We start from the raw sequence: 72,089 nt of genomic DNA, 5'->3' as shown, positions 1-72,089 counted from the left end.
TCTAACGGAAAATTACTTTCCTCACCTTCAAAGCCTTATTGAAAGCAAATCTTCTCCAAGAGGCCTTCCCTACTAAGCCCTCTTTTCCTCTTCTCCCACTCCTTTCTGATTCGCCTTGACTTGCTCTCTTGTCCAGGACACCGTGTTCCATAAGTCCCAACCACTATAGTACAATATTGATTAATTCTGAGAAGAGGCAACAAGCAATCTCACTGTATCTTGACCAGCTCAGGTATGTGGAATGACACAGGGGCTTACAGGCAACAAAGGACAAAAGTGAAATAATTTATAAAGGAAACAAGGTGCAATTCATTCCTGATGTCAGTAATTATAATTCAAGGGAAGAGGCAAAAATGCATTCTGGTAAATCAAATCCTGTGGTGAACAGTCAGGAAGTCTCACAGTTGTATCTATCAAAATGCAATAATATGCCGGGACTTGCATATTTTGGGGAATGTCACATCAGTAAATCAGTTTATCTGGAAACTGGAGATGCCTAATGGAAATGCAGATGCAAAACACTGAAAGCAAAGTTGATTATAGTGAGTCTGATAGGCTAGGCTGCATTTACCATGTTATTATAAGCATACGATTAGGTGCACTGTTGGTCCTGAAATTGCAGGAAACAATTAACTGTTTACTTTAAAATTTATTTTCTCTTAATTAGTTGGAATTAAACTTGAAATACTTAGATTTCTGCTTTCACCCCTTGCACAAAATATGCACACAAGTCAGTGAGCTTTCTCCTCTGTGGAACATTTCTTAAAACATTGTAACGTAAAATGAAAAAGAGATTTCTGCTATGTTCATTTTTCATTACTAACCCATGACCAATGAGTCCTTGCTTCTTAGATTCAGCTCTTATTGTATGGGTAATAAGAAATTAGATAATAAACTGACTTTTGTTGTTACGCAAAGGTTGAAGAAAAATGACTTTAAAATTAAAACTGCATAATCAAGGGCAGTTATATTTAATGCTCACCATTTTAGATACAGCTTTCTTCAAAATTGTTACTTATTTTATAAACTTACTAAAATATCCCTTTCCCCTTCCATCCCTTCTCCTGCCCTTGTTTACCCCATCCCTTCTAATCTTTCCACCTGTCTCCCTTCTTTCTATTTCTCTCATTTTATATTTTTCTTCCCCTACTTTCTTGTACTTTAACCTTCCTTTTTTTCCCTTCAACTCTGTCTCCTTTTCCTTTCTCTTCTTATACATCATCATGCTCATAATAATAATAATAATAATAATAATAATAATAATAATAATAATGGAATTTGTTAAGCGCTATGTGCCAACCACTGTTCTAAGTGCTGGGGTAGTTACAAGGCAATCAGGTTGTCCCATTGATTGACACATCTCTCCCTCTTTAAAGTCCTCCTTCCACTGCCTTCCCATATCTCTCAAAATCAAATAAAAATGCCTCACACTGGATCTACTATGGATAATGGATATGGATATGGATAATACTATGAGAAGCAGTGTGGGTCAGTGGAAAGAACACGGGCTTTGGAGTCAGAGGTCATGGGTTCAAATCCCAGCTCTGCCAATTGTCAGCTGTGTGACTTTGGGCAAGTCATTTAACTTCTCTGGGCCTCAGTGACCTCATCTGTAAAATGGGGATTTAAACTGTGAGACCCCCATGGGACAACCTGATCACCTTCTAACCTCTCCAGAGCTTAGAACAGTGCTTTGCGCAGAGTAAGTCCTTAATAAATGCCATTATTATTATTATTATTATCACTCATAATATAATGCTCATAATACTAGTACATTTCTAAAATGAATGTTTTGGAAACAAAATATGAAAAATACTGCAAAAGTGGTCCAACTCAGGAACCTCAGCTCACCAAGCAAAATTAAAATAAAAGCATTAAAGAAAGTGGTTAGAAAACTGGATTACAAAGAAAATGAGGACTCGAGTAAGATAGAAGTATTTACGTTCACAACTGTTTTAGAATATGAATGGTTATAACAGTCTAAATTGCTGTTTCTTTTTTCTTGAAAACTCAAAGCATTTCACCTGTATTTTGTCTTATCCTCATAACAGACTCATTTCACCCATTAAGATGCTGGTGTAATTAATAAAATCCAATTGAGAGCAAAAATGGACAATATGGCAATTTTATGTTTTATTGCAGCTGACAAAGCAGTTTAAATGATGAATAATAAATGATAGATTAAATTAAACATATGTGAATGTTATTAATATGAAAAAGGTACCAGAAAATGTAGAATATGGTTATTTCCAGAAATTAGAATTTTTATTGGTGGATATACTGCTTTGTAATGGAAAACAATAGACCAGTGTTGCCTCTGTCTACTGCATTTGAATGTGGTAGACAGAACCCAGCCATCACAACATTCAAGGAACTGGGAAATGTTGCTAAAACAGTGATGTACAAACTGAGAAACATCTTACCATAGCTTTCTGCTTTTCCCTAGTGACATTCCTCATTACTTTAGCTATCACTCTAACTCTTAGACTGTGCTCTTCCTTTGGTAAACTTTACACTGCCCTTTGCTTGCCCCATTTCCTCTTAAACGTATTTTATTTTCCTTCAGTTGTTTTTCAGTTTTCACTGTGCTCTTATAATTTGAAGTTAGCCCTGCTGTTAACCCTGTGAACAAAGAAGCAGCATAGCCTAGTGGATGGAGCAGAGGCTGGGGAATCAGGAGGACCTGGGTTCTAATCCCAGCTCCACCACTTGTCTGCTGTGTGATATTGGGGAAGTCACTTAACATCTCTGTGCCTCATTTACCTCATCTATAAAATGGGGACTAAGACTGTGACCCCCCTGCCCCATGTCGGGCAGGAACTATGCCTAACCTGACTAGATTAGCTCTACCCCAGCACTTCTTAGAGTGCCTGGGATAGAGTAACAAATACTATTTAAAAAAAAGAGACAGCGCTCTGGTAATCATTCAGTCTGAGACTAGTTCCAGTTCTGCCTATAGACTATAACCTTGTTATGGGAAGGGAACGTACCTATCAGCTCTGTTGTAATTATAATGATGCCATTTGTTAAGTGCTTACTATGTGTGAAGTACTGTTCTAAGTGCTGGGGGGGTTACAAGGTGATCAGGTTGTCCCATGTGGGGCTCACAGTCTTAATCCCCATTTTACAGATGAGGTAACTGAGGCTCAGAGAAGTTAAGTGACTTCCCAAAGTCACACAGCTGACAAGTGGTGGAGCTGGGATTAGAACCCACAACGACTTCCAAGCCTGTGCTCTTTCCACTGAACCACGCTGCTTCTCTATTGTATTCTCCCACAAGCTTAGTATAGTGCTCTGTAGACAATAAGAACTCAGTGAATACCACTGATTTATTTATTATATCTTGCTAACATCAAGAAGCAGCATGGCATAATGCAAAGAGCATGGACCTGGGAGTCAGAAAGTCATGGGTTCTAATCCTGATTCAGCCACCTGTCTGCTTTGTGACCTTGGGCAAGTCACTTCACTTCTCTGTGCCTCAGTTATCTCATCTTTAAAATGGGGATTGAGACTCTGAGCACTATGGGGGGCAGGTACTGTGTCCAACCCGATTTGGTTGTAGCCACCCCAGTGCTTAGTGCCTGGCAAATAGTAAGCACTTAACAAATACCATAATTTTTATTACTCATTATTGGTGAAGGCTGCATATATCCTTGCAATGTGCTGCATCACCATTTACTTGCCATTGTGCCCTGACCAGAATAAGAACATGACTGGCAGGGACAGACAGTGCTTGTGGCATTAGCCAAGCAGGCTCCTCTGGCTGCATATTTTATTCCCCCTGGGAGACTCCATCATCTCATCATCATCGACACTTGAAGTTGAAGAATTCACTTATCACTTAAGACTCACTCAAACAGCTGCTGCCCATTGACTTCTGATGATTAACATTTTCTCAGCTGTGTCCCCCCTTCTGTCTTGCTGTACTGGCATTCTGCTGCTGAGGCTCATCTTTCTCTCACACCTTAAAATGAAAGCTGGGCACAACAGAAAAAGGAAATGAATCAGCTGATGGAAAGGGGAGCATCATGACAGCAGTCACTTAGCTGTTCCAGATGGGAGATGTTTTTTAAAGAGGTACCTGGATTAAGAATGTGATTTTTTTTTTTTTTTAACAAAACCATGAAGCAACCTGGATTGTTAAAATGATTTCTGTGGGTTTTAACAGGTCCGGTTTCAGCCAGGCATCCACACTGAGGTGGGAGTTCAAAATGCTGCCCTTCAGGGGTCACTGGACTTAGGTATCATGCAATGACATATGCAGGATGTGCCATATGACATCATCAAAATGTACTGTTTCACCATGTGGTCCAACAGCAATTTTCAGTCTCAGTTGGATGTCATAGACATAACATTATTACTTCTCCCACCCTGGGCCACAGAGCTGGCCATTGGGTGAGTGGTGATTCACATCTCAGCCCACTGAGCTGTAGCTGGCTGCTCTCTGTTGCTTCCCTCTGCTCCTTGGTCCCTCCTGTTGGGACCTGAAGATGGAATCTGGTCCCAAGGATAGTGGGCTCTGAGTCTGGCTCCCTGAGGCTGCAAGTCCTGACTTTCTCCTCCCTCCTCACAACAGGAATCCATGCACAGAACTGAGATCAGTGGATCCACAATTCCCTCCATCCTGCCAGCAGTCTACCCTACCTGACCAGACCTGTGTGAGGCTCTGTTACTCCCAGCTACATGCCTCTTTCTCACACCCCAGTTCGGAATGGCTTCTCAGCCTTCCTTTCTCCTCACCTGCCTGCTTAGCTTCCTCTGTGCTGGCAGGAGGGGGGGAACCTGTGTTTGGGAGGTGGAGGGGACCCTAATATCTTGTCCCCCCACCTTCCCTGGGGTGGGGAGACCCAACCCTAGACACCCTCCCTCTCCACACTCCCAAGCAGGGTAAGTCAATTCTGGGAAGTGTCAACCCCAAATCTTCTCCTTCCCCTGGCTGGGAGAATCAATCCAGGACACCCACTTTACTTGGAGTAGGGAGAGTCTACCCCAGGATACTGTCTGGGCCACCTGATAGGCCAGTCCCAAATGAAGGGTAGCTCTAGGCTCCCTTTTCCTCAAATCAAGAGGCTCTCTGCCTACCCTAGGGCAAGTATGAGAGGAGTGGAAATAAGAGAAGGAAATATTCTCTGGTGCTTAAAGTAATAGAACATCAAACCTTTGTAGGAGAATCCTTTATTTCTGAGGGCAGGGAAGCTGAAATGCAAAAATCATAGATGGCTGCCATGCCTGTGGGAGAGGGGCATGTGTGACTGCACATATATGTTGGCCATCTTGATATGGTCCTTGTGTAGTCACCATTTTGAATCTCCCAAGTAGTGGCCATCTTGGGAGGGTCGGGAGAACCTGTTACCCCTACTTTGTGCTACCCTGAGAAGGCTGCTTAGATTGCCATCTAAGCAGCCCTGTGTATTTCCAAGGTAAACATCAACAGGAAGCATGATGGGTAACTTGCAGGTAGACTTGCATGCTCATAGGAAATAATGCCAATGGCCCAGATTTCTGAAAATTCTAGTATTTGGGTTTGTAATCTCATATTTCATCTTTTTATTTCAAAGCTATTTTTAAATTAAAATTTTAAAAAAATCATTAAAGGTGATTGAGGTGACAGTGAGGGCAAGCAGGCTTTGGCCTTTTCACCAGGGAGAAGGCACATAAATCTAAGGCATTATTATTGTTATTGTTCATTATTAAGTAAAATCTAACCCATCTTTAGCACATTTAAAATTGCCTTTTTAAAAAAGACATCATGATCTTAATTATGCCTAAACAAGCTTTTTAAACACTATCATTTACTCACCTCAAAGAGGGAGGATTTCTGAATGCTTGTCAAGAGTTTTGAAGATGAAAAACACTCTAAATGCTAAAATAAGTGTTCAACATACTCGGCATCTCAATTCAGGTGTGAGTGGACAGAAGGGTCAGGGGACAAATGGTGAGATTTATCTGAGTGAATCAACTTTAGTGGCGTCACACCGAGCATCATGCACATTAATTAAGCCATTGAGAAAAGGTCTCTCGGAGAGGGGACCTGTAAGCAGTCATTCAAAGAAGAATCCTAACGGAGTAAGATGAACTGAGGGCCATGTCAGGTGTAGCCGAGTGGGCTCTGGGGAGAAGGCCTGAAAGGAAGCCAAGAAAAGGAAGGAGAAGAGCTCACTATTTAAAGTGTTAAGATCATCAGGATTCAGAATAGGAACCTAGGAAAATGAACAATGAGTTCAATAAACTAGTGGATTTCTAAAGGACTTGTGTTCATTATCAAATAACTATCACCCAGACAGGACTGATAGTTGTCAACTCCCGAATGACCCCCCCCCACTCATTGCACAGGACTCCGTTCCCAGTTCTCTTTCTCATTTGCTCCATTGCTAGAGCTAGTTATATACCCTCCTGGTACTCTTTTGCCCCTTTCTGTTAAAAGAGGTTGAGTGGAACTCACCACCAAATTCCCAGCAAGATATCTGACAAGTCCCTAAACCAGCTGTGGCAGGACCATGTACTATCAGAGAGTGACATGAGCTAGTCAGGGACCTCTGATTGCAGGGTTAACAGCCCAAGAGCATCAGTGAGCTACAATTTCAGAGCCGTTAGCAGGAAACTGAAGAGAATGACTGGGCAGATACTGTCAGATGTCTCGCTAATATGAAGCATGAACAAACCAAGAAGCAGCTAAAACAGGATGGCAGATCAATGTGAAGCAGGGAACAGGGGACCCATGACCCTTGGAGGAAGTTGGGTGAATGAACAATCTCAAAAGCAGACAGTTTCAATTCCCCTTCCTCCAGGCAACCACCTGGAATAGATGGATACCTAGCTTTTCCTTAAAGATTTCTAAACTATGTGCTGTAGTGGAAATAGCCAAGGTCTGAAGTCAGGAGATCGAATTTTGGCTCCTTCACTTGCCTTCTGTGTGATCTTGAATCTCAGTTTCCACATCTGTAAAATGGGGATTAAATACTCCTTCTCACTTCCCCTTAGACTGTGAGCCCCTTTTAGGGACAGGATAGTGCTGCCCTAGCTCTTAAAACAGTGGTTGGCAAACAGTAAAGGCCTAATGAAGCATGGTGTAGTGGATAGAGCAAGGCCTGGGAGTCAGAAGGTCATAGGTTCTAATCCCAGCTCTGCCACTTGTCTGCTATGTGACCTTGAGCAAGTCACTTCACTTCTCTGTGACTCAGTTACCCCATCTGCAAAATGGGGATTGAGACAGTGAGCCCCACTTGGAATAGGAACTGTGTCCAATGTGATTTGGTTGTATCCACTCCAGAGTACAGTGTACAGTGCCTGGCACACAATAAGCACTTAAATACCACTATTATTATTAATAATAATAATAACAAAAACTACTAAAGAGCAAAAAGAAAGAGAAAGAAGAGAGATCTCCATGAGCTTCCTTATCCTCCCTACTGAAATCCTATCTCCTCTAGGAAGCCTTCCCTGGCTAATCTCTCCCCACCCTCTCTTCTTCGCCTACTGTGTGAATTATGCACTTGAGGCCTCAGCGCCTATCTATGCAGCACCCATGAACAATATCTTAATATTTGTTTCCTTGCTAACTTCTACCTGTAATTTCTTACAGTGTCTGTCCTCTGCACTAGATTACAAGTTCCTTGGGGGTAGGTATCATGTCTACTAACTCTGTTGTACTCTAAAGTGCTTGGTACAATGCTTTGGCACAGAGTAAGTGCTCAATAACTACTATTGATTACTCTTCTACTTAAGCTAAACTATCCTATTTTTTTTAGTTTGCCTTCTTAGAACCTAAACAACTAATATCATTTCCCTAGTCTCCCTAGTTTTTTTTCCTCTTTTTCAGGGATCTAAAATGGACCTACTGCTCTAACAAACAGCTGATCAGTGAGGAATATAGTAAAAAGGTCCCTTTCTGCCTCTTGCATGATATGCCCTTCTTGTTATATTCTAGTACACTTTTTATTTTTAGTAATGCCCCTGCATTGCTAGCTCATGATCAATTTCTGTTTAATTATGATCACTAAATCTTTCCCTGCTGCATTGGTTCTTTGTCAATTTTACCTAATCTAGAATTTGGATATTTGTTTTTCCAATCTAAAGTGTACTTTTTGCTATTGGTTTTGCCTATGGAGGGTAAAAGTAGTAAATGAGAATAGGGTTGCATTAAACCAGCTTTTTTATGGTATTTGTTAAGTGTTTATAACATGCCAAGGAGTGTGCTAAACCCTGAGATAGATGATATTCAGGTTGGACACAGTCCATATCCCACATGGGGCTCATAATCTTAATCCCAGTTTTACAGATGAGGCAATTGAGGCACAGAGAAGTGAAGTGACTTGCCCAAGGTCACAGAGCAGACAAGTGGCAAAGCTGGAATTAGAACTCAGGTCCTTCCAAGTCCCAGGCTTCTGCTCTATCCACTAGGCCATGCTGTTTCCCACTTAGGAGTAATTCCCTTCCCATTACTCCATCCTTTAATCAGCTGCAGCACTTGAACTGCCTTTCCAGTCCTGCATGTGCCCATTGGTTAATTAGACCATGGGTTGCATCCTCTTCAAGTAAGAAAGGCAGTTATAGATTTGTGTGTGTGTATGATTTGTGTGTGTGTGTGATGAGTGTGTAGGTGGGTATCCTTTGTTAATGATATATTATCCCTATTTGTCTTTCACAGTATTTGGGGGATTGATTTAATAATGCTCAGATAGCCCTTTGAGCTTCTGCTGAAAGGTACTAAAATCACAGGGTATTTTATTTAAATTCACAGATTTATCTAATTTTTTAAATTCCTTCCACCACTTCCCAAGGCAGTCTTCAGTGGGCAGGGTCCGGTGGGAGCCTATGAGTCTACTTTGGATTGTGAGAAGTAGCTGAAGTAAAAGGTTGAAGGAGTTTACACCTAGTGGAGTAAAACAAGTTGTGTGGCCTAGTGAAAAGGGCACAGACCTGGAAGTAAGAGGACCTGGGTTCTAATTCCTGCTCTGCCACTTGTCTGCCGTATGACCAGGCAAGTCACTTAATTCTCTGTACCTCAGTTCCCTCATCTGCAAAATGGGGATTCAATACCTGTTCTCCCTCCTACTTAGACTGTGAGTGCTTTGTTAGGCCTGATGGTCATGTCATGATGGTCATCATGGCCTGATGGTACTACTCCAGCACTTAGTACTGTACTTGGGACATAGTAAGCTTGACAAGAATTACCTTGTCCATCATCTAGTTCGCCTATTGCCCAGGCAACTGGACCCATACAACCTGGAACCAAAGCTGGTTTAGAGTTGCCACTTTCACTCAGCTGAAGAAGCTAGTGTTCACACCTGCCTCTTCTGTAAAATGGAGATTAAGACCGGTAGCCCTATGTGGGACAGGAACCATGTCCAACCCGATATTATATATCTACCCTAGCACTTAATACAGTGCCTGACAGAAAGTAAGTGCTTAATAAATGCCACTGAAAAGATTCCCATAGAAAAATGCTAAGCATACAAAATGAGTGCTGAAACATTCACAGGAACTCGAATAGCATTTTAAGACAAGATCTACATCAGTGCTGAGGGCAACAAAAAGTGATTGGAGCATTCATGCCTTCAACAAGAGTGTCTTCTGGATATTTTAGGACTTGCTGAACTTCACATTTGGAATTCAGGGGAAACCATCTTTCTTGTTTTCCCTGGATGGGCACCAGTTTGCAAGCCCAAGTTTCATAACTTGATATTAATGTTTAAACAAAACTTTTGTAATGGCTGGCCACCTGACCAGAACCCATCTCCAGCTTTCATTTCAGACCAAACCACAAAACCTCACCTGCCAACTGAGACTTCAGGCTTTCCCACCACAAACTCTTGGCCTGAGCTGCCAAACCTCAGAACCCCTCCAAGCAAAGCAAAAGCAATAGAGCTGAACAAACACGCTGCCTCAATTCTGGATAGAGACTTTGCCAAGGGCAGCAGTTGTACAGTTCCCTTTTCTGAGCCTCTCTGAGATTTCACTCCATCTGGTCACAGTCAGGATTCTGACATGCTAATCGAAAGGTTGCAAAACTCCAGTGAATTCAGCAAGTGTACAGATTAATGACTTTCTAATATTGAAAATCCAGTTGTTTCTCCAGATTATAATGGCAGACAGATTTATGTGCAGCCACTAATCATTTTTGAAGCAAAAATATCACAATCTACCTAATTTTAAAAATGAGCAATTGCAAGGAAATACTCAGTGTAGCCTAGTGAAAAATGCTGGGAGTCAGTAAAGCTGGTTTCTAGTCCCTGGCTCTTCCACTTGTCTACTCTGAAGCCTCGAGCAATTCATTTAACTTACTGATTCTTTGATTGTTCTTTGCTTCAGTTTCCTCATCTGTAAAATGGGTATAAAATTCCTGTTCTTCCTTCTTTAGGCTGGTAACTCCAAGTAGAACAGGGAATGATTTTGATCTGGTTATTTTTTTATCTACCCCACATTTAGAACACTGCCTGACACATAATAAGTGCTAAATCTTTTAATTGTTGCTGTTCTTGTTAATGATGAAAATCTGCCAGTTTAATCAAGTGGCAAAGATATGAATCAGGAATAAAGATTACTGAAAAATTACTTAATTTCTCTGCCTCAGTTACTTCTGTCTGTAAAAAATGATGCTCTAATTAATGCAGAATCAGATTGAATTGTAAAGTAATCTGAAGTCCTTGGAACCTTTGGAACTGGAGCTGGGTTTGCTTAGATTGAGCCTATTTCAGATGACTGTTTCTGATCATGATTTCAGGATTCACTTTCTGGTTCTAGGAAATTATTCTGGGTCTTTGAGTCAGAGGTCCTGGGTTTTAATCCTGGCTCCACTACTTTTCTGCTGTACTACTTTGGGCAATCATATAACTTCTCTGGGCCTCAGTTTCCTCATCTGTAAAATGGGGATCCAATACCTGATCTCCTTTTTGCTTCTCCACACTGGAGAAGCAACGTGGCTCAGTGGAAACAGCCTGGGCTTTGGAGTCAGAGGTCATGGGTTCAAATCCCAGCTCTGCCAATTGTCAGCTGTGTGATTTTGGGCAAGTCACTTCACTTCCCTGTGCCTCAGTTCCCTCATCTGTAAAATGGGGATTAAGACTGTGAGCCTGACATGGGACAACCTGATTACCTTGTAACCTACCCAGCGCTTAGAACAGTGCTTTGCACATGGTAAGTGCTTAATAGATTTTTTTATTCTTTATTCTATTCCTACTTAGAATGTGAACCCCATACAGGACAGTGATTGGATCCAACCTGATTACCTTGTATCTACCCCAGCATTTTGTTCAGTGCTTGCGACACTTAAGAAATGCAACAATTATTATTATTCCAGACAGGGTTCCCTCCAAATCTAATCCTTGAGCTATTCCACCAAGTGGCTGGAATGAATTTTGGGATTCCTCAGACATTCCTCCCACACTCACGACAGCTTGCACCCCACTTCCTACATTCCCTGACTAGAGGTAAAAGTGGTCTAAAGATGAAAAATTGATCTCCCAAACACTGTGCTGTGGCCTAGTGAGCTGTTCTAACCCATTTTGTGAACTCAACACAGTGTCCTGAGGAACAAGAAACAGACCCCATCAAAATGTTGTTAATATTATGGTCCACCTATTCCTCATCTGTTCATTGAACACCATCATTACCTTTAAGAGGAGAGCAGTTCAATCAATCAATCAATCAATCAATCGTATTTATTGAGCGCTTTATTGAGCAGTTACTGTGTGCAGAGCATTGTGCTCTTGGGAGAGTACAATATGACAGAATTGGTAGACAAGTTCCCTGCCCGTTTTAGGTCTTTGAGGTATAGTGTGCTAATCTGTTCAATTTTCATTGAAAATTAGACAAGGCTGGCATCATTATTCATTTTAAGGAAGATACACAAACAGGGTTAAATTTTTAAAACTAATTCTGGATATACGCATCAAATAAAATGATTTAAATAAACTTCCATTCAGTGCAATTAGCTTTTTTAAATGGGTCCTGTTTTTAGGCTACCCAGTCCTTTTCACCTCATGACCTGAGGAGAGAAATCAACAAGCGTTCAAGTCTGGGTTAAGGCCCTGAGAGATAGGCTGGCTGAAAATTTATATTTTGGCATTAGAAAGAAGGAATATCCTATGTGCTTTCTCCTGTTTTCAAGGTCCTTACTGGTCCATCCTAAAGGTGGGAGAACAAGTATCCTTTTCTACCCACATACCCCTCACCCTTTTCTGCCATCATCGTCATCTCCTACTGCTGCACTGTGTCCACCCTCACCAACTCTGAAATCCCTCTCTCTGATCATAATCTTCTCACCTGCCTCCTCACTCACACTCCTTTCCCCTGTAAATCCATATTACTCCCTCACAGAGATCTCCGCTCTCTTGACCCCATCCATCTTTCTGAGCACCTCACACCCCACCTCGCCTCCCTCTCCGCTCTACCCAGTCTTGATCAGATTACTGCTCTCAACTCTACCCTTTCTACTCAGCTAGACTCACTCGCTCCCTTTTCCCTTCGCCGCTCTCGTACCACTAACCCACAGCCTTGGATCACTGCCATTGTCCGCCTCCTTCGCTGTTATGCTCGAGCTGCCAAACGCTGCTGACGAAAGTCTAAACACCATGCCAACCTCGTTCACTTCAAGTTTATCCTTTCCTGCCTTAACTCAGCCCTCTCCTCTTCCAGACAAAACTATTTCTCCTCCTTTATTGACACCGATGCCCAACATCCCCGTCACCTCTTCCATACATTCAACTCCCTTCTCAGGCCCCTGGTTCCTCCCCCTCCTCCTTCCCTCACCCCCAACGATCTGGCCTCCTGCTTCATTAACAAAATTAAATCCATCAGGTCTGACCTCCCCAAAGTCACTTCCCCCACCTTGTCCAACCCCCCGGCTCTCAACACTCTCTGCTACTCTCCCATCCTTCCCAGCAGTATCCTCAGAGGAGCTCTCCTCCCTCCTCTCAAGTGCTACTCCGGCCACCTGTGCTTCTGACCCCATTCCCTCTCATCTCATGAAATCTCTCGCTCCATCCCTTCTCCCTTCCTTAACTTTCATCTTCAACCACTCACTGTCCACTGGTTCCTTCCCCTCTGCCTTCAAACATGCCCATGTCTCTCCCATCCTAAAAAAACCCTCTCTTGACCCCACCTCACCTTCTAGTTATCACCCCATCTCCTTCCTACCATTCCTTCCAAACTCCTTGAACGAGTTGTCTACACGCGCTGCCTCAAATTCCTCAACACCAACTCTCTCCTCGACCCCCTCCAGTCTGGCTTCCGTCCCCTACATTCCACGGAAACTGCCCTCTCAAAGGTCACCAATGACCTCCTGCTTGCCAAATCCAACGGCTCATACTCTATCCTAATCCTCCTCGACCCCTCAGCTGCCTTTGACACTGTGGACCACCCCCTTCTCCTCAACACGCTATCCGACCTTGGCTTCACAGACTCAGTCCTCTCCTGGTTCTCCTCTTATCTCTCTAGTCGTTCATTCTCAGTCTCTTTTGCAGGCTCCTCCTCCCCCTCCCATCCCCTTACTGTGGGGGTTCCCCAAGGTTCAGTTCTTGGTCCCCCTCTGTTCTCGATCTACACTCACTCCCTTGGTGACCTCATTCGCTCCCACAGCTTCAACTATCATCTCTACACTGATGACACCCAGATCTACATCTCTGCCCCTGCTCTCTCCCCCTCCCTCCAGGCTCACATCTCCTCCTGCCTTCAGGACATCTCCATCTGGATGTCTGCCCACCACCTAAAACTCAACATGTCCAAGACGGAACTCCTTGTCTTCCCTCCCAAACCCTGTCCTCTCCCATCACTGTTGATGGCACTACCATCCTTCCCGTCTCACAAGCCCACAACCTTGGTGTCATCCTCGACTCCGCTCTCTCATTCACCACTCACATCCAAGCCGTCACCAAAATCTGCCAGTCTCAGCTCCGCAACATTGCCAAGATCCGCCCCTTCCTCTCCATCCAAACCACTACCCTGCTCGTTCAAGCTCTCATCCTATCCCACCTGGACTACTGCATCAGCCTTCTCTCTGATCTCCCATCCTCGTGTCTCTCCCCACTTCAATCAATACTTCATGCTGCTGCCCGGATTGTCTTTGTCCAGAAACGCTCTGGGCATGTTACTCCCCTCCTCAAAAATCTCCAGTGGCTACCAATCAATCTGCGCCTCAGGCAGAAACTCCTCACCCTCGGCTTCAAGGCTCTCCATCACCTCGCCCCCTCCTACATCACCTCCCTTCTCTCCTTCTACAGCCCAGCCCGCACCCTCCGCCCCTCTGCCGCTAATCTCCTCACTGTGCCTCGTTCTCGCCTGTCCCGCCATCGACCCCCGGCCCACGTCATCCCCCAGGCCTGGAATGCCCTCCCTCTTCCCATCCACCAAGCTAGCTCTCTTCCTCCCTTCAAGGCCCTACTGAAAGCTCACCTCCCCCAGGAGGCCTTCCCAGACTGAGCCCTTTCCTTCCTCTCCCCCTCGTCCCCCTCTCCATCCCCCTGTCTTACCTCCTTCCCTTCCCCACAGCACCTGTATATATGTATACATGTTTGTACATATTTATTACTCTATTTATTTCACTTGTACATATCTATTCTATTTATTTTATTTTGTTAATATGTTTGATTTTGTTCTCTGTCTCCCCCTTCTAGACTGTGAGCCCACTGTTGGGTAGGGACTGCCTCTATATGTTGCCAACTTGTACTTCCCAAGCGCTTAGTACAGTGCTCTGCACACAGTAAGCGCTCAATAAATACGATTGATTGATTGCCAGTTAGAATGAACTGCTGCAGGAAGTGGTGGTCACAATACCTCATCCCGTGTTCACATAGCTTGTTCTGAAACAAACTATTGGACTTTTTTGTGGTATTTGTTATGTGTATTTGTTTTACTGTGTGCCAGGCACTGTATGGAGTGATGGGGTAGATACAAGTAAAATGGGTTGGACACAGTCCCTGTCTCACATGGGGCTCACAGTCTTAATCCCCATTTTCCAGATGAGGTAACTGAGGTCCAAAGAATTAAAGTGATTTGCCCGAGCTCACTCGGCAGAAAAATGGTGGAGCTGGGATTAAGAGTCAGGTCCTCTGACTCTCAGGTCCATGTTCTTCCCACTAGGCCACACTGCTTTCCATGCCACATTCAGAGCACAGGCAATGAAGATGGGGACATTGAGCAGTTTTTATTCATTTTTTTATGATATTTATGTGTGTCAAGCCCTGTTCTAAGCTCTGGGGTAGATACAAGTTAATCAGGTTGGGCACAGTTCCAATACCACATAGGGCTTGTAGTCTAGGTAGTGGGGGAACAAATATTGAGTCTCTGTTTTGCAGTTGAGGAAACAGAGGCACAGAGAAGTGACTTGTCTAAGGTCACACAGCAGGTCAATGGTGGAGCCAGAATTAGAACGCAGGTCCTCTGGCTTCCAAGCCTGTGCTCTTTCCACTAGGCCATATTGGTTCCAAGCACACAGTTGGTGAGACAGGTGTGACCACTAACTTTAGTAGTTGAATGGAAGAATCAATTCTGTAAACTAGTTTCAGTTCCAGGTTGCATGGGTCAAGTCAACTGGGCAATGAGAGATCTAGATGAAGGAAAAGGTAATATTGGAATTTGTTAAGAGCTTACTAAGTGTCAAGCACAGTCATCAGGCAAAAACTCCTCACCCTCGGCTTCAAGGCTCTCCATCACCTCTCCCCCCTTACCTCACCTCCCTTCTCTCCTTCTACAGCCCAGCCTGCACCTTCCGCTCCTCTGCTGCTAATCTCCTCACTGTGCCTCCTTCTCGCCTGTCCTGCCGTCGACCCCCAGCCCACGTCATCCCCCTGGGCTGGAATGCCCTCCCTCCGTACATCCGCCAAGCTAGCTCTCTTCCTCCAGTCAAAGCCCTACTGAGAGCTCACCTCCTCCAGAAGGCCTCCCCAGACTGAGCCCGCTCCTTCCTCTCCCCCTCCTCCCCCTCCCCATCCCCCCGCCTTACCTCCTTCCCCTCCCCACAGCACCTGTATATATGTATATATGTTTGTACGCATTTATTACTCTATTTTATTTGTACATATTTATTCTATTTATTTTATTTTGTTAATATGTTTTGTTGTCTGTCTACCCCTTCTAGACTGTGAGCCTGCTGTAGGGTAGGGACCGTCTCTATATGTTGCCAACTTGTACTTCCCAAGTGCTTAGTACAGTGCTCTGCACACAGTAAGCGCTCAATAAATATGACTGAATGAATGAATGAAAAGCACTGTCCTAAGCACTGGAGTCGATACAATATCATTAAGGGCTCTCAGTCTAAGTAGGAGGAAAAACAGATATTGAATCCCCATTTTGCAGATGAGGGAACTGATGTACAGAGAAATTATGTGACTTGCCCAAGTTCACGTAGGAGACAAGTGGCAAAGCCAAGATTAGAGCCAGGTCCTCTGACTAATGCCTGTGCTTTTTCCACTAGACCACACTGCTCTGAGACCTCTGAGACTTTGATTATCATATCTGGTACAGCTCTGGTATATCTGTCATATTATGCACAGAGGCAAAACAATCCTGATTCTTCAACTTGACTTGTTTGGTGTTTTTTGTCAGATGAGTCTTGTAATCAGTAAATGAACATTGATGCTGATATTATGGGAGAAATTTACTATTTAGTCCTATTGCTCACTACTCTAGAATTCTTACATATCTTTTTATCATATCCATAGAAGTTTTGTATTTTCGTATTCTCTGCCTGTAGTCTGGTTCTGTTGTATGTATAATAAAAGGTCTCATATGAAAGGAGGAATTTTTTCTCGCATGAATAAAATAGTATCTCAGAATAGAAATGAAACATATGTCGGTCCCACGATGAAGTGATTAAGCAAAGCATGAAAGAATGCACAACTCCTTTGTGATTGTGTGTTAGTGGTGTGCATGCAAAAAAGGAGGTGATGTTCTGAAAGCTTTATAAGCAGCTGTTCTTATAGAAATCCTTTACAATGTCATTCTTTAGCAAACCAATAAGGTACTAGTCAACCTTTTACAACTTCAGAGAAAGCCTCAAGCAAGCATTTACGCCCCATTCAATATGTAAACACTGCACTTGGCAGAAACTTGGCTCTGGGGAAATTATTCTGAATGGAGGAAAGGAACGTATAAGCACACAAGCATTCAACGTATCAAAAACATTTGCTATCCCTGTGCCCTGAAAGAGCAGCTGCAGAGTACTTCTGCCCCATATGTGGTAGGTGCAAACCAACAGTGCAGAAAAATTCTGCTTTCTGAATTCGTTTTTTAATAACTGAAAAAAAAACTTTTAATTAGCTAAATCAAGACTAAGGTGGGTAACTCTAATTGATGCACACAGATCACATGGGGATTATTCCAGAGCTAAATTACTCTTCCAAACATCATTTACTTGAAAAGAACATACTTGCAAATGTAAAATTCCTGTCCCTCATCAGAAATTTATCAACCAGCTAAACCCCCTTCTTCTCCCGGCACAATTATGTTTTGATGGAACAGTTGCTATTCCACTTTCCTCTCTTACTACAACCCAGCTTGGATTTTTTTGGTCCTTCTCAACATAACATACTCACTGTGCCTTGCTTTTTGCTTTTTGGGTGTTTTTTTTTTTTGCCCAAGTGGAATTTAATTGCTTACTATGTGCCAGGCACTGTACTAACCACTGGGGTAGAGATAAATTAATCAAGTTGGACACAGTCCATAGCCTACAAGTGGCTCACAGTTTTAACCCCCATTCTACAGATAACAGAAGCACAGAAAAATAAAATGATTTGCCCAAGGTCACGCAGAGGGCAAGTGGCAGAGCTGAATTAGAACCCAGGTCTTTCTGGGTTGAGAGTTGAGAAGCAGAGTTGAGAAGCAGCATGGCTCAGTGGAAAGAGCACAGGCTTTGGAGTCAGAGGTCATGAGTTCAAATCCCAGCTCCGCCAATTGTCAGCTGTGTGACCTTGGGCAAATCACTTAACTTCTCTGAGTCTCAGTTCCTTCATCTGTAAAATGGGGATTAAGACTGTGAGCCCCACGTGGGACAGCCTGATCACCTTGTATCCCCCCTGTGCTTAAAACAGTGCTTTGCACATAGTAAGCACTTAACAAATGCCATTATTAATATTATTATACTATTATTATTAACATTTGATGGGCCACTGTTCTCCATATTTCCAAAGCTTTTTAGGAATCACATCATGAGTAGGCAGCATAGTCTGATGTAAAGAATCAGGACTGGGAGTAAGGACACCAGGGTTCTAATCCTAGTTCTGTCATTTACCTGCTGTGTCTTGTCTCATGCTGTCGAGTTGTCTCTGACTCATAGTGACACCATAGACATGTCTCTCCAAGAACACCCCACCTCCATCTGCAATCATTCTTGTAGTGTATCCATAGAGTTTTCTTGGTTAAAATACGTGAGTGGTTTACCATTGCCTCCTTCCACACAGTAAACTTGAGTCTCCACCCTCAACTCTCTCCCATGCCACTGCTGCCCAGCAAAGGGGAGTTTTGACTTGTAGCAGATTGCCTTCCACTCAGCCATTGGCCAAACTAGGAATGGAATAGGTATGCCTCTGCTTGACTCTCCTAAAGCTGAGACTGGTAGAGTACTGGAAACTCTCCAGGCGCAACCCTGAGAGGGGACCTGCTGTGTAAACTGGGGTAAATCTCTTAATTTCAGTATTTCTTAGTTTTCTCATTTATAAAATGGGGATAAGATACCTGTTCTCCCTTCCTCTTAGAGTGAGAGCCCCATGTGGGTCAGAGACTGTTGAATGTGATTATCTTCTCCAGAATATAGCATAATATTTGACACAGAGTGAGCACTTAATACCATGATTAAAATCTCCTCCTGGAGGACTATTCAAATTGATTTCTAATTGCCACATCCTAAATCCCCCAACTGCCATTTCAGTGCTTCACTCTAAAATATTTAAGTAGTCACAATCATCTCCCTACCACAGAAGTACATATCTTCATACACTATTACTTATCTGTAATTTATTTTAATGTCTGCCTTCCCAGTTAGAATCTGAGCTCTCTGAGGCCGAGTCATGCCTACTAATTTCACTGAACCCCAAGTTCTTAGTACAATGCCCAGACCCAGTAAGCTCTCAATAAATACTACTGATTGAATGCCTAGTAATGATTCTTCTTCTGCATAAGATCAAATGGTGTATTTTGCCCCTTTCCATTGCACTAGGATTGGTACCACTGTGGGGGGGCTGGGATGTAATCTGTTGTTCTGCCTCCTCTGTAGCTAACAATTTCAGAAAAACGATGCAGAATCATTCTGTAAGTGTGCTGCTAGGGCTCAAATATTAAAGTAGAAGAGAGCTTGCTTTTGATGATATTCCTTATGTAGGTAGAATAGGGTTCAGGGACCCCAACAGAAAAGAGTAGTGTAAGAATTTCAGATTGGAAGTTGGGATGCAAAGAACACCCTCCCACACACGCACAGTTTAATTTCTCAATTAAAGGCATTTCTATATCTAACTTGAACAAATCCACCTTAATCATAATGATGGTATTTGTTAAGTGCTTACTATGTGTCAAACACTGTTCTATGCACTAGGGTAGTCAGTCAATCAATTTTTATTTATGTAGCACTTACTGTTTGCAGAGCACTGTACTGTTTGGGAAAGTACAATAAAACAGACACATTCCCTGCTCACAACAAACCTGTAGAAAAAAGTTAATTAGGTTGGACACAGTCCCTGTCCCATATGAGGCTCATAGTCTTAATCCCCATTTTGTAGATGAGGTAACTGAGGCCCAGAAAAATTAAGGGACTTGCCTAAGGTCACACAGCAGACAAATTGCTGAGCTGGGATTAGAAACCAGGTCCTTCTGATTTCCAGACCCTTGATCTATCCACTAGGCCAGGCTTCTGGAGCAGTCTGGGTTCTTATTATTAACATTTAAATAATAATAATAGTAATAATAAATTGTGGTATTGTTAAGTGTTTTCTATGTGCCCAGCATAGTACTAAATGCTGGGGTAGATAAAAGATAAGCAGATTTGGCATAATCCCTCTCCAACATGGGATTCTGCCAGAGCAGGGGGAACAGGAATTTTATCATCATTTCACAGATGAAGAAACTGAGTCACAGAGAAGGTAAGTGAGTTGCCCAAGGTCACACAGCAGGTAAGAGGCAGAATCAGGATTAGACCCAAGATCTACTTCCTCCCCTATCCCTGGAGTCACTGCCTCTCTCCCTGGATAAATTAGACTGGTTTTCACCTTTGGAGGTGTTCCTATATGGATTTCAAATCTCTAGTTTGTTTTTTATTTAGCCAACCTGTTTTCTTCATGGCCTTCCTTATCCCTTTACTAAAGCTTTGGAAGAGTTCTTCTTGGTGTCTCAGTGTAACACCTTTGAGGGACATCAAGGTCTAATGAACTACTTTGCGACTTCAATTTTCTTCTCAGGAGACCTTTTCTGCTATTTCCCTAAACCTGTTGAATTTGGTTTCTTGAAATTAATTTTCTTTTTTAACTAGTTTCCATTCTTTTACTAATTCTATCCATTGTTGTTCCTGTTTTTAAAATTTCATTCCACTTTTACTCCTACTTTACTCTTCCTCAAACATCATTATTTCTATTACCAAGTGTTTATTGAGTGCTCTCAAAATGCACAGCACAGTATTAGATGTAATATTGGATGATTCGTACCTTCTGCATAATAAAATTATTCTTAAATCCCAATAATTAAATTATTTAGACCTGTAAATCCTTCAGTATAATCATCCTTTATCAATCACTTATGAAGTTCCTTTTGTATGTGGAGCACTGTGCTAAATCCTTAGAGAACACACAGAAGAAATAAAAAACACAATCTCTGTCCTCAAAGAGTATGCAATTAGCCATGTACTTTGAGGCCTTCTTAAATTGCATAAAAAAGGCTCATCCATGTTCTCCTGAGTTTCACCTACATTCTTCCCCCACTTTAATACCCAAGCCCAATTTTTGGAGGGCAAAAGAGAAAAGAAACCATTTTTCATTAGTTTCATGGAAAAGAAGCATGAAATCATAATACTGCTTTGCCAGTAACTAGGACTATTCTCCACATCAACATCTTGGACCTTTGCTCCTGACCTGCCTTGCATCAGACTGATGGTAGAGACAGGGGCATGAAACATCCACACAATTTAGTATAGTGGGAAGGCTGAGGCTGTAGCTTTCACTGTGACTGGGACCATCAGACTCTGAGCCACAAGGAACCCGAAACTCTTCCACTCACCCTATTACTCTTTCTGGTTTTTATATTTTTTGTTTGTTTCCATTTCTTTTATGTGATTTTTTTCCATTTTTATTGTTTCACCTCTCCTTATGTGCCTGCCATCAGTTCCTCTCACCTCTTTATTCTTGAATTGAATGCCTTTGTGGGGGACACAGACCATGCCTTTCTCTCCCAGCGCTTAGTATGGGGCTTTGCTCAAACTTGGTGCTTAACAAATGATAAAATTTCTTGGGAGAGAAATAAAAAGTAAGCAAGAGAGCTGAGCCCAGAATTGAGCCCAGAGCCCAGTAGGACAATGGTACACTTTGGGAGAAAAATTAGTGATCCCAATAAAGATAAAGCATAAAAAGATATTTTCTGGTGTGAGTAATGCAGTCAACAGGACCTCCATGCAGTGTTGTAAAAATGACTGGAAAATAGAGTAACGAACAGTTAAGACATGCAGCTTTCTGGAAAGGGTTCCAAGGATACAGAGCCTGTGAGTCTTTATTGAAAGGCCAGCATTTGCATTTGCCATAAGGGCATCTAATCAATAACCTAGCTGACAAAAAATCATGGCTCAACGCCAGGTGAAATGTACTGTGATGCCCTACGAGGCTGCCAAAAAGTGAGTCATGTTACTTTGGAGTAAAAACAGAGCCTTCACAGGAAGAGATTGGCTGAAAAGACTCAAGGCCTGAACGTTTCTGGAAAAGACAATTTCCAGAAGTAGATGGGTTGGGGCATTTACCTGAATACTAACTGACTCTGAGTGATTTTGTACTTAATGACTCATCCGTGATGTTACCCAGTGCTTCTCTTCCGAAGGCTTTACAAGTGCCTGGAAGAATGAGGCAGAAAAGATGGAGTCTTTCCCAACTCAATGAGGTAGCTGGCAGCTAAACCCCAGGTCCTCTAGTTGGCATGTAAAGTGGCTTGGTTCAATCTCTCATCCTATCCCAACTAGATTACTGCATCAGCCTCCTCTCTGATCTCCCATCCTCCTGTCTCTCCACACTTCAATCTATGCTTCACTCTGCTGCCCGGATTATCTTTGCACAGAAACGATCTGGGCATGTTACTCCCCTCCTCAAAAATGTCCAGTGGCTGCTTGTCAACCTACGAATCAAGCAAAAACTCCTCACTCTCGGCTTCAAAGCTCTCCATCACCTCGCCCCCTCCTACTTCACCTCCCTTCTCTCCTTCTACAACCCAGCCTGCACCCTCCGATCCTCTGCCGCTAACCTCCTCACTGTGCCTCGTTCTTGCCTGTCCCACTGTCGACCCCTGGCCCACGTCCTTCCCCTGGCCTGAAATGCCCTCCGTCCACATATCTGCCAAGCTAGTTCCCTTCCTCCCTTCAAAGCCCTACTGAGAGCTCACCTCCTCCAGGAGGCCTTTCCAGACTGAGCCCCCTTTTTCCTCTCCTCCTCCCCATCCCTCCTGTCCTACCTCCTTCCCCTCCCCAAAGCACTTGTATATATTTGTACAGATTTATTACTCTATTTATTTTACTTGTACATATTTACTATTCTATTTTGTTAATGATGTGCATATAGCTTTAATTGTATTTGTTCTGACAATTTTGACACCTGTCTACATGTTTTGTTTTGTTGTATGTCTCCCCCTTATAGACTGTGAGCCCATTGTTGGGTAGGGACCATCTCTATATGTTGCTGACTTGTACTTCCCAAGCGCTTTACAGTGCTCTGCATATAGTAAGTGCTCAATAAATACGATTGAATGAATGAATGAATACCAGATACCCAGACACATGTGACATCACATATGTTACTCCAGGCACTCTGTGTAACCAAGTGATGTCACATGGAACATTTTGCAAGAATCTACCAGACAAAACAATTCTTCAGGGGCTACCTGACTCTCCCCTATAAAACTTCGTTCAATCATATTTGAGCGCTTGTTATGTGCAAAGCACTGTACTAAGCTCTTGGGAGAGTACAGTATAACAATAATCAGACACATTGCCTGCCCACAATGAACTTACCGGGCCTGGGAGTCAGAAGGTCCTGGGTTCTAATCCCTGCTCTGTCACTTGTCTGCTGTATAACCTTGGACAATTCACTTAACTTCTCTGTGCCTCAGTTACCTCATCTGTAAAATCAGGATTGAGACTATGAGCCCCATGTGGGACAAGGGACTGTGTCCAACCCAATTTGCCTGCAACCACCCCAGCACTTAGTACAGTGCCTGGTACATAGAAAGCACTTAAATATCATTATTATTATTAGAGGAGAAATAAATTAACATAAATAAATTACAGATATGGACATAATCTGAGTGCTAGCTCAAGCTTCTGAAGTGTGGACCTCTGGGGCATGAGCTGAAATGGAGAGAGGCCAGGACCTTAAAATTAAAAATACTGAACAAAAAGTACCCGGTGCCACATCACAGGAAGGAGGAGATAGACCAGCTGAAAACTGGACTGTTGGGTATAAAAACATAAGAATGGCAACTTTTTGCAGAACTCTGGGAAAGCATCAACTGTTCACATGCTTTTCCTGGTTTGAAATGACCATCTCTCACTTGGAACAGATTGTTGACTAGCATTTTATCCAGATAGAGAAAAATACCATGGTACTTCTTAAGCGTCTACTTTGTGCCAAGTACAGTCCCTTTCCTTCATGAGGATCTAAGGGAAGAAAGAACAGGTATCTCATCTCCATTTTCAGTGGAGGAAACTGAGGCACAGAGAAATTAAGAAATTAAGGGCACCCAGCAGATAGGATTGGATCCCAGGTCTCCTGCCTCCCAGGACAGTATGTTTCCCATTTAGGCCACACTGCTTTTCTGATAAATCGGAACAGAACTGCAGGGGACCTTTTTCTAGGCAAAAACAAATCTTGTTTCAGTACTTCACACCATTTTTGCATGTGTATATCTACCCAAAAATCATGAAAATATCTCAAAGTAAAAATGATGTATAAACCAGGTAGAATGATAAAACTACCCCATTCCAGTTAACTCCCTACCAGAAAATTCCTAGCTCTGCCCCATCCTCTCCACCCAGAGTGCAACCACACTGGTCCCAGGTCTTCTTTCATTGCAGTTAGCATGCTGTATCAATGGTCAAGGTCAGCTTCAGAGCCTAAGTAAGTGAAGCAGTTGCCTCAGAGCTAACCACAAAGGGGGCAGCTGTGGAGTGGTGGCAGAGCCCTGTTGGTTAAAAATTTAGAAGCCTCCAACCATCATAAGTGGTTCCAGCCAGAACAGGGGAAACAGGAGGTGAAGTGTAATGGCTCTGAACAAGCTGGACAGGTTAGGGATTTTTTTGTGGTATTTGTTAAATGCTTATTATGTGCCAGGAACTGTACTAAGCTCTGAGACACATATGAGGTAATCAGGTTGAACGTGGGGCTCAAAATTTCAATCCTCATTTTACAGATGAGGCACCTGAGGCCCAGAGAAGTGAAATGACTTGCTTGAGGTCACACAGCAGACAGGTGGTGAAGCTGGGATTAGACCCAGGTCCTTCTGACTCAGGCCCATGCTCTATCCACTACTAGGCCACACTGCTTCTTGAGGGTTCCACTTGGTAGAAACGTTCCAGAGAAACACAGACTCAAACAGACTTCCATCACTCAATCAATATTACTTATCAAGTTTCCATGATGGATTGGCACATTTTGTTCTGAGGCATGTTGATTAGGTGAAATCCTACAAGATGATGTGATCAACGAGCAGTTAATAAGCAGCTTCTGGTTAGTTGTCTTCAGAGTTTAAGTTACGAGGTCGACCATGGGTGGCACTGGGGACAAGGGAGTCAGGGACGCAGGAATTTCTGTGAAACTCGGGAGGAAGGGACCCAGGCTGATTGAGGGCACAAGGATCAAGTGGCTACCAAACTCCTCACTCTCGGCTTCAAGGCTCTCCATCACCTCGCCCCCTCCTACCACACCTCCCTTCTTTCGTTCTACAGCCCAGCCCACACCCTCCACTCCTCTTCCACTAACCTCCTCACTGTGCCTCGTTCTCGCCTGTCCCGCCATCGAGCCCTGGCCCACTTCCTCCCCCTGGCCCGGAATGCCCTTCCTCCGCACATCCGCCAAGCTAGCTCTCTTCCTCCCTTCAAAGCCCTACTGAGAGCTCTCCTCCTCCAGGAGGCCTTCCCAGACTGAGCCCCCTCCTTTCTCTCCTCCTCCTCCCCCTCCCCATCCCCCCACCTTACCTCCTTCCCCTCCCCACAGCACCTGTATATATGTTTGTACAAATTTATTACTCTATTTTATTTGTACATATTTACTATTCTATTTATTTTATTTTGTTAATATGTTTTGTTTTGTTGTCCGTCTCCCCCTTCAAGACTGTGAGCCTGCTGTTGGGTAGGGACTGTCTCTATATATTGCCAACTTGTACTTCCCAAGCGCTTAGTACAGTGCTCTGCACACAGTAAGCGCTCAATAAATACGATTGAATGAATGAATGAATGAATTTGGACATGCATGGTTTCTTCCACTGGACCAAGAGGTGGGAGCAAACCAAAGACTGGCCTGGTTCCTCAGGAAGGATCGTACCCACCCTTGTCCTGTGGGTCTGCTGCCCCTCCAGGACACAGAGAAGAGGTGGAGAGGCTGTTTCGATGAAGAGGGATGTGTGTATGCGTGTTTTCCTTTGCTGAACTGAAGAGCAGGCACAAACCAAGGCAGTTCTGTCCTGGATCCTCAGGAGGGATTGTATCCTCCTCAACCCCCAACAACCACCACCACTGGTGGAGGTGGAAGTCCATCTCCCCACTCTCCACTCAGTCAGTCAACTGTATTTAGTAAGTCATATTTATAGACTGCTTACTGTGGGCCGAACATTGTACTAAGAGTTTGGGAGAGTACAATATGACAATAAACAGACATATTCTGGAGCAAGGAAGCTCTTCTTTTCCCTCTCCTAGCACAGGAAACTTCCTGCCACATCTCGCCAGACCTCAGACCCTTTGGCTAAAGGAAGGGTAGAGGACATAAAATGAAAAACCTCATGTTTTCTTTCTTTTCATTTAAAAAACAACAAAAATAATAAATCCTGGGGGTCAGGGTTTCTGGGGCAGTGCTTACTCTCTAAGCACTTGAGAGAGTTCAATACAAGAGTTAGCCAACATGTTCCCTGACCACATGAGAGACATTCCATATGACTTCACCCTGTTTTGCTGTATGTGAAGAAAGCATAATGTAATGGCATCATTTGGAACAGAATGATGTGGCAAAGTTCTCAGCATCAAGGTGGTCAAATTTCTACAACTGGCCCTGTCAGCATCTTGCCCACTTGTCCATCTTGCCACTTGCCCATCTTGCCCACTAACTACATCTTGCTGCCCACATCAAAATTCTGCAATAGACTTCTCACACATCTCTACTCCTCACAAATCCCCATTGGCTAAACATTGTTCTACACATCAATCTGTCAATCATACTTATGGAACGCTAACCATGTGCAGTGCATTGTACTCAGCGCTTGGAAGACTACAATATAACAGAGTTGGTAGACATGTTCCCTGTCCACAAGGAGCTATTAACCATTCCTGGACCATTAGCTTCAGGGCTCTCCACCACCTCTGCCCTTGTTACATATCACCTCTCCTCATCCACTAATCCCCATTTCATACTCTTCATCCCTACCCACTGTTGACTTTCCCATTTCCACCTCCTTGGTGACCGTATTCCCAGCATAGAATCCCTTCTCCACTCAAAACTTTCAGACCAATCAATCAATCCCATTTACAGTTCAGAGTACTGTAATAAGTTCTCAGGAGAGTACACTATAACAAAGTTGGAAGACCACAGTCCCCTATATCTTTAAATTCCTCTCAAAATCCCACTTCCTCCAGTATACCCCCTCCCCCCCCAGTTAATTCACAGCACTCCAGGTCATCAACCTAACAGTCAGATACCCTGAGGACATAGGCTGCCCATCCTCGGTATTTGTATAGGCATTTTTAATGGTATTTTTTAAATGCTTACTATGTGTAAAACACTGTTCTAAGTGCTGGAATAGATACAAGTTAAGTCAACATAGTCCCTGCCCCATACAGGGCTCACAGTCTAAATAGAAGGGAGAATAGGTATTTCTTCCCCATTTTGCAGATGAGGAAACTGAGGAATAGAAAAATTAAATGACTTTCCCAGGGTCACATAGAAGCCAAGTGGCAGAGTCAGAATTAGAACCCAGGTTCTCCAACTCCCAGGCCTGTTCTCTTTCCACTCTGTTTCTGCTTGTGTACATAGTCTTTCCTATTACATATTCAATTTATACCTGTTTTACTTATCTATCATATATATCAATCATATTTCAATCAAGCACTTGTTGTGCTCTCTAATACCTATAAAATATATCCTATTACCACAATTATTGTTGTATATCATAGATATATTCTTACCATTGTATTTATTTAGCTACTTCATCCTGGCATATTCATATTTCTATCCATTACACCTTTATTTTATCTTTGTTCCCATTCTTTGAACAAAATTTTTGTTTGTCCCCTTTGGATTGTAATCTCTTTGTGGGCAAGGAACATGTGTTTTGTTTCTAAGGCTTAGTACAGTGCTTTGTACTCAGTAGATGTCCTATAAATACCATTCATTTATGACATTGTTTTAATATGAAAGCATCTCTGCCAAAAAAGTGAATTTTTTCCTCATCTGTATCCTACCAACACACTGGTCTGGCTAGTCCTTATAAAATTCATACAATCTTTAAAAATTGGATCAAGATTTTTACTTGAGCTAAAGTTAGTTTGAGAAGGGATGAATCATCATCATAATCAATCATATTTATTGAGCGCTTACTATGTGCAGAGCACTGCACTAAGTGCTTGGGAAGTACAAATTGGCAACATATAGAGACAGTCCCTACCCAACAGTGGGCTCACCCTGGGAATATTTATTAGCTGACAACTATATCTGGATAAAACCTTAAAATTGTTTCTTTCTTGCATTTTCCCCCCTTTCCTAAATATGAACTTTTTAACCTGGGCTACAAGTACCCAGGGTGGTACTTTAAAGTGCCAATGGGGGCATGGGTATTATGCCCCTGTGGAGATGCTGACAAGAGCTTTTTGGAAACAGCATGACCTACTAGAAAGAGTGAAGGCTTGGGAGACAGAGGACCTGAGTTTTAATCCTGGCTTTTCCACTTGCCTGCTATGTGACCTGGAGCAAGTTACTTCACTGGGCCTCAGTTTCTTCAACTGTAAAATGGGGATTCAATACCTGTACTCCCTCCTATTTAGACTATGAACCCCATATGGAAAAGGGACTGATTAACAACCTGATTAACTTCCATTTACCCCAGCACTAAGAACAGTGCTTGACCCATAAAATGCTTAACAAATATAAAAAAAAAAACCCAGCAAAGAGTGAGTAAAGTGAGAGGGGGGGAGGAATAGGAAAGGGGGCAGAGGGGTGGAAATAGAGAGACACACAGAGAGCAAGAACTGCTCCTTCTGTACCTACCCCAATGTTCAAGTGAGTGTGTGTCCCTGCCAAGATGGAGCCAGAAGCTGTCTTAAATCCCCAGACATCCAAACTCCTGGAAGATAGAGGTAGTGCTTGGAAAAATTCCTCCTCTCTCCTTTTTGATCCTGTTGAGAGAGCAAGAGGCAGAGAGTGAGAAAGAGGGCATGAACATGCAAGAGTTAGAAAGAGGGCAAGAGGGTAAGACTATAAATGTGTGTGCATATGCAAATACGTAAGTGGCAGAAGAGTGTGGGTAGTGTAGGTGAAACAAAGTTCAAAACATCTGCTGTAAACAATCCTGTGGGTGATTAAGGAAACTTTTCAGCTTTACCTAACTTGGTTTTGTATACTATTTTTGCAATATGAGTTCATCTACCTCAAGGCTAAATACATACTCCCGGAACCTTCTAATAGACAATTAATGCAACTTCCTGGCCAGGAGCATGCCTTAAAAATTTATTTTCCCCACTTTGTTTTGCTTTCTACCTTTGAAATTGTCTTTCATAACTCACTAAAGACAATTAAATGCACTGCATTCAATGGTTGGTTTTGAAATGACTTTCTTTCCAAAAAAGTTTTCCAGTTCTAAAGAAGGGCCTGATGACACCGTAGGAAAGCAACTCCTTAGTTGAATGAACAATATTTTCCACAGTGGGTAAAAGCTAGTGGGAAAGACTGAAACTAGTCCTTTTATATAGATGTGAATTCCTCCCTTGTAAGCCCCCTGTAGCTCTGAGACATTCAGGGAGGGTTCCTCTGTGCTTAGAAATCATGATCCCAGCAAACAAATGATGGCTATGTCTCCTAGCTAGGAGACAGGCCATTCTGGTTGCACACATTATACCAAGAATCTCTTGCAACCAGACTTTGGTTACCTTATCTGTAAAATGGGGATTAGGATGGTGAGCTCCACATGGGACAGCCTTATTACCTCATACCTACCACAGTGTATAGAATAGTGCTTGGCACATAGTAAGTGCTTAATAAATACCATTATTATTATTATTACAATACAACAGAGTTGGTAGACATGATCCCTGGCCACAATGAGCTTACAATCTAGAGTGGGAGACAGACATTAATATAAGTTACAGACATGTACACAAGTGTCATGGGGCTGAGGGCAGAGTGAATAAAGGGTGCAATTTCAAGTGCAAGGGTGACAGAAGGGAGTGGAAGAAGAAGAAGAAGAAATGAGGGCCTATTCAGGGAAGGCCTCTTGAAGGAGATGTGCCTCCAATAAGGCTTTGAAGGGGGGGAGAGTGAGTGTCTGTCAGATATGAAGAGGCAGGGCACTCTAGGCAAGAGGCAGGATGTGGGAGTAGAGTAGAGGGCTGGAAGAGGGAAGGATGGAGGGTGCTTGGGCATTCTGGAGCTAGCTAGAGCCTGAGAAATGACTACCACATCCAAGGAAGGGAGCAGGAGTGCCAATTACCTACCCCTTACCTGGGAAAGTAGTAACGAAAAATAACAATACATGACTCTTTAGAGGCCCTGAAATTGGAATGAGCAAACTTTAAATCCTTTTCACAAGGATTCATTGGAGAGCAAGTCTGATGCCAGCAGCCATGCTAATCGCAGCTCCAATAGCATATCTTAAAGTTGCTGCAATTAAAAAGCTCATAGTTACATCTTGGGATCAGGCTGGTGGTCCATCATGAGGTGAGCTACAGCCTGTCCCCACCCCTGCCCCCTCAGCTTCCCCTCGATGTTCTTAGCTGAGTTCCCTGTGGGGCCCAAAGTGTTTACTTTGAATTAATGAGAGTTTTCAAAGCAGGCCTGGTCACCTGAAAACTCCAGCAAGGAATGATGGAATAGAATCCCGGTTCCTATTTTGTTGGTTTTCACAACTGGGACCATGGTTAAGAGGGAAGGCTGGGAGCATTCATATTGTGCTGCTAGATGTGAAATTCTTGGATCAGCTCAAGATGGACCAAATTCTTAGCATTTGCTAAGAATGTTTTCATTAATTATGAATGAAAGTCAAACGTCCAAAGACGACCTGATAATGTTGTAGTTCTCACCACAAATGATGACGACTCACAATCTGGCCACGTTATTCCCATGACCCCCCCAGGCAGCCTTCCAGTAAACAAAAGTCTTTGGGTTCTGAGGACAGTATGGTTATAACAAAGTTGGTTCACCGGTGCTGGGCAGCAGTTACATGGTAAAGGGTAAAAGGTGGATGATCAAGTGATCAAAAGTTGATCAAAGAGTTTTTACTACACTGAAGAAAGCAATGGTAAATCACTTCCATATTTTATACCAAGAAAACTCTATGGAATCACATATCAGAACAACTACATATGGCAAAGATAGGACATTATAGAGAAAGCATGTCCATGGAGTCTCTGAATCAGCACTTGATGATGATAATGTTAACCACTTATTATGTGCCAATCACTGTTCTAAGCTCTGGGGTAGATACAGATTGGACATAGTCCCTGTCCCACATGGGCTCAGAGTCTTAATCACCATTTTACCAGTGAGGTAAATAAGGCCCAGAGAAGTTAAGTGACTTGCCCAAAGTCACACAACAGATATGTGGTGGAGCCACGATTAAAACCCAAGTCCTCTGACTTCCAGTCCTGTACTCTTTCCACTAGGCCACTCTCTGGAGCCACACATCTCTGCACATATGACTGGAGACCTAGTAGTTCCCTGAGCTTGACTTTGGAAGAGAAGACTTGAGATAAGGGGGAATTCAATGTCATCCCCCATATTAGAGTAAGAAGGGGGATGAGAGCAAGGAGTAGGGAATGGCTCAAGGGAGCGCTCAATGACATTCATAAATACAGCAGAACATTCATTCATTCTTTCATTCAATTGTATTTATTGAGCACTTACTGTGTGCAGAGCACTGTACTAAGTGCTTGGGAAGTACAAGTCATCAACATATAGAGACAGTCACTACCCAACAATGGGCTAACAGTCTAGAAGGGGGAGACAGACAACAAAACAAAACATGTAGACAGGTGTCAAAATTGTCAGAACAAATAGAATTAAAGCTATATGTGCATCATTAACAAAATCAATAGAATAGTAAATATGTACAAGTAAAATAGAGTAATAAATTTGTACAAATATATGCAAGTGCTGTGGGGTGGGGAAGGAGGTAGGACAGGGGGAATGGGGAGGAGGAGAGGAAAAAGGGGGCTCAATCTGGAAAGGCCTCCTGGAGGAGGTGAGCTCTCAGTAGAGCTTTGAAGGGAGGAAGAGAGATAGCTTGGTGGATGTGTAGAGGGAGATATTCCAGGCCAGGGGAAGGATGTGGGCCAGGGGTTGATGGTGAGACAGGCGAGAACGAGGTACAGTGAGGAGGTTGCGGCAGAGGAGTGGAGGGTGTGGGCTGGGCCATAGAAGGAGAGAAGGGAGATGAGGTACGAGGGGGCAAGGTATGGAGAGCCTTGAAACCAAGAGTGAGGAGTTTTTGCTTGATTCATAGGTTGACAAAAAGCCACTGGAGATTTTTGAGGAGGGGAGTAACATGCCCAGAGTGTTTCTGTACAAAGATAATCCGGGCAGCAGAGTGAAGTATAGACTGAAGTGGGGAGAGACAGAAGGGTGGGAGATCAGAGAGGAGGCTGATGCAGTAATCCAGTCGGGATAGGATGAGAGATTGAACCAGCAAGGTAGCTGTTTGGATGGAGAAGAAAGGGTGGATCTTGGCCATGTTGTGGAGGTGAGACCAGCAGGTTTTGGTGACAGATTGGATGTGTGGGGTGAACGAGAGAGTGGAGTCGAGGATGACAGCAAGGTTGCGGGTTTGTGAGACGGAAAGGATTGTAGTGCTGTCTACAGTGATGGGAAAGTCAGGGAGAGGGCAGGGTTTGGGGGGAAAGATAAGGAGTTCAGTCTTGGACATATTGAGTTTTAGATGGCGGGCAGGCATCCAGATGGAGATGTCCTGAACGCAGGAGGAGATACGAGCCTGGATGGAGGAGGAGAGAGCAGGGGCAGAGATGTAGATTTGGGTGTCTTCAGCATAGAGATGATAGTTGAAGCCGTGGGAGTGAATGAGTTCACCCAGGGAGTGAGTGTTGGTAGAGAACAGAAGGGGACCAAGAACTTGCCCTTGAGGAACCCCTATAGCAAGGGAATGGGAGGGGGAGGAGGAGCCCGCACAGGAGACTGAGAATGAACGGCCAGAGAGATAAGAGGAGAACCAGGAGAGGACGGAGTCTGTGAAGCCAAGGTTGGATAGCATGTTGAGGAGAAGGGGGTGATCCATGGTGTCGAAGGCAGCTGAGAGGTCGAGGAGGATTAAGACAGAGTAGGAGCCATTGGATTTGGCAAGAAGGAGATCATTGGTGACCTTTGAGAGGGCAGTTTTGGTGGAGTGTAGGGGACAGAAGCCAGATGGAGGGGGTCAAGGAGAGAGTTGGCGTTGAGGAATTCAAGGCTGCTAGTGTATACAGCTCATTCTAGGAGTTTGGAAAGGAATGGTAGGAAGGAGATAGGGTGATAACTAGAAGGGGAGGTGGGATCAATAGAGCATTTTCTTAGGATGGGGGAGACATGGGCGTGTTTGAAGGCAGAGGGGAAGGAACCAGTGGAGAGTGAGCGGTTGAAGATGAAAGTTAAGGGGGAGAAGGGTAGGGGTGAGAGATTTCGTAAGATGAGAGGGAATGGGGTCTGAAGCACAGATGGATGGAGTAGCACTAGAGAGGAGGGAGGAGATCTCATCTGAAGATACTGCTGGGAAGGAAGGGAGAGTAGCGGAGAGGGTTGAGAGCAGGGGGGATGGAGAAGGGGGAGGGGTGACTGGAGAGCTCAGACCTGATGGAGTTAATTTTACTAATGAAGTAGGAGGCCAGATCGTTGGGGGTTAGGGATGGAGGAGGGGGAGGAACAGGGGGCCTGAAAAGGGAGTTAAATGTACTGAACAGCTGGAGATAGGGTTATAGGGCCTCCCTGCCACTTTGGATGGCTGAGGCGGTCAAAGATTCCCCCTAGGTCAGGAGGGAGCTCTCTGCGATGGAATAGTAGTGATAGTCTGACTGCATGAACCTTATGCTTCACATCATTATTATCATTATTATAATAATCAATAATGATGATAATAACTGTCATTTTTGTTAAGAACTTACTATGTGTCAAGTACTGTATAAGCACTGAGGTGGTTACATGCAAAGCAGGTTAGACAGAGTCCCTGTCCCACATGGGGCTCACAGTCTTAATCTCCATTTTAAAGCTAACTGACAGAAAAGTGAAGTAACTTACCCAAGGTCACACAGCTGAGAACTGGCAGCGCTGGGATTAGAACCCAGGTCAATCTGACCCACTAGGCCATGCTGCTTCTCTGCACCCATGATATCTTGATTGCTGGTCTCCTTTATCCAACTTATAGCATGGTTTTGAGTTTCAGGTATCCTAGACTCTCTCCCTTCCTACTCCAAATCCCCCTAACTCCCTGCCTCCCTCCCCCACCTACACTGGGCCCCCTCTGGGCTCCTCTCTCTTTCTTACATGTCCTAGACTAGACAGAGTATTTATCACAACTGCAATATTTCTCCAAACTGTCCTTTTCTATTGGTCTGCAAATGAGGATATTATCTATGCTCTCATTATTCTTTTTCTTTTTCTTTATTTATAAGGAGCAAAATAATAAAACCAGCTTCTCACAGAATGAATAATGTGAGGAGGAAAATAATACATTTACTTTCCTTGTCATGATGACATTTGTAATCTCACATTACATAAATGAATATTCTATAAAAGAAAGTGGCCTCAAACTCCAGGGCTGGCACTTATGCATAGGGATCAAATCTGCATTGGACAAGCCAAAGCTTGGTTGGAAAAAAACAAAAACCTAAACAAGCATCTCTGCAAAATCGCCTTTTCCTTAAGATGCAAACAGAAGCAGCCATTATTTCAAGTCAACCAGGAGGACATTTGAAACTACCCCTGCTTGGTTGCAATGGTATCTTAGAACAATAAAATTGCATTTGCTTGGGAATCATCAATGGAGTGATTTTTTTCTTTTCTTCTTGAGATTGCATTTTAGGCTACTGATTTGTCTGGGAGCTTGCTGGTCTGAAGAGCAGATTTTTGTTGTTGCTCTTCTGTATCATCTATTGGGAAGGATTCACAATTGTGATTTATGGTCTCTATAAGACCTCCCATATGAGAGCAGGAGAAATACTGGGGGACATCTCATGGTTTATAACAAAATAGCAGGCTTTCATCTCACTTTTGTATGAGCATGATGCCTCTTTTGATTGTGCTGATGCTTCCCTAGCTTGGGCAGCCAGAAGGAAATCTTGCCTGAATCAGTATGTTTCTTCCAAACTGCTTCATCTCCAGAAACCACACTGAGGGTCCCGAGGTGACAGTGGTCAGAGAGACAGAGCCAAAGGTGGAGGGGGTGGAAGAGCCTCAGATGTCATTTGTCAATTATGCAGAAACGCTGATTGTGGAGTTCCTGGAAAGGTTCTGAGAAAAAATAGTTGGACAAAGTTGGAAAAACAGCAATGTCGGCAGAAGCTATCCTTTTCTTGTCATTGTGGGGTCCAAAGTTAGACCCTTGGTAATTTGAGGTCAAAAAAGGGTTTTTTTCCTGAATAATCATTACCACCCACTGTTGTTACAGCCTAGGTCAATAAGTTCCTTTGAGGGTGCTTTTGTTCATGTGGAAAGCAAGGTTGCGTGGAGAGAGAAAGGTGATGCTGCAGCCGGGGAAATAGGTGACAATAAGATAGCTCCACTAAGGATACCTTATTTGGAAGACCAATAACTAACAATTTCACTTAGTGAAATCCAGATGGCCTAGCATGGGAAGAGTTCTGACCATTTCCATTTCAAACATAAGACAACTGGTTCTCTTTTTTTAATGGTTGTAAAGTGCTTACTATGCGCCAGGGACTGTACTAAGCACAGGGGTACATACAAGCCAATAATCAGGCTGGACACAGTCCATGTCCTACATGGGGCTCAGTCTTAAGCTCTGTTTTACAGATGAGATCACTGAGGCACAGAGAAGTTAAGGGACTCATCCAAGGTCATGCAGCAGACAAGTAGCAGAGCCGGGCTTAGAACCCAAGGTCCTTCTGACTCACAGGCCATGCTCTATCCACTAGGTCATGTTGCTTCCTGTAGAACCCAACTCCTATAAGTTCCATTAAATACCATTTTGAGGGTATTTGACCCCAGGGTCAAATGTTTAGATGCTGGAAAGTGTACTCCATTCAATCCAGAAAATACCCTAAAACTGTAGTTTTCCCCCATTCATAAGGGGCCCTTCAGTGGGGAGAGAAAACAAAAAGTGTCCTATACAACCAGCTGATTATTATATGTCAGAATTGGATGAGATCCAGATAGAGCAATCCAAATTAAATCCAACAAAAATCCCTTATTATTATGAAAAGCAGTGTGGCAGAGTGGACAGAGCATGGGCCTAGGATTCATAAGGTCATGGGTTTGAATCCTATCTCTGCCACTTGTCTACTGTATGACTTTGGATGAGTCACTTTACTTCTCTGGGCCTCAGTTACCTCATCTGAAAAATGGGGATTTAGACTGTGAGCCCCACATGGGACAGGGACTGTATCCAACTTGATTTAAGTGCTTAGTACAGTGCTCTGCACACAGTAAGCGCTCAATACAATTGAATGAATGAATGATTTGCTTGTATCCACCCCTGTGCTTAGTACAGAGCCTGGTACATAGTATGAGCTTAACAAATACTATCATTATTGTTGTTAGTGTGAACAGGTGCTGCCCTTTTCTGCCAATATGCTGTCTGATTTTTCTCTCAACAGAGCCCTGTCTCTGGTTCTCAGTGTAGAAATGCAGTTACTCATCTAACTCTTGCAACAAGTCTTAGACTGAGTCAGAACTCAAAAATGTGGTTTTTTTGTTCATCTCTAAAATTAGTTTGGTTAAGTTGCCAGATTTAGCCCCCCTTTTCCTCTGCTCCTCCCCTCCCCATCACCCCAACACTCTCCCTCTGCTCTACCTCCCTCCCCGCCCCACAGCACTTATGTATATATGTACATATTTATCATTCTATTCATTTTATTAGTAATGTCTATATATTTATAATTCTGCTTATATTGATGCCTGTTTACTTGGTGTGATGTCTGTCTCCCCCCTTCTAGACTGTGAGTCCATTGTTGGGCAGGAATTGTCTCTATTGCTGAATTGTGCTTTCCAATTGCTTATTACAGTGCTCTGTACTCAGTAATCACTCAATAAATATGATTGAATGAATGAATACCTTCCTCCCAAGGAATTAAGATTGTCTTCATTTTCTTTGTAGTTTTCCCCAATGAGTACATAGCAAGAAAGCCAACCTCTCTACTTTGCTCCCTGTGGGGGAGAACTCATTCAAATCCCAAGATAATTTGTAAGTGCTTTGCATACAGTAAACCTGAATAAATTCTGCTCATTGACTGATTGATATTTGTGGGTTTCTTAGGATTGGGAGCCCTCTGGAAATAATTCAGCTCTCACTAATGTTCACTCCAACAAGATGTGTAGGGCTCACATTCCCAATCCACATTTTACAGATGCAGTAACTGAGGCACACAGAAAAGTGGAATGACTTGCCCAAGGCCAAATAGCAGACAAGTGGCAGAGCTGGGATTAGAACCCATGACCATCTGACTCCCAGGCCCATGCTCTATCCACTATGGCATGATAAACTAAGTGTTACTGATAATGATTATGTGCTGAGTCAAACAGAGAGGTAACTAAGCTGCTCTAAGAAACTAGGGGAAAAAAATATTCCACCGTCCTTCTCCTGGGTCATCCATCCCAGTATTTAGCAATATTCCCAGGACAGGAAATCCTCCCCTAAATGCACTGGGCTAGATTCTAAGATGACTTCTTTTTGGCCCAATTATTTTATCTTGATCAATGTACAACCCAGATTATCAATCAATTGCATTTATTGAGCACTTGCTGTATACAGAGCACTGTATTAAGCACTTGGGAGAGTACAATGTAGACACATTACCTGCCCACAACAAGCTTAGAGTGAAGATTAGAAAGGAAATGATGGTCACAACCCTTTCTTTTAGCAGAATGGTTCTCCCTGTCTTCATTCTTTCTGATTGTGCATTTTCTAACTCTCACTTGTTTTCAGTCAGACAGCACTAACTATGTCTAGAAGGGTATTTTGTTGCCAAAACAACTCTTTGCCAAGTGCCATTTTCTGTGCAGGGTATGATTTCTCCAGTCCCATTCTTTCCTACAAAATAAGAAGCTCTTAGGACTTCCAAAGATGACTTTTAACTCAAAGGGAGTAGGAGGCTGCCCAGAGGGGAAATTTCTTTCAGGGGAGTTAGAACCAGTCAGGTCTCCTTACTGTGTGCAGTCTCACAGTCCTCAAGCTCAAAAAGAACTTTACAGCATGACTGAGACGACTAAAGAGAAGGCAGATTCTTTTTATTTCTCTTGGTACTTGTTAAACTCTGGGGTAGATACAAGTTAATTAGGTCAGGCATAGTCCCTGTCCCACATGGTCTCACAGTCTAAGTAGGAGAGAAAACACGTATTTAATGCCCATTTTGCAGTTGAGGACAATGAGACACAGAGAAGTTAACCGATTTGCCCAAGTTCACACAGCAAGGAACTGGTGGAGCTGGGATTAGAACCCAGGCTCTCTGACTCCTAGGCCCATGCTCCTTCCACTAGGCCATGCTGCTTCTCAGACTCTTCTCCTCCCACCACCTAATCCTCCCTTATCAAAGATGAAATAACACTTATTTTTGCCTACCAGGTTCCATATTAATTTCTAAAAAAAATCATAAAATATCAGTAAATACCATAAATATAATAAAGTTACCTGTTAATAATAAATGAGGAATTTAATGCCTACTTTGTGCCAAGCACTGTTCTAAGTACAAGTGTAGGTACAAGATAATCAGGTTGGGCACAGTCGCTGTCCCATATGAGTCTCACAGTTTAAGGAACTGTGATACCTCACTCTCCCAGGTTTTGCATTTAAAACTTTTGATTTATTCTACTTAGAATACTCCAGTACTTCCTATTTATAGCCTTTTTCATCTTAAAGGACTGGCCAGCTCAGGACTCTGAGCTGGATAAGTTCATTCTTGAGGTAAGTGGTAATCGTTTCTCACCAAGAAGTCATCCAGTGTACTGTATTCAACCAATTTTAGCACTTGGTAGAATTTGCTTTGCTGAGCATGCCACATCAGTGGATCTGACTATACAAATGTATCTGACTGCCTAAGCTAGAAATGTGGATTTGAAATAGCCAGCCAACACCACTGAATGGGTTGGATACAAGGCCTGTTCATCTAGATAGGCAAATTAGGTAGTGTCTGAAAAGAATCAATCTGGCAGTAGAAATTTGAATGAAAATACCAACAAAAGCAATGGCATCAGCTCTGTACTACCTGCAACCACATCATTTCTCACTTTGCCCACTTCTCTCCTCAAAGGCCAACCTATTCACTGTACCTTGATCTCATATATCTTGCAGCTGACCACTTGCCCACATCTTGCCTCTGGCCTAGAACTCTCTCCCTCATCATATCCTACAGATCATTACTCTCTTCACCTTCAAAGCCTCATAAAAATCACATCTCCTCCAAGAGGCCTATCCCAATTAAGATGTCATTTCCCCTACTCCCTGTCCCTTCTGCCTTGGCCTTGCACTTGGATCTCTACTGTTTAAGCACTCAATCTTAACCCCACCTTCAGCCCCACAGCCTGTATGTACCTGTCTGTAATTTATTTTAATGTATGACTCCCCTTCTAGACTGTAAGCTCCTTGTGGGAAAGGAACATGTCTACCAACTCTGTTATATTTTTCTCTCCCAGGGCTTAATACAGTGCTCTGCACACAGTAAATGCTCAATAAATAATATTAATTGATTGATTTCTCTCTAGTACACTGTTAATGATGGGAAGAGTTGGCAAAACATGTTTGAGGACTGGAGTTTTTTTTAGCTTATTAGGCATTATTGGCCTTTTAAAGTGTTTTGCACAATGAGGGGAGAGGCCAATCAGTGTTACAGACTATTTGGTGTCAACTGAGAAGCTGTATGGCCCAGTGGAAAGAGTACAGACCTGGAAGTCAAAGGACCTGTGTTCTAATTCCAGCTCCTCTACTTGTTTGCAGTGTGACCTTGGGGAAGTCACTTAATGTCTCTGGGGCTCAGTTTCCTCACCTGTAAAATGATGAAATGCCTGTTTGCCCTCCCACTTGAACTGTGAGCCCCATGTGGGACAGGCACTGTATCTGATCTGATTGTATCTACCCCATTGCTTGATACATAGTAAAGCACTTAAAGAATATCACTATTATTGTCATCATTTTTTTATCGTTATTATTATGTTTTCATTTGTCACTAACCGAATTTGCAGTTTCCCCATTCCCTCACCCTGAGCAGCTCCTTGTTTGGTGAAAGCAATTCCAACTTGGAGCCTCTTGAAATGTTTTCTTCTGTATGGTGTCTCCAGTCAATGAAAAGCCTTAGCATAAAAATGGGGGAAAGGGTTTCATAAATAAGGCCAGTCTTGAAAGGAAATTCAAAATTTGATTAGTTTCAGGCCCTTTCTTCTGCTTTCAATAAGGAAATATCAGCAGGTCTCATGAAGCAGGGAATATTATAGATTTGTTTACCAAGATGTAAAAGTAGTAATATCATCAAAGTGGCAAAACAGAATCCAGAAAATTTGGAGGGAATTGTACTGAAGCATAAGGAATGCAAACAAGTGTAATGTTCCTCATTCTCATATTTATTTAATTCAACCTTTCATTTTGTTTTCCAAAATGGGTATGATCGGAGCTCACATACCCTTTTCCATAGTATGTTCTGATTTTTCTGCATCCCTGGTCCCTCTGACTCTGCAGTCAGCTAGTCCTTCCCAAAATCTTCTGCTAGTTCTGGCTATGGGAGGTACCCGTGATGTGAATGCAGTTAACATCAATCTTCTAACAGCATGGCCAGATGTACCTGAATTGGGCACCTGGGTAAAGCTTTAGAATTTATAAATGAGAAGCAGCATCACCTAGTGGAAAGAACATGTGACTGGAAGGACTGGAGGACTTGGGCTTTAATTCTAGTTCTGCCAATTGCAAGATGCGTGCCCTTGGGCAAGTCACTTAACTACTCTGGCCTCAGTTTCCTCATCCATTAAAAAGGGATTAATTGCCTATTCTCTCTTCTATTTAGACTGTGAGCTCCGTGTTGGACAGGGATTGTGTCCAATCTGATTAATTTGTATCTACCCCAGCTCTTAGAATAGCACTTGATATATAATAAGTGCTTAACACCATAGTAATTATTGTTGTTATAAATGGCTGTCCCAACTGTCACTAATAAAATCCTGGATGTATTTTATCAGATGTTCAAACACAAATTACAGCAGGAGAAAAATTAAGAACAATTGGATTTTAATCAATGAAAGAAATGGTACTTTTGAACAAGAACCATTATCATTAGGCTTAATGACAACTGACAAAGAAACCTTAGACTATAAAGAATGTTTCCTTGCATGTCATATTATAGATGTTGTGTGGCAACTATGCACATTAGATTTATTGAAACATAGCTGGAGAGATCACTTTTGAGGGTGCCAGCAAACTGTCTAAATGTCTATTTAAGCTTATAATCAAAAATTAAAGTTAATTAAAGTGAATTAAAGTTAACTGTGTCTAAAAGAGTGTTTGTTCACTGCAGGGTTATTTGTTACAACTTTTCACTCAGATCAGCATCAACAATATTGGTCAATAAAGAGCAATCCACTTCATCAAAGACTTAGTAATTTTTATTAGTCGCCTAAGGTATTGAATGGTTTATGACTTGTCAGGAACTTGAAAGTCTTCATCTTTTATGCTATACAAGGTGGACACTGTCTTCCCTCCCAAACCTTGCCCTCTCCCTGACTTTCCCATCTCTGTTGACGGCACTACCACCCTTCCCGTCTCACAAGCCCGCAACCTTGGTGTCATCCTCGACTCCGCTCTCTCATTCACCCCTCACATCCAAGCCGTGACCAAAACCTGCCGGTCTCAGCTCCACAACATTGCCAAGATCCGCCCTTTCCTCTCCATCCCAACAGCTACCCTGCTCATTCAAGCTCTCATCCTATCCCGTCTGGACTACTGCATCAGCCTTCTCTCTGATCTCCCATCCTCGTGTCTCTCTCCACTTCAATCCATACTTCATGCTGCTGCCCGGATTATCTTTGTCCAGAAACACTCTGGGCATATCACTCCCCTCCTCAAAAATCTCCAGTGGCTACCAATCAATCTGCGCATCAGGCAGAAACTCCTCACCCTCGGCTTCAAGGCTCTCCATCACCTCGCCCCCTCCTACCTCACCTCCCTTCTCTCCTTCTATAGCCCAGTCCGCACCCTCCGCTCCTCCACCGCTGATCTCCCATACCTCGCTCTCGCCTGTCCCGCCATCGACCCCCGGCCCACGTCATCCCCCGGGCCTGGAATGCCTTCCCTCTGCCCATCCACCAAGCTAGCTCTCTTCCTCCCTTCAAGGCCCTGCTGAGAGCTCACCTCCTCCAGGAGGCCTTCCCAGACTGAGCCCCTTCCTTCCTCTCCCCCTCGTCCCCCTCTCCATCCCCCCATCTTACCTCCCTCCCTTCCCCACAGCACCTGTATATATGTATATATGTTTGTACATATTTTTTTACTCTATTTATTTATTTATTTAATTTATTTGTACATATCTATTCTATTTATTTTATTTTGTTAGTATGTTTGGTTTTGTTCTCTGTCTCCCCCTTTTAGACTGTGAGCCCACTGTTGGGTAGGGACTGTCTCTATATGTTGCCAATTTGTACTTCCCAAGCGCTTAGTACAGTGCTCTGCACATAGTAAGCGCTCAATAAATACGATTGATGATGATGATGATGACACTGAGACGTTGTTCATAGGCAGTACCTTGGATAATGACAATGAAATTAAATTTTTGATTGAGCTTCTGACTGAATATAATAACTCTGCCTTTCTAATTTAGTTACAGAAGGGGGGGTACTTTCAAATAGCTTAGGGTGGCAAATGGTATTTTTAAACTGAAAGAAAAAATCAGCACTTTGGAGATTTGCTCAATGTCACTAACATTTGATACTGTGGTGGACAAGAGAGAAGAATACAATGATTTGGGGATTCTATAGATAAGGAAAAAAGAGGGCCTGTATGAAAATCCCAAAGAGCCTAAAATCAGTGAGATATGACTTCTATTTTAACAGCATTTCACATAGTTGTCTCTCAGGGTGGTTGTTATAGATCAGGTTCTCACTAATCATCCATCAAAGTTCATTACAAAAACCATCATTTATTGAATGACTACTATATTGAGAGCATTGTACTAAGCTCTTGGGAGAGTAAAATAGACAAAATCCCTGCACATAGAGCTCAACATCTAATAGAAACAATGACAAATACTTTATATATATATACAGTGCTCTGCACACAGTAAGCGCTCAATAAATATGATTGAATGAATATATATGTATACATACATAAAAATATATAACATCAACCAACTAAAACAGTCCCAAAAACATTTTTTCAAAGATTGCTTGAACACCAGGAAATTAAAAAAAAAAATCCAAGATATAACACAAGGCCAAGGATTGAATGAGGCTTTCATGGAGATTTACTGGAGATTTTTTTTAAAATGCACATATCTTCAAGTCCATCCTATACAATTTTACAAACCAAAGAGACCTAATCTTCCAGTACTAATCATCTCCTGCACCACAGAATGTACATTATTTGGTAGTACAGAGGCTAAAGACCAAACTCAGATCTTATATGAATCAACAATTACTAAACAGGGTAGTTTTTATGAACTACCATTCAACTCTCCAAAAGTGAGTTGAGTTCAGTGGAAAGTGTGGTGTTGAGGGCATCAAGTTGGTCATTAAGGGAAGGTAGTTTGGGTATGGAGACTAAACAGGGCATATTGACTTGAGAAAATTGGATGGAGTCAAAAAAACGGAGGTCTGTCAGGGAATAGGACAGATGTTTAGGGATCAGGTGTGTGGAGAGAAGGCAGGTGAGGAGATTGTGGTCAGATAGAGGGATTTCTGAGTTGGAGAGGGTAGAGATTATATAGTGAATAAAGATGATGAGATCAAGTGTATGTCTAAGTTGGTGAATTGGTGGGTTGGAGAAGGAAGTCGGGCGTTGAGGACTGATAATAATAATAATAATGGAATGTGCTAAGCAATTACTATGTGTCAAGCACAGTCTAAGCACTGGAGTGGATACAAGATAATCAGGTTGGACAAAGTCCCTGTCCCATACGAGGTTCACTGCTTATATCCTCATTTTATAGATGAGGCAACTGAGACCCAGAGAAGTGAAGTGACTTGTCCAAGGTCACACAACAGACAAGTGGCAGAACTGGGATTACAACCCAGGTCCTTCTGACTTGGAGAAGGAACTGAGAGTCAGAGTCCGAGCAGGTGATTCTGAGCATGCATCAAGTGTGAGATGGAGGCTCTTCTGGTTGTTCTCTTTGGCCGTCATCATTTCTTAACTCTGGATAAATTGCCATCAGAAGCATACATCACCTCTCTGAGCTTTGCAGTTTCCTTTATCTAGCTGCCTTTCACAAAGATGAGTCTATGACAGTGGTGAGCTGAAGAGTGCATGTGAGTGTAGCTGAGGTAAATGATCTGTGACCGTCACTCTTGTGTACACTATTTGCAAGTGAAGATAATTTCTAATTTATTTGTTGCGTAGGTGGGTTTAGCCCATATAAAGCCTGTCTCTGTTTCAGTCAACCTTTATCCCTCTTGGTCTCTTCCAGGCACATCTATCAGTTGCAGAAGGTTCCCCAGTGAGCTGCTACGTTAGATTGCATAGGACTATATTTCACTTTGTCTTTGAATTGTTTGTTCAGCGCTACGAGCTCATTGGGCTTGTGTTCCATTTGTCATAATAATAACTGTGGTATTTGTTTAGCACTTACTAGGTGCCAAGTACAGTACTAAGCTCTGGGATAGATACAAGATAATCACTTGGGACACAGTTCCTTGCCCACCCAGGGTTCACAGTCTTAATCCCTATTTTACAGGTGAGGTAACTGGGGCAGTTAGGGAGAAGTGCAGTGACTTCCCCAAGGTCACACAGTAGGCGAGTGGCAGAGCTGGGATTAGAACCCAGGTCCTTCTGTCTCCCAGGCCCATGTTCTTTCCAATGGGCCACACTTCCCATGCCGTGCCTCCTTAGATATCATGCTGTTATCGTTTAGTCTTGTATACCCTGCTCAATGAAATTGTATTGCTGTATGCATTTGCTTTGATGTTAGTGAGCTGCTCACTTTTCAGGACTCTGTTGTTCGTTATAATAGTAATTGTGGCATTTGTTAAGCACTTACACATCTATTCTATTTATTTAATTTTGTTAGTATGTTTGGTGTTGTTCTCTGTCTCCCCCTTTTAGACTGTGAGCCCACTGTTGGGTAGGGACTGTCTCTATATGTTACCAATATGTACTTCCCAAGCGCTTAGTACAGTGCTCTGCACATAGTAAGCGCTCAATAAATACGATTGATGATGATGATGATGATAGAAAGTGGGCAGCAGAAGGGTCATCAGGAACATCCATATGGATATTAAAGTCCACAAGAATCAATTTAGGGATGGAAAAATAATAATAATAATCATATTTGTTAAGTGCTTACTATGTGCCAGGTACTGTTTTAAGTGCTGGGGTAGATACAAGGCAATTGGGTTGGGCACAGTTCATGTCCCACATAGGGTTCACAGTCTTGAGCCCCATTTTGCAGATAATAATAATAATAATAATAATAATAATAATAATGGTATTTGTTAAGCACTTACTATGTGCAAAGCACTGTTCTAAACACTGGGGAGGTTACAAGGTGATCAGGTTGTCCCCCGTGGGGCTGACAGTCTTAATCCCCATTTTACAGATGAGGTAACTGAGGCACAGAGAAGTTAAGTGACTTGCCCAAAGTCACACAGCTGACAATTGAGGGAACTAAGGCACAGAGAAGTGAAGTGACTTGCCCAAGGTCACAGAGCAGACAAGTGGTGGGGCCAAGATTAGAACCTGTGACCTTCTGACTCCCAGGCCCATGCACTATCCATTAGGCCATGCTGATTCTCCATGAGAGAAAGAGAGGAGGAATGTGAGAAAAGGATCAAAATGGTTCCAAAAGTTGGAGATGGCACACAGGGGGTGGTAGATAACTAGTAATTGGAGTGGATGGTAGAAGTGGATGATATGGGTTTCAAAGGAAAGGAAAGAAAAGGATGAGAGATGTGGAATAGTGTGAAAGTGGTAATGGATAGTGAGAAGGAAAACCCACTCCTCCCCCTTTCCCAGTGAATCTTTTGGAGGGGGAGAAGATGAGCACCCCTCTAGAGAAAGCAGCAGAGGAGACAGTGTCATCTGGGGAGAACCAAGTTTCAGTGATGGAGACGATGACCCGTGAGTGGGTCAAGAACAGATCTAAGGTGAAGGGAACTCTCCAAAGTCAATAGATAGAGGTAAAGGAACAAAATTGTTTTTAAAGTGATGCTATTTGGGAAAGCAATATTATTTTTTTAACAAAAGTATATATTCATGCTTTCTGTCACCTTTTGCTTTAAGATCTTCAGTGTAGTGCTGACAAAGAGTTTGATTTCCTGGCAAGGGCACCTTGTCCAGGAAAGTCAACAGAAAGGATCCAGACAAAGATCAGTCTTTTGGGAATTGAGCTTAGCAGTTTAGACACTTTACCTATTGCCGATGATCTTTCATGCCTATGAGAATTTCAAAAGTAAAATGAACTTTTTTCATGGTTTCACTATTTTTATTTCTCTTTTAAAATGAACCTTTTTCATAGTTTCACTATTTTTATTTCTCCTTCTGTTTACAATCTACCAAATGTAATGCTATTGTGACTAAAGATAGTGGGACTTATGGAATTTGACTAGAACCTAGCTTCTTCTTTTGTTATATCCCTGGTTTGATAAATCTAAACTTTATCCTCAAATCACTCTGTAATGTACTAGAAGAAATCTTTTGCCTACCTTCCCCACAACACAGTTTGCTTCTGTGTTCAAGATAAGAAGTTGGGATAAGTGTATGGCCCCAACCACATATTCTGAACTAAGATATTGGCTCTGTGGCAAACACAATTTCATTTCATTGCTAGGTTATTCAATACCAGAAAGGAGAGTTACCATATCAACTTATAGATACCATATCAACTTCTACCATATCTTCTAGACTGTGAACCTGTTGTGGGCAAGGATTGTCTCTGTTTCTGAATTGTACTTCCCAAGCACTTAGTACAGTACTCTGCACACAGTAAGTGTTCAATAAATATGATTGAATGAATGAACTTTGATATATTAAGTGTGCCATTCAATAAATTTCCTAGCTGGTTTCAGCTCTAATTTAGGGGAAGAAATAAACTTAAAATTATTATACATTACAACATTTCCTGTTTTCTTTGTACCACCTACTAAGCTTGACAACCCTGGCCAATGTTACAGAAAAATCAAGAAATTTCTCCCTGTAATCCTTTTCATTTTAAGCTGGGGCCCATCATTTGCTAAGTTCCAGCTACAGGCAATATGCAGTGTAGCCAGGCAGTGTTAGTTCTACAGACCCAGGATAGAAAATGACAAATGCCTCCCTCACCCAACCACCCAAAAAATAAAAACAACCCACATGACACTGCCCTACCTGTAATACTGAAAAAAAAGTCACCAGAGAAAAACATTTTCTTCTCCCCTCTTCCTTTACAATTTATAATGGATTGTGTTCAATTTTTCTTATCTGTAATTATTACAAAATAACTAATAAAAAAATCCTAATATCACCACCATCAGTCTTGTAAAATTTATCTTACTGTCAGTCCTGAGTCAAACCACTCTGATTCACCACTTTATTAGCATTAACAAACTGATGATAATAATTTAGGAGAAGCAGCATCGTGTAGTGGATAGAGCCTGGGCTTAGGAGTCAGAAGGTCATGGCGTCTAAGCCCGGCTTCACCACTTCCTTACCGTATGAACTTGGGCACTTTACTTCTCTGGACCTCAGTACCCTCATCTGTAAAATGGGGATTGAAACTGTGAGCCCCAAAGGGGATAGGGACTGTGTCCAGCCCAATTTGCTTACATCTACCCAGTGCTCTTATTATAAACTATGACATTTAAGTGCTTAATGTGCTGGGCACTTGTACTAAACACTGATGAACCCTAGACCAGTTCAGTAGAAATTTGATTTTAATTTGAATGGTCACAATATATTTTTCCCTTACTTATTCCTAGTACATGTTACTAAACTTCACTGTGGCCTCTTAAATTGTTGAGGCTCCAGGGAATTGTCCTGCTCTGACTTCCCATACTGACAGGCCTGGAAAAATGGTTTAGTTTATACAATGAATTTTCTGAAATCAAGAGCTCATCAAATGCCTTAAAAATAAGACCCAGAACCTGCCTCCTGTTTTGTCTTGGATGATGCCTGCCTTGGGATGATACAATTTGGTAAGGGGGAGGGGAGAGAAACTGGGCCCAGGCAAAGCTGTTGCATTCTGCCAAAGCCCAGCCCCCTGCTAGCCTTGAAGTCTTTCATGGGATAAGACTGGTTTCACTTTTGTGGAGCTCTTCCACCAAAAAGGCCACTAAACTTAGCTGAAAGGGAAAAAATGGAAATGAGGCCACATTAACGTTCCTGTGGGCCCTGGGGCTAAATATGTGGTGCATGACATCACATCGCACTGTACATAAGGACAATCAACCATTTTCCCAGCCTCACTCTGATGCTACCCCTACGTTGATGTTTCCTCTTGCTGTGTGGGTGAGGTCCACCCCAAATCCAGACAAACCCACCCACAAACTCACTCACAAAGATTCCCCCTAGAAGTAGTGAAGACCAGGAGTCTCCTCCATCCCCAGACTGACTGCCTCATGTTGCTCTCCTATTCTGGAGGGGTCTGACCCCCCTGAGAGCCTGTGTGTGTTCTGGGGGCTGCACCCATTAACAATTGCTCATCGCCTACCCATCCTTACGCCTCAGCTGATGTGGCTTCACCTAGGTTGACTCCCTCATAGCCAAAGCTTTTCAGGGTAGGAAAAAGGGAGGAGAGGATAGGTGAAAGGGACCTCCTCCTCCCCAGCTTCTTTCCCTATAGGTCTTGGGACCCTCTCCCCCTCTCGATTTACCAAAGCTGAGCGTGGGTCTTCTGAGCTGGGTGGCAGCTCCCATAAACTCTCCCAGGCAACATGCCAGAGCTGCATTCATTCATTCATTCATTCATTCATTCATTTCGTATTTATTGAGCACTTACCGTGTACAGAGCACTGTACTAAGTGCTTCGAAAGTACAAGTTGGCAACACATAGAAACAGTTCCTACCCAACAATGGGCTCACAGTCTAGAAGGGGGAGACAGATAACAAAACAAAATATGTGGACAGGTGTCAAGTCATCAGAATAATAGAAGTAAAGCTAGATGCACATCAATAACAAAATAGAATAGTAAATGTGTACAAGAAAGGGCAGAAAGGGAAGGGAATTTTTACCATGAGATGAGAAGTTGCTGGAGAGGAAAACATGCACCATCTGAATGAGCCTGAGGGTGGGTTCTGGTGGTAGATGAGAGCTACAGCAATTGGTCCTGAATTATGGGGTGTTTGAGAGTCCTCATCATGAAGGCAGTTTATCCTGCCTTGCTTACATAAAAACTAGAGATCATTACTTAGGAGTACTTCATCCCTCTGGGATAGCTGAAATACAGTTATGCTTATACACAGAAGGATAAACTTAGATGATCTCTAAAGGTTCCTTCCAGCTCTAAGATTCTATGACAGTATCAAATGAGATAGCAGCACAGTTTTTCATTGATCTTCATTTGGCCTTATTAAAAGTTTTTTATCTAACCTTTTTAGCTTCCTGATAGTTCCTTCCATGGTATTTTAAAGGCCTTTTTATCTTCCTTAATAATATTTTCCCCTTTATAACTCAATGTTTTTTCTACTGAAAAGTGTCCTGTCTTCTTAGTGTATATTAAAAAGACTTTAAAGGGCCATAAAAGGAAAATATCCCCAGGCTATGTTAACAAGTGTTCAAGGCACATTTCTAGACTGGAAGGGCCACACTCAAATGAAGACCTTATGTTTTGTTTTAAGCCCATGGGAAAATTGAACCATCTATATTTTATCAATGTGATCTTTAAAACCCATCCTTATTTCACCCAACCCCATGCCCTCTACTTATGAATTAAATGGAAAAGTAAATTGATCCTTGAATGGTATTTACTGAGCACTTATTAAATGGAAAGCTCTGTACTAAGAACCTGGTAAATTACTACGGAAATAAAGCACCCATATCCTGCCATAAAGGATCGGATAATCAAATGGAGGAAAATAGATAAATTTTATTTACAAAGAGTAAGAGCAGGAGGCAAAACAAAGTTTGCTACATGTGGGCAGGGAGCATGTCTACCAGATCTGTTGCAGGGCCCTCTTTTCCTTTTCTTCCACTCCCTTCTGCATCACTCTGACTTGCTTCCCTTATTCATTCCCCCTCCCAGCCTCACAGCACATACGTACATATCTGAAATTTTATTTATTTATATTAATGTCTGTCTCTCCCTTTAGACTGTAAGCTCATTGTGAGCAGAGAATGTGTCTGTTAATATTGTTATATTGTACTCTCCCAAGCACTTAGTACAGTGCTCTGCACACAGTAAGCTTTCAATCAATACTATTGACTGACTCTTTCCTCTCCTCCTCCCCATCCCCCCACCCTACCTCCTTCCCCTCCCCACAGCACTTGTATATATATTTGTACAGACTTATTACTCTATTTTACTTGTACATATTTACTATTCTATTTATTTTGTTAATGATGTGCATATAGCTTTAATTCTATTTGTTCCGATGATTTTGACACCTGTCTACATGTTTTGTTTACTGTGAGCTCGTTATAGGGTAGGGACCGTCTCTATATGTTGCCGACTTATACTTCTCAAGTGCTTAGTACAGTGCTCTGCACACAGTAAGCACTCAATACAATTGAATGAATGAATGAAGTGCCTAGCACAGTGCTCTGCACAAAGTAAATGCTCAATAAGTACCATTAATTGATTGGAGTGCAAATATGTTAGGAGGAAATAAAATTAATATATGAATGCACAATTAGATAAGTTTATGTTTGAGTGTGCCTAATAGGTTGATATCATTTAAGAATGAAATTAGGAAGGTGAGTGAAGGAAGTCACAGGCCAGGAGACAGCACATGCAAGGGCTTGTTGGAATAAGGAGAGTTGAGAGCGTGGTTATTAGATGGCGAGTGAAGAGTGTAAACTGGGGAGTAGAGGATGAGTACAATCAGTGTGTCTCTGAGAAGCAGTGTGATCTATACCTGTCTACTGTGTGACTTTCAGCAAGTCACTTCACTTATCTGTGCCTCAGTTACCTCATCTGTAAAATTGGGATTAAGATTGTAAACTCCATGGGGACCATAGGCTGTGTCCTATTTAATTATTTTATATCTGCCCCAGTGCTTCGTACAATACCTGGCACATAGTAAGTCCTTAATAATAATGGTGGCATTTGTTAAGCGCTTACTATTTGCTAAGCCCTGTTCTAAACACTGGAATAATGGTATTTGTTAAGCGCTTACTATGTGCCAAGCACTGTTCTAAGTGCTGGAGTAGATACAACAATCACGTTGTACCACATGAGGCTCACATTCTTAATCCCCATTTTACAGATGAGGTAACTGAGGCCCAGAGAAGTGAAGTGACTTGCCCAAAGTCACACAGCTGACAAGTGGCGGAGCTGGAATTAGAACCTATGACCTCTGATTCCCAAGCCCGGGCTCTTTCCACTAAGCCACGCTACCATTAAAAGAAAAAAATGGACAGAGGCAGTGGAGAGCCTTGAAGTCAGTGGTAAGGCTTTTCATTTGATGCAGAGGAAAGTGGGAAGCCATTGGAAGTTTTTGAGGAGTGGAATGACGCTGAGTGATATGTCAAGGTGATGATCTTGGCAACACAGTGGAGTTCTACCCTCAAAGTGGCAGAAATGGAGAACTGGGATGCCAGACCTCTTTATGGTGGAATGAGGGAGACAATAAGTGAATTTCTCAAGCAAATATTTTTTGCTTTGCTTTGTTCTGCTGCATGTAAATTTGTCTCTAGTTCAGCTTTAGATTTTATACCCAATACCAAACAAAACACCCCATCAGAGACCTTGTCCTGTTTATCTGTAGATGAATAGAAAAAACTGACCACTGCAGAATTAGCCCATGGTCTGATGAACACCCCAAATTGTAATAACAGTATAAGATCCAACCTTGACAGAGTCTCCCATAGTAAAATATAAAGTTTTGCTCCTTGACCTCAACAATTCTTTCCTTCACTCAATCATTGTATTTTCAAAAACAAATGATATTCTTGCTCCATTTGGGAAGTTGAGGTAGTATGTACCAACAGTTGGGGTCATCTGTAATGACCCCATCAACATTTTCTCAACAACATAGGGTCTAAGGGGGTAACCTCACCTGAAAAATGATGCTATTTACCCAATTATTTTAAAATAAAATTTCTAGCAAGAATGAGATGCACAAATGAAGAAAGAGAAACAGCTTGGCCTAGTAGATAGAGCATGGGCTTGGGACTCAGAAGGACCTGGGTTCCTATTCCTGGCTCTGCTTCTTGGATGCTGTGTGGGTGAGTTGCTTAAATTCTCTGGGCCTTGGTTACCTCATCTGTAAAACGAGTTTGAGCCCTATGTGGAACAGGGACTGTGTTCAATCTGATTAACTTGTATCAACTTCAGAGCTCAATACAGTGCCTGGCATATAGTGCGTGCTTAACAAATGCCATTGAAAAAAGAAGAAAAAAAAAATGAGGCCCTTCAGGATGACTCCCCATAGATATACACAGAGGTAGTGGAAGAGCTGGCAATGGAGTATTGAATATGTGATTTCTTATCCAGAATTCTTCCTACTAGACTAGAGAATGTTCTGTTATGTTATCCCAGGCAGTATTTTTACTGTATGCAATGCCACAGTTCCTATAAGCTGAGGGCTGGCCCATCTATAAAGACAGGTTTAACGTCACATAGATGTTTGTTTTCCAAAGGAAGAGGTCTGCAGTCACTGTCCTGACTCATAACCCAGCAAATCATAAAACTAGAGCCTAAAGCCCACTTGTTTTTTCAATGCAGTCCTTCAGACTTGCCCTGCTTCTCCCAAGAGGAAGGATGCCAACTCACAATGACCCCACCAGAAGATGCTACCCTCTGAGAACCACATTTTACACTTGCCAAAATGCCTAACTTCCTAGCTTCCTCATGATGAAAGTTTGAGGAGGAAAAAAAGGAGGAATGAGGTAGATAGTGCCATAACTAATAATAGTGATAAAAAATGACAATAGTCCAGAGAAAAGGGAAATTGGAGGCAAAATTAAGTTCAGTGATGAATGACTCCTATGTGTCCCACCGTCTGTTTCCCTATTGCAAATGCTTTCTTCCCCAACTATTCCTCATTACTTCACTAATGTTAAGGTGATTTTTTCCAAGCTGCCTGCAAACTGAAATCAGGCTCTTCAGTTAGCTCTAAAGTGGGAAGCTCAAGCCCATCTCCTTTAAAGGGAATTTAATACCACACCTAAGGCAACTCAATCAATCATATTTTTGAAGGGCTTACTGTGTGCAGAGAACTGAACTAAGCACTTGGGGGAAATGGAACAGTGGGTAGACATGTTCCCTGCCTACAATGAGCTTACAGGCTAGAAAGGGAGAGAGAGGTTAATATAAATAAATTACGGATATATAAATCAGTGCTGTGAGGCTGAGGGAAGGGTGGATAAAGGGTGCAAATCCAAGTGCAAGGGCAACACAGAAGGGAGTGGGAGAAGAGGAAATGAAGGTTTAGTCAGGGTAGGCCTTTTGGAGGAGATGTGCTTTTAATAAAGCTTAAAGAGATGGGCTTTCAGTAAGGTTTTGAATGAGGTGAGAGTAATTGGCTGTTGGATTCGAAGATGGAGGGCATTCCAGGCCAGAGGCAGAATGTGGGCAAGAGGTCAGTGGTTAGATAGACGAGATCAAGTTACAGTGAGAAGGCTAGCATTAGAGGAACAAAGTCTGTGGGCTGGGCTGTAGTAGGAGAGTAGCAAGGTGAAGTAGGAAGGAAAAAGTGATTGAGTGCTTCAAAGCCTACTTTTGATGTGCCCTCTGCCCAGTGAATAGCCCCTGATGGGACTCTTCCTCTCCACCAAAACATTACCACCCTGGTCCAAGCTCAAGTCCTAACACAGCTAGACTACTGCATCAGCCTCCTCATTGCTCTCCCTTCCTCCAGCTTCTCTCCACTCTAATCTATACTGGACCCTGCTGCACAGGCCATCTTCTTGGAGCATCATTTTGACCATCCATCACTCCACTCCTCTAAACCCTCTTCTGGATTAAATGAAAGTTCCTCACACTCGACTTCGTGGAACTCAACCAACTCACCCTGCTTTACACATTGTAAGTACTATCTAGCTCATGCTCTTCATTCCTCTCAAGATAACTTTAAAACTGTGCTTCTCTCTTGCCTCCCCACCACTTCAACCTCTTTCCCATGCTGTTCCCCTTACCTGGAATGCTCCACAAATCTGACAGACTATAGATCTCCTCACACTGAATGCCCTCTAAAATCCCAGTTCCTTCAACAAGCATTTCTCCATTAGTTCCCAGAACTCAAAGTTGTACAAACCCATCAGCAGTCTCCACACCTACATGTATCCACCCTGAGCACTTTTAATTAAGCTCCTTGTGGGCAGGGAAAGTTACTTGCTTGTTTCTTAGTTCCCAACTGCTTAATATAGTGCACTGTAGCCAGCAAATGCTATACAAAAACTAATATTTCCAATATTACTGCTTTAATCAGTTTCTTTCACACCAATTAATACACCATCTAATTTTTTTTTTGTTTTATGGCATTTGTTAAACGCTTTCTATGCGCCAGGCATTGTACTAAGCACTGGGGTAGAGACAAAATAATCGGGTTTGAAACAGACCCTGTCCCAAAAATGACTCAGTCTTAATCCCTGTTCTACAGATGAGGTAACTAAGGCACAGAGAAATAAATGTTTTGCCCAAGTTCACACAGCAGACAAGTGGGTTATGAGGTTAATGGGTAATTGGTAACGGACAATGGCAGTGATGATTATAATAGAGTAAAATCTCATTACTTTAAAATGCAAGGAAGAGAAAAACAGATTTTGCATGATCTCTTTTTGGATTACCTGAAATTTTTTGTTAAAATACAATAGGGATCTAATACAGAATATCAGTTGATTAACATTGCATGCGATTCTGATTAAATTAATATTAGTTTGAGAGGGTTCCATAGTATCACTCAAGCAGAAGTACTATTAATCAATACTATGCAGAGTATTGTACTAAGCACTTGAGAGATTACAATAGAATTAGTAGACCTAACCCCGCCTTCAAGGAACTTAAAATGTATCAGCAGAAACAGATGCTAAAATAAATTACATAGAGCCTGTTAACCTGCTTACCTGTATGCTACTTGAGGACAGGGATTGTGCCTACCAACTGCATTGTACTTTACCATATACTTAGTATAGTACTTTACTCAAAATAAGTGTTCAGTGGATACAACTGATTGATAAGAGGAAGTGAATGAGTACTTAAGATATGTATATAGGTACTTAGGTGGCTCAGAAGTGCTGAAGTGGCATTTAGGGCATATAAATATGGGTGATTAGAAAATGATCAGGGAAGGCCTCTTGAGGAGATGTGATTTCAGAAGAGTTTTGCATTTGACAAGAGCTGTGTGGTCTGATGGATATGAAGTTGGGGGGAGTTCCAGGAAGAGGACAGGGCCTGAGCAAGAGAATAGTGGTGGGTAAGATGAGAATGAGACCCAATGAGTAAATTATCTTTATAGGGACAATAAGGGATTTAGGGTTTAGTGGGAGAAAAGAGTAGTTACGTATGAGGATGAGACCTGACAGAAGGCCTTAAAATCAATGGCCAGGATTTCTGCTTGATTTGGAGAAGACTAGGGAGCCAGTGGAGGCATTTGAAGATTGAGGAGACATGTGCTCCCCATGGCCTGGAATGCCCTCCCTCTGCACATCTGCCAAGCTAACTCTCTTTGTTGCCAATTTGTACTTCCCAAGCGCTTAGTACAGTGCTCTGCACATAGTAAGCGCTCAATAAATACGATTAATTGATTGATTGATTCAAAGCTCTACTGAGAGCTCACCTCCTCCAGGAGGCCTTCCCAGACTGAGCCCCCTCCTTCCTCTCCCCCTCCCCATCCCCCCACCCTACCTCCTTCCCCTCCCCACTGCACCTGTATATATGTTTGTACAGATCTATTACTCTATTTTACTTGTACATATTTACTGTTTTATTTATTTTATTTTGTTAATATGTTTTGTTTTATTGTCTATCTCCCCCTTCTAGACTGTGAGCCCATTGTTGGGTAGGGACCGTCTCTATATGTTGCCAACTTGTACTTCCCAAGCTCTTAGTACAGTGCTCTGCACACAGTAAGTGCTCAATAGATACAATTGAATGAATGAATGAATGTGCTCATCGATGTTTTAGAAAAATTGTCCAAGTAGCAAAGTAAAATATGGAATGGAAATGGAAGGTATTGGAGGCAGAGAGATTAGCAAGGAGGATTATGCATTAGTAAAGCCAAGGTGTGATAAATGCCTGGACCAGCATGGTGACAGTTTGGTTGGAGAGGTAGAGGCAGATTCTGGGAAATTTGTGGAGGAGACCTGACAAGATATTGCAAGAGGCTGAATATGGGGGTTGAAATCAAGGAAGGAGTCAAGAATAATACCAAGATTTCAGGCTTAAAAAACAGAGTATATAGTGTTTTAAGTTAGTTGGAATGTTGGGGATACATATTCTGTAACTCTTCCAATGAACCAATGAATATTTATTAAGCACCTATCTAGTGCTTGACCCTATATTAAGCAGATGGGAGAGTGCAACGATAACAAGATTCTTGTTCCCTGACATCATGCGATTAACAATTTAGTGGTGGAGACAGGCCAAAATTAAGTATATTTAGTGTAAGTCAAAGGAAGAACAAGTGAAAGGCAGGAAGCAGTACAAAGACATCAGGATGAAATGGCTGAATGACTAATTAAATGTTCTTATATATAGTCCAATAAATGGAATTATATATCTTTATTTGAGTATTAATGCAACCTTTTCACACCTGCAAGGGAAAAGGTGGCAATTCCTGTGATCACTGGAAAAATAGAGTTTCAATTTAGGGCTAGGTTTTGCAAGCTAAATGCCAGAGAAACCAAACTCATGCCTTTGCAGAGATAGGGTACTCTATCAATAGGGACACACAGTCACTAACAGCAAGCTGACTGCTATCCAATGGACCTGGCAATTGGAAGCCCATAGTCTTTCCCTAAGGTCTTCCAAACCATCAGAAATCAATATGGACATAGACTATCAATTCCAGACTTAAAACTTAATTTAGTAATACGAAGTATGTTTCAGTTCTAGGCATAAACCTACAAAAGAGATTATAGAGGGGCATGCTAGGAGCCTGAAAGACGAAGCCACTTACACCAAGTCACCAAGCAAGTTGCAGCCTCTGTTCTTGATGATCCAGGATTGAAACAGGACAGGTACAGACTTACCCCAAAGTTCATTTTTGCTCATAGCTTCAACCTCCTTTTAGAAACAACCAAGCTGAGTAGTTGCATCTTCTACTTCCCTTCTGTTGCTGTTGCAAATAAGCAGTAAAGTAGACAAAAGGCAGGAGGCAGCAGAGGAGGGGGAAAAGGAGAAACAGGCCCAGAAATAATCAGAGAATGACTCAAGTGTCTTTTACCATCTTTACTGTCTTTCAGCTCCCTAATCTATCAGACTCCACTGCTTCCCCATCTCATCCTAGTACCTGTTGTCTTTTTTCTGCCTTCCCTTACAGATGTTGCCCTTTCGGCAAAAAAAAAAAAAAAAGTGTGGAATAACTGAACCTAATGACAAAGGAGAACAAGAATTAAACTGGGTCTTATCTCCTCTGGCAGGTAGGGAAATAACTATTGGAAAGTTGGGAATAAAGCAAATTAAAAACATATCAGAGAGAGAATGTTTTCCCTTAATGTAGTTTCTGCTTGACAAATTGTTTCTCCTCCTAGGAAAATACTTTATTCTACATGGTACTAAATGGCAAGAATAAATCAAAACTACTGCTTGGATGGGGGAAATAAACTTGAATATATTTGAACTCCATGTCAAAGTGGAATAGGTACTTTTGATTAATGATCAACCATCACTGTTTCCAACAGTCCCATTATGTAAATGCTGATATTTGTTTTCTGACTTCACTAAATAAAAGAAGATGGTGCCTAAGAAAGGTAAATCAAATTCTTATCAAATGCCCCATCAATGTGCTTTTTACAAAATATACAGAATACACCACGCGCTATCCATTTCTAGAGTATCTGTCGATAATTTATTTTAAAATGTTGCTGGAAGAATACTATTATGAGGTAAGCTTCAATTTCCAGTGTAATGTTCCAAACACAATGAGGAGCTGTGGAGAGTAGTAGCAGGCTGTGACAGGCAGACAAAACGTATGTGATTTTTCAAGCTTCTCTCTACTTAAATAAACCTGTATTTGCTTTGGAGCACAAACCTCAGCTCACATAAAGTACAACCACAGACCAGATAATGAAATCAGTGTATTCTGGCATACTTTACTGTCCCATGCCAGTCAGTCAATCATATTTATTGAGTGTTTACTGTGCACAGAGCATTGTACTAAGCACTTGGGAGAGTACAATATAACAATTTAACAGACATTCCCTGCCCACTACGAGCTTGCAGTCTAGTGGGGGAAACAGATAGTGCTCTGCAGATAGTAAGCACTCAGTAAATATGACTGATTGATTAACAAAATAACAAAAGGCAACATTTTCAAATCATTGTATTAAGGCTTGTCTTTGGTAAATGTTATATTAGAATCCAGTTGGTTTCCCAATTCTAGGATTAAACTGTGAAACTCTAGCAGTTTTACAGCCTATGGGCATCACTGTACATCTTGAAGAAGCCACCTAGGGCATTATTATGATAATGCCTGTGCCCGAGGGCCCAAACACAAAAATCTTTGCAGACAGCCCAGCTATGGGTATCTACCAATAGGCCTAAAGGAATCCAAAGTCTTATACCAATCTGCAAGGAGGAAACCCAGTACACAATCAAAGATTTTCTTGGATAATGCATAGCTGAATGGTATCACCAAATTCTGATACCCAGGCAATACACCATCCAGCAAATCATAGTTCTAAATGTCAAGAATAAACCAATTAGAAGACACAGTGATTCTTGAGAAGAGGCTCCAGGAAGATCAGGCAACCAATGCGGAAATTTAAAAACAACAACAGATACTACAAATGGCATGTAGCATTAAATGAACTGTCCATCTCTTGAGTGTTTTCTACTGCATCCACATATGTAGGCAAGGTGTCCCTGTCAGTAGACTCTTCTATGAATAAATGCCATCCAAGACTAGGAGAGAAGAAATTGAATCTTCACACAGCTGAAATACCTTGATAGACCCTTTCAAATATGAGTTCCCCATTGAAACATTATAACACCAAATGAGTAAATCCAATGACATATACGATCATGTAAGGAGTTGTCTAATTAATAAAGCCACTGATGATTATTTGGAAAAGATCAATCATTGGTATCATTGAGCACATTGTGCAGAACACTGTATGAAGTGCTTGGGAGAGTACAATACAATAGAGTTGTTAGGCACAATCCCTGTTCCAAGGGGACAAATGCCCAAGGCACTCTTAAAATTCAAAAGGAAGAAAATGTGTATAAGACTGATGAGGTTTCAGAAGTGATTCGAGTTTAGCAGTATTTCACCCCGTTAAAAAAAAGTAGAAGGAATATATTATACTAGGAGAACTATCCAGTGTTATTTTGCAATTGTTTGCTTAAAAGAAGTTTAGAATGCTTTCTGTCCCCCACGAAGAAAGAGCCCAGGTAAATGGCATCTACAAGCATGCCAACTTGGAAAGTTACATGCCGCTCCCAGCTGCAGAGCCCAGGCTTCAGTCCTTCCCAGACCAGGGACAGAAGCTGCTCACCTGCCCACATGGATGGTTTTCCACAAGAGAGCAGGGTGGGGGTAAGCCCAGACTCTCAGTTCTAGAGCTGCATGCAGAAAACCTCTGTCCAAAATTCCTCTCCAGGGAGGGTTGCTCTTTCCAATCCCTCTCAGATGCACTTTCTCCCTTTCTCCCCTCAGTCTGGACCTAGGGGCTGGGCAATCATTTGCCATTGGTTGGAAAACCAGCTGGCAATCCTTGGGAGAGAGAGTATGGTGGAGTCTGGTGTGAGTGAGCAGCTGCACTCTCCACTGACATCGCCTCATCATACAAGCACCTCCCACAAAACCCCTATACTTAAACCTTTCTCCCAGAATATTCAAATTGTAAAACAACTGCATCCAGTTACTTTAGGTGGCAGGATTGTGCATCCAAAATTTAGTATCTGTAGATAATCAAGAATAATGACTATTTTGCACAAACCAACAAATTCTTTAAAATATGTAATATAAAAGGAGACACAAACAATCCAATGCAACAAACATGAACTTCTAAATGATAATCTCAGTTTGTTCACAATTTAGCATTTGCCGATCTAACATTTATGTCCCTACTGTAAACTCATTGAATTACAGACTTGAATATGTTTTCTGCCCCATCCTTACTGTTTAAAATATAATCTTGTTTTGAAATCCAATTGCTAAATCAGTTTTCAAGGCCAAAGAACTGGAGGTATGTAGTGTTGGAAATGAAGATGGAAGTAAAAAGTTCCCGACCTTGTAGCCCCAGCACTATATAAATAATTGAGCAGTAATACAGATAAGGTTCCCAGCAGGGTAGAATTGATTTAAATCAAATCAATTTCATCATGATTTTAGTCACTGTTCAATAGGCCCTGATTCAGTTATTGCTTTCTGCAAAAAGTGCATTCTTCTTGTTTGATACAATATTTCTTATTATTTCCAACTCTGAGATAGGGTCTATCATCATCTTCAGAGCAGCTTCCTTATAAGATGGAGCACTTCTTGTGAGAATTCATTTGGTGAGTCAGACTTTGCATGGCCTGGTGATGTTTGGATTTTGCCCAAATACCCATCTTACTTATGGCAGTAGCAGCTGTAGCAGCAGTAATGGTAAATATTGAGCACCCAAAAGGCACAATGCCCTGTACTAAGCACCTGGGAATGACCATATAACAGAAGCACAAGATTACAGTCTCAACAGAGAGAGTTCTCCATAGATACTGCATTTCAAGGCTTGAAATATTTGTCTCAAATCGTTTCTCTCTTTTTCCCTGTTTTCCACCAGCCACTGGTCCAGATCTCCTTAAGTGCCAGTAATATTCATTCATTTACTCAATTATATTTATTGAGCACTTACTGTGTGAAGAGCGCTGTACTAAGTGTTTGGGAGAATACAATGTAACAATAAACAGACACATTCCCTACCCACAAAGAGCTTGCTGTCTAGAGGGGGAGACAGACATTAATATTATTAGAGTGATTCCGTTTAAAGATGATGCTGACAATGGTATCCCCCAGTGTGAATGTCTTTAAGATAGAATTTTTTGCATATTTGTGCATAGCACAGTGCTTGGCACGTAGTAAGTGTTTAAACACCAGTTATAATTAATAATAATAAAATAATAAAAATGAATTCTGTCCCTTTTTCATTTAGATAAATATTGCTCAGGCACCAGTGGATAACGTTATGTTCCAACAGCAGCAAGACATGCACTTGAGTTGTTTTTGCCGTAGTGGTGGTGATTTGGGCTGGGTTAGCCACCCTCTCGCCCAATTCTCCTGTCCCCAGCGACCCTCAGGATGGTTGGTCATTCATGCATTTATTCAATTATATTTATTGAGTGCTACTGAGTGCAGAGCACTGTACTAAGTGCATGCAAAGTACAATTCAGTAGCAGAGACAATCCCTGCCCACAATGGGCTCACAGTCTAGAACTGGGGAGACAGACATCAAAGGAAGTAAACAGGTAAGGAAAAGAAGATAAGGAAAACAGATGCAGCTTGTGGCCATAGAATATCTCTAACACCTGGACAGCCATAAGCACCACTGTGCCCTACCCCATTTGGTAAGCTATTGTTAAGTGTGACACTAAACAAATTTGTTCTGTAAGGACTGGGAGCTGGGTGGGAGGAGGGAAAGTCTTGTCTACTTTCGTGTATACCCCAAGAGAAACCGGTAAGCCTCAATCAATCAATGGTATTTATACAGTGCTTATTGTGTGCAGAGCACTGCACTAAGCACTTGGAAGAGTACAATAGAGTTGGAAGATATGATCCAGGCCCTCTAGAAGCTTACAAAACCTCAACTATTTTAACAACTTCATTCATTCAGTCAGTCACATTTATTAAGCACTTAATGTGTGCAGAGGACAGTAATAAGCTCTTGGAAAGCACAATACAGCAATAGATTTCTGACTACTTTCACAAATTTGCAGAGACCCTAAGTTAGTGTTCTTGTATCTCTGTGAGTACTGAACTAAAACATCAGCAAGATGGGATTTTATTTTAGTCTGAATGCTATGGCACATTCATTTTTCTTTAATCTTTACCAGAACAGGTTTTAGGGCAGCTCATGTTGGGCAGATTCCCCGCTTTGCCAGAGTTAAGGAGCCAACTATTAGAGTACACCCCTGGAGCAAACATCAGGAGTGCTCAATGAGGGAAAATTTGGCAAGAGCAGGAACCAAGAGTCAACACCCCCTGGCCCTGGCTGGAGTGTGAGGTACATCTGTAAGTGCTTAACACAGTGCTCTGCACACAGTAAGAGCTCAATAAATGTGACAATGAATGAATGAATGAACTAAGGAGCAAACCACTCCACCACCCATTATTGTGCCTACCAATTCTGTTGGAAGGGATTACCACCCATTAATTGAGTTCACTGTGTGCAGGGAACATACATACCAACTCTGTTACATTGTACTCTCCTAAGCTCTTAGTACAGTGTTCTGAATACACAGTAAGTGCTCAGTAAATATGATTAATTGATTCGTTGATCACATCAGCCACACACTCACACGCACACACACATTCTCTAATGTAACTCATTGCCAGTAGCAGCAACCTCAAATTCTGATAAGGGAATTCTAGAAAAGTGGTTAAGGAATTCCCTGCAGAGTCAATGCTAGCCACTAACTGAACTGTTTTCCTAACTGACCCAAGGCTCTGAGCTTCTCTGCCAGGTCCCAAAAGTTAAGCAATTGTTTTCTCCTGAGTACAACTCTCAATTCATCCCCGCTCCTGCCACACACTTTTTTTTTCCACAAGTCCTTGCAAAGTGTCTCCAGTCTGAGGAGAGACTAAAGAGAAGTGGAGGAAAGCCGGGAAAAGTATCACCAAAGGGTGAATACATTGTCCATAGCACTGCCAGCAACCTTGCCCTTCTGTCCACACTGAGGACTCCACACACCCAAATGGGGACCTGCATTCTAAAATATGGCCTTAGAAGGAAAAAGTTCAGATGAAGCTTGGGTGGCAAAGGACCAGGATGGAGAGGTAGCTGGGCACCATTGCCAGGAAAATGGAAGTGAAGCACATGCCAGGGTCATGCCATGTGTACAAATGCCTAGGTACAGCCCAAACTCTTGGTGAAATTTTCCAAGAAACTAGTACTTCCCTATTTCCAGATAATTACTGGAACATTAGGATGGGATTACCCTACTCAAAATGGTTGATTTAGACTGCTTTCATCAGAGAAGAGCAAATATCTGAACTCCATGCCAGAGTGACTTCTCCGGCTTCAGATAAGAGCTCAGCCTGTCTCTTCAACATTATGAGCGTTCAAGTACTGGAAACTGAGAGGTTGGAGTAGCCTAGGTATGGTGCCATATAAGGCTCCAAATTGGATTCAGAATCATGTCATGGTCCTAACAGAGATAAAGTTCTGGAGGATAGAGAGATTGATTTAATCATATTTACTGAGTGCTTACTGTGTACAGAGCATTGTACTAAGCACTTGGGAGAGCACAGCACAACAACAGACATATATTCCCTGCCCACAAGAAGCTTACAGTCTAGAGGCAGGAGACAGACATCAATACAAATAAATAAATGACAGATATGTACATAAGTGCTTTGGGGCTGGTGCGGGAAAGAACAAAGGGAGCAAGTCAGGGCATCGCAGAAGTAGGAGAAGAAGAAAGGAGGGGCTTAGTCTGGGAAGGCCTCTTGGAGGAGATGCATCCTTACTAAGGCTTTGAAAAGGAGGAGAGTAATTGTCTGAGGAGGGAGGCACGTTCCAGGTCATAGGGATGACATAGGCTAGGGGTAGGTGGCGAGATAGGTGAGATCAAGGCACAGTGAGAAGGTTGGCATTAGAAGAGCAAAGTGTGTGGGCTGGGTTGTAGGAGAGTAGCAAGTTTAGGCAGGAGGGAGCAAGATGGTGGAGTGCTTTAAAGCCAATGGTGAGGAGTTTTGTTTGATGAGGAGGTGGATGGGAAACCACTGGAGTTTTTTGAGGAGTGGGGTAGATATGTTCTGAATGTTTTTGTAGAAAAATGATCCGGGCAGCAGAGTGAAGTAAGGGCTGGTGTAGGGAGAGACAGGAGGCTGGGAGGTCAGCAAAGAGGCTGATACATTAATCCAGGCTGGCTAGGATGAGTGATTGTATGAATGTGGTAGCAGTTTGGAGGGAGAGGAAAAGACATATTCTAGCAATGTTGTGAAGATGGTCCCGACAGGATTTAGCGATGAATTGAATATATGGGTTGAATGAGAGTCAAGGATAATGCCAAGACTACAGGACTGTGAGACAAGAAGGATGGTGATGCTGTAGATATAAGAATAATGGTATTCGTTATGTGCTTAGTGTGTGCCAAGCATGGAACTAAACACTGGAATAATAATAATGGTATTGTTAAACACTTACTATGTGCCACATACTGTACTAGGCTCTGGGGTGGATACAAGCAAATCAGGTTGGACACCCTCCCTGTCCCATGCATTGCTCACATTCTCAATCCTCATTTTACAGATGAGGTAATTGAGTCCCAAAGAAGTGAAGCGACTTGCCCAAGGTCACACAATAAACATGTGGTGGAGCTAGGATTAGAACCCATGACCTTCTGACTCCTTCTGATAGGCCTGTGTTCTATCCACTACACCATGCTGCTTATGTATTGCAGGTTTTGTAAGGGCATAGGAAGCACTTCTATTCAGGTTGGATGGCATTTTGTTGAGGAGGACTTACCTCATTTAAGAATTTCAAGCTCATCATCAGATTGTTAAAGTGGATCTAAAATGGCATTGGTAGCCAATACATAAGAAGTAAGGGATTACTTTTGATAGTTGATCTGAGAAGCTGTTGCTCTGTCTTGCTATCCTAAAAAGTGAGCTCAATATTCTGTTTCTACTTCCCCTCACACTAAAATGCAGTACTTTTGGTAAGGCCAAACTCCCCCAGCTTCTCAAAGCTCATTGTATGTTATTTGAGATTCTGCGGGTTCTTGCTTTCTTCAGAGGTATGACTCATTCAGTGGCAGCTTGAAGGAATAGGTTTATAACCTCTAATCAAGAGGGTGAGAAGATATGAGGGAATTTAAACCTCTATCGCTTATAGCTGCCAAGATTAAATGGAACAATAAAATATATATGCTTTATGTCCTAGTCCAGCTCACTAATTTTCTCTAAAGTAAACTGAAAAGTACACTTTATCCAAGAAACCATCTAGGTTGATAAATGAGTTGAGCGATTTTGAAAATTGTCTTAATGAAAATCCATTTCTTTAGAAATAGCATTGCTTAAACTTATTTAAGGGTTTATTTAAGAAATAATGATTAAATAATATAATTTAGTACTAGTTCACACTCACTGTGATTTCAAAATTCTTGAGCATAATATTTAGAAAAGTAGTTATAGCCTTATGAAGCCAAAAGATTTGGTAACAGTTGTGGGGCATCATGGCCAATATTTTTCTGATCATTTTCACAGCCTACTACTTGAAAATAATTATTAGTTTTATACTTTGAACTGGATATTTTGCAATCAAAAATCTGAAATGTTAATTTTAGCTCTAGAAACACCTTCAAATGCTTTCAATTTTCAAAAAGGATGGAAGTTTTAGTTGTCTAGGATATCACTGCATGACTGGGTTCTGCTCTATTTGCATCAAAGTCAGAAATAACTTGATTCTATTTGTACTCAGATGCCCATTGTTAATTACATACATTGAATATTTGTTTAGATATAGTGAGTAAATATTTGTATCTGGAGAATAATAAAACAGATTTTAATAAATTGGAGAAAAGAGTTGGGGGGGAACATAATTTATTGAAGTGACAGGTCTTTTGACTATATAAACAAAAGTTCATCACACACTCATCATTGCTCTAATAGCACTTCGTTGGATAAATTGATTTCAAATCTTCCATGATTGAGTTTGAGCAGCATTCTTCTTAAATAGTGGCAGAACAGCTTAGTGTATAAAGCATGGGCCTAGAAGTCAGAGGATCTGGGTTCTAATCATCCTGACTCCACAACTTGCCTGCTGTGTTACCTTGGGAAAATCATTTAACTTCTCTGTGTCTTAGTTTCCTCAGCTGTAAAATAGGGATTCAACACTTGTTCTCCCTCCTACTTGACCATGATCCTCATATGGGACAGGGACTAAGTCCCATCTGATTAACTTGCATCTACCCCAGAACTTAGAATAGTGCTTATCATATAGTAAGCACTTAACAAATATTATTAAAAAATGTTCAGTGCTTTTCCTCCTGGAGCAAAATGTCTGGAACTGGTAGCTGCTGACTTCCAAATCTATGCCCGGCTGTGGGAAGAGAGAGGGAAGAAGAGAGAACAATTTCTTAATGATGTTACTGGTGGAGGTGGCCAAGGCTCAAAAGCTGGTTTTTAGTAGCCAGGTTGAGTGGCTCTGGCAAACCTTCTACTACCACTAAGGTTTCTCTGACTTAAAGGTTTGTGCTCCTGTATCCTTTCCTTTGGGATTAACTGATTATCAAGCACTGACTTGGTGTTTTACCAGGGTCTGGAATAGCTCCTGAGGGTCCCTTGGCATGCTCTCATTGCACTAGGAAAATTTCTTCTATGACTGAAACCACACCAAAAAGGATCTATGGAATAAAGTATAAAATTCACAACTCCTCTTCATGGAAAATGGCAAAGAAAGTTCATGCTAGAAAATATTCTGTCTTTTTTGTTCCCAAAGCAGCTAGTGACATGCATCATGGACACCCAGTGAATGTTAAGAGAGTGATTAAAAATAACTGCTCAATCAATGGTATTTATTGAGTATTTACTGTGTGTAGAGCACTGTACTAAGTACTTGGGAGAGTACAAAAGAGGCTTTCCTTCCCCTCCCCAAGTACAGATAATGAGATTTTCTTTCCCCTTCCCAAGTTCTGTAAGGTCCAAGGCTCTGAGCATGCTTGTGTTTCTCCAGGAGAAGTTCCATCAATACATTTCGGGAAAGAGCTTTTGGCAAGATTAGGAAACATATGAAAATCCCTTTGCTCTGCAACCAAACTCAAGCATTTGCCATCCTCCCATCTTTTCTTTTCTTCACCCACTTTGTCTGGACTCTTGAGATGCAAGCAAATTCAGCATGGTCTAGAGGAAAGAGCACCAACCTGGGAATCGGGATAACTGGGTTCTAACACTGACTCTGCTTCTTGCCACCTGTGTAACCTTGAGCAAAGTCAATAAATAAATCAATAGCATGTATTGAGGGCTTACTGTGTGCAGAGAAATATCCTAAGTACTTGGGAAAGAACAATATATCAGCAAATCACTTAGCTTCTCTGTGTCCATTTTCTCTTCTCTCAGCCTGTGAGTCCTACTAGGGGCAAGGATTTTGTCTGACCTGATCATCTTCTATCTAACCCAGGGATTAGTATAGTATTTGGCACATAGTAAGCACTTAATGAATACCACAATTATCATTTTCATTGTTATTATTATTATTCATGCCATTCCCCCATGGAGATAGATGTGCATAATAGGTGGATATTATTTATAAAACCTTGTGAGCCCTTTAGAGGATGGTGTGCCTGAAGCATGAGGGCTGGTCAGTATTTACCATCATTTTGTCCCTTTTCACCACACCCAGATTATAATTTACTTCCCCAAACCATTATGACAACCCCTCATTCTCATTCCAGCTGGCACAAGAACCTATTAAGTTATTTGTTTCCCAATCTCTGGGCTTTGAGCTGGGACATTCAAGAGACATCTTTTAATTTAATTATAGGTACCTCCAGGAGACTTTTAATCACAAAATAGACTTGCCCATTATTTTTTATTATACAAAGTCCCTTTAAATCTGATGGTGTTAGCATCCTATTCACTGAGGGGGGACTTGGTTTAATGAAAATGATGCCTTGAAAAATATAATGCATCATACAGATCCCACAGCTGCCAGTTACCCTGTCCCTACCTCTCTAAGTAATTTGAATTTCAACTTTCCTTAATCAATCAATGGTATTTATGCTGCCTTAATAATGATCCTAATGATGGTATTTTTAAGCACTTACTATGTGTCAAGCACTGTTCTAAGTGTTGAGGTGGATACAAGCTAATCAGGTTGGACATAGTCCCTTGTCCCACATGAGATTCACAGTCTTAATCCCCATTTTACATATGAGGGAACTGAGACCCAGAGAAGTTAAGTAACTTGCCCAGGGTCACACAGCAGACAAGTATCAGAGCCAGGATTAGAACCCAGGTCCTTCTGACTCCCAGGCCCATGCTCTATCCACTAGGCTTCACTACTTTTCTAGGCCACACTGTTTTCTATGGTAAACACAGGAAGCAGGGGGCCCTGCGTACATTACATTTTAAAGACAATTAGATGCCCTCAGCTAAATTAGTGGATCAATGTAGCAGGACTAGGTTTGGAATAAGATAGACTCTCCCATGATCTTAGCACAAGTACTTAGTGAAATATTGCAATCCATTACATTTATCCATTCTGGGCCAGTCGTGGTGGAAATGCTCCAACCACTAACAACATCTCATAGCATCACAAAGATCCCCATCATCAGGGATGAACTAATGCAGAGGCTCAAAGAGTTTAAGCGCCAGACCAAGGTTTACAGGATCTCCACTGACCCCCTAAATTGCACATTCCCCCTCACCAGCCAGACCTTACAATAATTATAATAATAATAATGGTATTTGTTAAGCACTTACTATGTGCAAAGCACTGTTCTAAGCGCTGGGGAGGTTACAAGGTGATCAGGTTGTCCCACAGAGAGCTCACAGTTTTTGTCCCCATTTTACAGATGAGATAACTGTGGCACAAAGTTAAGTGACTTGCCCAAAGTCACACAGCTGACTGGCAATTGGCAGAGCTGGGATTTGAACCCATGACCCCAGATTCCAAAGCCCGTGGTCTTTCCACTGAGCCATGCCGCTTCTCCATGGAATACAAAGCATGCTTCTCATTGTTCTCAAGCATGCAAGCATGCTTCTCATGCTGCTTATCAATGGAGCCACTGTTTGGGTCACTATTAAGATGTTGTTTTCCTCCAAACAGCATTTGCAAAGCAACAAATGAATCCTTAAGGGGACATGCAGTTTATATTGCAAGAACTAGAACAGCATGAGCAAGGACTCCACTCCCAAAGAGTGCCTTAAAAGCCCATTGGTTCCACAAGGAATTGGCACATTTTGCACTAAGAAATGTAATCATCATCAATGGTATTTATTGATAATGATAATGATGGCATTTGTTAAGTGCTTACTATGTGCAAAGCACTGTTCTAAGCGCTGGAGTAGATATAGAGTAATAAGGTTGTCTTACATGAGGCTCACCATCTTAATCCCCATTTTTACAGATGAGGTAACTGAGGCACAGAGAAGTTAAGTGACTTGCCCAAGGTCACACAGCTGACAATTAGTGGAGCCGGGATTTGAGCCCATGACCTCTGACACCCAAGCCCGTGCTCTTTCCATTGAGCCACGCTGCTTTATCAGTATTTAGTGTAAGAGGCTTTTTCAGCAACTAGATTGGGACTGTTCTGCTGTTATGTCCTCTGCTCTTTCCCTGTATGCATTCTGAAATCCCAGGTTCCAGCAGAGCAGATGATAAAAGGGTGCTGCAGAGAAGGTCACTTTGAGGCAACAAAATTTGAGAGGGGACTATAATCTTCTCCAAGAGAATCTAAAAATATTCTCCTGCTTCGGGAAGAATAATAGATCAGATTTTCCCTAAACAACAACCAGTGTGCCGGCCACACCTACAGAGGCTTCAGAAGACAGAGAGGTGGGTATCTAAACTTATATTCTGGCCACACTAACTTTGCCGCTGGAAAGGTAAAGAAAATAGCAGCAGTGCCAACACCATTCTATTAAAGCAAATGCCAGTTTCCTACCTAGCACAGAAGTTGTACTGATGAGTGTCAGTCACTCTTCATAAAAGTAAGTTCTGCAACTAGACTGAAACACAAGTCAGAGATGCTTACATTAAGCCAGCGGATAGGAAGAATCCAATTTTGCGTTTGCCAGTGCGTTTTCATATGAAGCCTTTTGGCGATTTCAAAAATACTGAGATCGTATGGTGAAAACAGGAAGGGAGTGTGAGCTAGTTGAGATATAGGCAGCTGAGTACTTTGAATTTATTTAGAACTTCCCATTCAAGGGTGTTGTGGTACTTTATAAACACCTGAGGGGAGTAAGTATTAATATTCCCAATTTATAAGCAGAGGATGTGAAGTATTTACTTACAAGGGGAAGGAAATTATTGGTTGGTTAAAGGGATGTCAAGTTAATAATCTCACAAAGTAAACCAAAAATGACTGGGTTTCATTGCACTGAATAATAATTGTGGTATTTGTTAAGCACTTACTAGGTGCCAGGCTCTTTGCTAAGCACTGGAGTGGATACAAGGTAATTGGGTTGGACACAGTCCCTGTTCCACATAGGGCTCACGGTCTAAATCCCCTTTTTAAAGATGAGGTAACTGAGGCACAGAAAAGTGAAGTGACTTGCTCAAGGTCACCCAGCAGACACGTGACAGAGCTGGGATTAGAACCCAGGTCCTTCTAATTCACAGGCCTGTACTCCAGCCCCAAGGCCATGCTGCTTCTCATGGTATCCCATTTAGGATTTTTGACAATTCATGAACTAAGAACAAAGGGTGCAATGTTTACTTCATCTCATTTTCTTTTCCCAAGTCATCCTGCTTTCTTCACCAGTGGGCATAACATTCCTGGTTCTAAGTTCCTGCAGCAGTTCAGGAAATAGCAGTTTATTGAGCAGTTGAGTGGTTATTATTGATCTCAATAATGTGTGCGGTTACTACATGCAGAGCACTGTACTAAGCACATGGGATAGTACAGTGCAACAGAGTGTATGAACTTACAGTCTAGAAGAGGAGACAGAAGACATCAATGTAAATAAATGACATATAATATTCATTCATTCAATTGCATTTATTGAGTGCTTACTGTGTGCAGAGCACTGTACTAAGTGCTTGGGAAGTACAAGTCGGCAACATATAGAGATGGTCCCTACCCAACAACGGGCTCACAGTCTAGAAGATATGTGATGTATATGTAGGGTGGAGTGAATATTAAATGCCTAAAGGTCAGGCGAAATCATTCAAGATTGAGCCCATAAAGTATCAAATTTATAGCACCTGCTGCTGTGCATGCTTTAAATTATGAAGTTGCCTGACTCCCGAGCAGGGGGCAGTGCCAGAGAAGAGGAAGTTTTCACAGGAGCTGACCCCCACGGCAAGGGAAGGGGGATGGAGTCTATCTGGGCACACATACAGTTTCCTCCACTGGACCAGGGGTGTGCACTCTTCTACAAGACCTCTTCCCCGGAGCTGATCCATGAAAAGAGGATGGGAACAAAGTGTTTCCCAGCATGTATGTGTACTGTGGGGATAGGTAGAAGGCTGAGGAGTTTGTGCCACTGCTTACAACCCCCCTATGCAAAGTAACATATGGGTGAGAGAAGTACCGCAATCCATTACATTTATCCATTGTGGGCCAGTCGTGGTTGTGGAAGTGCTTCAACTACTAACAGCACCTCCTGCCATCCCAAAGATCACCCACCATCAGGGCTGGATTAATGCAGAAGCTCAAAGGGTTTAAACCCTAGACCACAGTTTAAAGGACCTCCCCTGGTCCCCAAAACTGCATACTCCCCCTGCCAGGCATTATAAATGCAGCCACACAGAGGACTCGGAGGAAAAACCAAAGCGGCTCTGGGCTGGCTGGCAGAACGTGGACGTTTGCCTGCAGTGGTGGCTCTCCTGGCCAGGGGAATCTGTACAGCTATGCTTCATTTTTTCCTCCGTCTCCTCCAAACTCTGCTGTGGATGCCCATGGGGGTGGGCCTCAGGCTGCCATCAGATTTTGTCAAATAACTGGAAAATAGTAGGTGGCACCATGTTGAATTGCTGCTCAATCCCTTTTGCCTCAGGCTTG

This window comes from Tachyglossus aculeatus, chromosome 5, assembly GCF_015852505.1.
Source record: "Tachyglossus aculeatus isolate mTacAcu1 chromosome 5, mTacAcu1.pri, whole genome shotgun sequence".
Classification (NCBI taxonomy): domain Eukaryota; kingdom Metazoa; phylum Chordata; class Mammalia; order Monotremata; family Tachyglossidae; genus Tachyglossus; species Tachyglossus aculeatus.
Note: the sequence above shows the minus strand (reverse complement) of the source record.